General features: G+C 41.8%; 1 pseudogene; it reads left to right on the forward strand.

The window, feature by feature from the left end:
* The first annotated feature begins 28,671 nt into the window (after positions 1 to 28,671).
* Positions 28,672 to 52,953, forward strand: LOC103008508 (sal-like protein 4; annotated as a pseudogene).
* Positions 52,954 to 72,089: the final 19,136 nt, after the last annotated feature.

Here is a 72,089-nt window from a genome sequence, read left to right on the forward strand (position 1 = left end):
TCAGAAATTTGGGACAGACTATAGGATGCAGTAGGTAGACAGAGGTAGAATGGGCTGGATGACAATTCTTACCCTGGAAAAATGTTGTCAACCAAGCAGGTAATCATGAAGTACCTCTATTCTATGTTCATTCATCAATCCAACATTTCACATTTATTTATTGAACAACTTCTGTGCTCAATGGGTCAAGCCCTGTTATATGTGCTGGGGATGCAGCAGTTGACAAAATAGACAAAATTTACCGCCCTCATGTACATTCTAGTGGGGGAAGACTGGCAAAAAGGAAATAAAAATACAATGCATTAGACAGCGGTAAATGCTGTAAAGAAAACCAAGCAGGAGGGGGGGGTATTAGTCTGCTAGGTCAGACTGGGTGGCTTTAACAATAAAAATTTGTTTTTCTCACAGTTCTGGAGACACACATCCAAGATTAAGGTGTTGGCACATTTGTTTCCTCTGAGGCCCATCTCCTTGGCCTGTAGATGTCCATCGTCCCCATGTGATCTTCCCTCTGTGTGTCTATGTCCTAATCTTCCCTTCTTATAAGGACATTAGTCATATTGGAGTAGGTTCCCACTCATATGACCTCATTTTACCTTAATTACCTCTTTAAAGGTCCCGCCTACAAATAAGGTACTGGAGCTTAGGGCTTCAACATATGAATTTGTGCGGGACACAATTCAGCCTATAACAGAGGGAGAGTATTGAATGTTGCAAATTTGTTTAATTTTTGTTTTAGTAATGTTTATTTGGGGGGTTTTTCTTAAAATTTTTATTATGAAAGTTTCTAAGCATACTCAGAAGGAGAAAATACACGCACACAATCACTTATTAATCGCCAGCTTCAACAACCACCACATTTTGCCAGATTTATTTCATCTACCCTCTCCCTCTGCTTTTTCTTGGTGGTTGTTTTATTTATCGCTGGAATATTTTAAAGAGATTCCAAATATCATGTCATTTCATCTTTCAAAACTTCCACATGTGTCTCCCTGAAAGGATATGTCCCTATATAAGGCCATCATCACACTTACTAAAATTAACAATTACTCCCTCGATAGCATCTAATCCCAGGCCATATTTAACTTTTCTCACTTATTGAAATTATCTTTAGAGTTGTTTGCTCAAATCAGGATCCAAATAGTCCATCCATTGTGTGTGGTGTTTACATCTCTTAATCTCTTTTAATTTAGAAGAGTCATCCCTGCATGTTTCTTTACAAGTGATTGACTTGTTGAGGAAACCAAGTCAGCTTCTCTGGGGTATCTTACATCCCAGCTTTCACCGATTCCTTTCTCATTATGCTGTTTAACATGTCTGTCTCCCCACTTGATTTTCTATGACCTGGAAGTTAGAATTAATGGCTGGACTTGGCCCAAGTTCAATTATTTTTCCAAGTACACTTCACTGGTGATCCTATTTACTTCATTTTACATCCTATCTGGAGGTATACAATGTTCGGTTGCATTTTTAGTGATGCCAAGATTGCTCAGTGACTTTGGCTGGTAATAGCTTGCACGCTCTGTTGTAAAGTTCCTCATTAACCTCTACTTTACCCTCTGTTGATGATCATCACTTGTTTCAGTTTTACATTAGGGTCTGCAAATGATCATTTTCTAACTGTGTCATTTCCTTCATAATTCAATTCCTCCATAACTTCAACATAGAAAAATCTTCCTTCATTTACTAGGGCTGTTTGGTTACTCTGGAATTTGATTCATAGTGAAAATGCAGAACAAGTTCTGGGGATATCCTGGAACAATCCATGAAATCAATGTTTTCATTGAGTTACATTTTGAATGCACTAAAGGAGCTGGATTTTAAAAGGATATCTACATCAAATCTTTGAAAAAATAAGCAGATGATTCTTTGGTATTCACTTAATCCCCAAATATCAGCTTTGAAAACCTGGATATACAGAATTGGTTTTCCATAAGAGAAGCACAGAGTTTTCAAACAAGAAGACCCTGGATAAATACTGACCAATATACTGATGGAATGACCAATAGATAATCTAGTATAGTGGTTCCCTGTCTTCTTTCTATTGATAAGACATGTGACCAAGGACAACCAACACCTCCAAAGAGATGACAATAGAGTAGCACAATTATGTGCTAGGCACTGTGCTAAGTGCTCTACACACGAGAACATATTTAGTTCTCATTACAACCTTCTAAGATACACTTTTATCCTCCATTCCACAGATGAGGAAATTAAGGTAAAGAAGGTAAAGGTAGGGACTTCCCTGGTGGTCCAGTGGTTAAGACTCCACGCTTCCAATACAAGGGACTTGGGTTCGATCCCACATGCTGCGCGGTGCAGCTAAAAAAAAAAGAACGTAAAGATAGTCACACAGCTGGTAACTGGAGGAGCCAGGAGTTAAACCCATGCAGTGTATATGCTGATAAGCACACTACAGCACAGCATAGATCGCCAAAGCTGATGGTTACGTATATAATTCCCAGAGAGTTAACTATGACTAACTTTCTCTACTATTCAGAGAGCAACTTCAAATCCATTCTAATATAATTATTTTTAAAAGACATAAATCAGTAGAAAATACGTACTCTTTGAACAGTGAAGAACTCATTGCAACATATATTACATTGGTCATGACAACCTGGTGGAGACTGATTTACAGAAGCTTGGGGAAGATGGTCACTTCTGACAGGCTGATGCTGTCCAGTTCCAGGTGGGTTTGGGGGCATCTCCGGAGTGAATCGAATTGCCTCACAGTAATAGCTATTATTTATATAAGGCTGGATGCTGATCTAAGCTCTTTAAACATATTAACTCCCCTATCTACCTAAAGGGCCTCCCTCACCCCCAGTGGAATCCAGGCCATATTCCCATGTACCTATACCCTTGAGAATGCCCCCAGGAGACCATGGAGGGTCTGTCAGGAAAGTTGTGTTTATTCAGTTTCTTGAAGGACCTGTCAGCCAGCCCTGCCTCTCAGAAGTCAGCTCTGGAGTGAACAGTCTCAAGGACACCTTGGTGAGCTGAGGTGGCCTCCAAGAAAGAGAGAAGGTCCTTCCCCCTCCCTGAAGCAGCTTGCCCACTCCCCTCCCCACCCAGGAGGGCACTCTTTGATTGATGCTAGGATGCTTCCAGACAGCCATCTGCACACTGCTCCATGCTCTGTGGCATTAATCAAAGAATGAAAAATCCTGGCGACAAAGCTCACAGGCGTGCCTATTCTGACTTGACAGCGTTCATGTCTTTGTCAACCTGTCTTTCCCTCTTTAGGAATCATCATAGCTCCAGCTTTCCTCCTAATACCACAGTAAACATCCATCAGTGACTCAAGCCAGATATTGGTTGCTACCCAAACTGCTCCTTATGCAGGTTCTTTTGTGATCCCTGAGTCATCATCTCCACCTGACTGACGAGGCCTCCCCTTCTCGTGGCTTCTTGCCAAGGCTGCTCTTAGCCTGAGCTAATTAGCAGGCTCTACCTACACCCCATCCTCTGCTCTCCCCCACCCCCACCCCCACTCGGGCAGGCTGGAATTGAGAGGGAGAGTTCAAGAGCTGTGAAAAATGAGCAAAGCCTGGAAAACAGGAGAAACTGCCAACCGGGAGCCCTCCACGCCACTTTTAGGGCAGCCCCTCCCTATTACGAGAGCAATAAAGAAACAGCAGTTTATGCATTTAGAAGCCAGTGGCCCTTTCATCCGGAGCGGCGGGTGAATGCCAGGCACACTCCCCCGCCGGGGGCTCCAGCTAGAAGCGCACGCCGTGCTGCAGCAGAGAAAGAGCTGCCTTGCTGAGCCACCGCTCATAAAGCAGCTGGAAGCAGCGTGATGGAGCAGAAAATCGCCTGGTGAATGCGAGATTTCAGTTTCCACTTCTGTGTCTTGAGAATGTTCCCTTCCAGGGGGCCTGCTCCAGGCCCAGTCACAGGAGGCAGGAAGGAATGATGGCCCGAGCCTTAAGTATAGCCTGACTGTGTGATAGATAAAGAAGGACAGTGAGAGACGGTGATGGCGGCACGCGATCACCGGGATCATCACCAGGGATAAGACTGGAGATTTGCTGTCACCAGAAAAAAATGACCTTTATCTATATAGTGGCCACAGGAGGCAACTTCCATCCCCTCAGTGTGGCTGATTCTGAACCAGCTAAGTTCTGGCTATTCCAGCGTGATTCAGAGACCACGTTCGCATTAGAATCGCCTGTGAGCTTATTAGAAATGCAGACAGTTGGGCCCCACCCAGAGCTACTGACGCCAACTCTGTATTTAACCAGACCCCCTGCTGATTCTCCTGCACACCCTGACTGAGCGGGGAGATGAGCTGTAGGCTCCCCTCTTTGTTGGGAGGAGAAAGTGAGAGAGCTCAGCTGTGATGCTCAGACACTTTCCTTTGCAGGCCTGCATGTAGGCCGGGGAGAAAGTGGGCTGTGTGTAACTAGCCAGCCCTTCTTGCCTGCGGGGAAACTCGCTGACAGCCTGACACTTCAGCAGTGAGTCACTGGCACTCTGCTTTTTCTAAGTTCTACCGGGTTCCTCCCCTCTCCAGCGAGTTGAAAACCAGAGTGAATGACCCAAGTCCTTTATTTATGCAAAATTCTTTATTCTCTTTTGCCTGTTGGAAACCATGTTCAAAAAGCATTCATAGAGGCTCCGACTGCATTCAAATGAAGGGCGCTCTGCCCGTTCAAGGCCCTCATCACCACCCTCTTTCCAGCCGCAGGCCTCATCCTCAGCCATCTGAGACTAGCGGGCAGGTCAACCCTAACCACGGCGGAGGTCGCTGGCAAACTTCCACAGACGGGCCCCCCTTTCATTTTCCCCATGGAGCTCCCCACCAAGTGCGAGGAGCAAAGAATTATATTACAGAATTTATTTTAAAGGAAAACCTCCCAAGCATTTTTTTAACTATTGTAACTATTTCAAGAATGTCTGTGCTGTCAAGGCTGTGAGGAATGTCTGCTTCAACATCCATCAACATCCTTTTAAAAATCCACCTCTGATGTGGTGAATGTGAAAAGTAGGGTCTATGAAAGAGAAGCGAGGCTTTTCTTTTTGTAATGAAAACCAGTGGAGTACACATGTTTATCTCTCCTTACATAGAACACGCTGCTGGCCCCGGTCCCTACTAGCCTTGCCCTCCCTTCTGCGTTTGCTTCAAAGAGGCAGTCAGGATGGGAATGTTCATTTATTTGAGCAGAGATGTGTCAAAGTTGGATTTGTTTTTAAAAAAACGTTGCTGATGAGGAAGGTATATGAACATTATCTTTAAGCCAGCTGATCATACAAAAAGTTTGGTCATTTTCAAGTACGTATTAGGTGTTTGACAGAAATTCGACGCTAGTGTCCTAGCATGTGACGTGGAGGAGCTCATGCTATGCTGTGTCCCCAAGCCCAGCACAGCCCCTGCCACAATGTAGGCACTCAGGGAATGTCTGTGGCCGCAGGGGGCAAAGGAGTGGAAGAAACATAGCAGACACTAGGCAACACATCTCACAGGGCCTCACCTGCTTCCCTCTGCAGGGCAATGTCGGGCACCCAAAAGACTGAATATTAAATATACATCGAGGATGAAATGGAACAATGAAGATTTGCTATAACAGCCGTCAGTCCTCCTGGTCTGTAGAACCCTACTGGGGTTGGGAGCCTGCCTTAGGCCGGGTTCCCTAGAATAGAACTTGAGACAGGGATTCTTGTGCAAGTGATTTACAGAGAGTCCTCCCTGGACAAGGGGAGGGGAGGAGCAGGAGCGGGTGGGGAAGGGGGAGCTAGCAAGGATGTAGCCTCCCCGAGAGCTCAGGGAGCACAAGTTATACCACCAAGTTGACCCCACCTTGAGGCAAGGGGCCATCAATAGTCACTGAGTCGTTGACAGGGCGTGGAAGAGTTGAGGGGGTGGTGAGGAAGAGGGGGGTGCACCGGCCCTAAAGGGGATCTGGGCGGGGCACCAAGAGCATCCACTACATTCCCTTCAAGGTGCAGCTGGGCTCACCGGTCAGACTTGTAATAAATATGTAAGTTGATTTCTGTGGCTACGTATAATTTAGGAGACATTTTAACACCTCTCCATCCTGACCCCCTTACCTTGCTCTATTTTCTTCCCACCACACTCATCACCATCTATCATGCTATATAATTCACCTATTTTTACATTTACTAATAGTTTATTTATTGTCTCTGCTCCCACACACTAGAATGTAGGCTCTATGAGGACAGGTATTTTTCTCTCTTTTGAATGATGTGTCCCAAGAATAGTGCTTGATCCATAGGAAGAGCTGGGTGAATACTTGGTAATGAAAGAGTATTCTGAAGAGTGTATTCTGCCTGCCTGATGTTGTTCAGGGACTTCTGCAATGATTCTGTGGGTCCAAAGCAATCAAATTCTGGCCTGCATGAATAAGCAAGGAACTATAACATGTTGGAGGGGGACTGTAGAGTCCCATGATTCTCAGATTTCAGTGTGTTTAAGAACCACATGGGAATCTGGTTAACAATGGGATTCTTGGTCCCCACCCCCAGAGATTCAGATTCAGTAGTTCTGGAAGGGGCCCAAGAATATGCACTTTAAAAAAGTATAACCATTGATTTTGATGTAGGTGACCTGAGGCACATACTTTGAGAAACACTGATGGAGTCTGAAACACTGGCTCAGACAGTTACAAATAGCTTCCCAGACCTCCCAGCTGATGAGCTGCAGAGCTGGGGTTAGACCTGGCTCTTCCAACTCTCAGCACTGCATGTTTTCCACTCACAAGTCCTCTTAATATATGTTTATAAGCTTTGCATGTACATTGGTTACCATGGGAACATAAAAGCCTGATGAAATCCTACAACTATAACGGGGCTATGAGGCAACAGTTAATAGCTATCTTTAGAAAAATTCAGCTCCACAGTTTATTGTGGCTTGTATTGCCCTATGGTCCTGTAGATTCTTCTAAAATTGTAAACGTGCTTTTGTGATGTGCTGATGCCATAATCATTTGACAGGAGGGAACACAGTGAGAGCCAGGAACCAGGGCCATTGCTCAAACTGATTTGGGGGTGGACTAAAAGGACACAGGGAGGCCGTGTGGAGAAACTGGAATGAAGCAGTTGTGATTTAATGTATGGTGAAGGACTTCGAGGTGGCCATTAATTGATTCAATGAATGAATGAATGAATGAATGAGAGTTGGCTTAAAGGTATTTCGATGAAGAATATTTCATTCATCATAAACCCTCTGGTTGAGAGCATTGACCATCCTTAGAAGGAGTGTGCTTGGGGTAGAGGTTAGATCCCACTTATCAACAGTGGCTGATAAACCAACTCCCAAGAGTAAATCGTTAAAGTGAGAACTATATTACCAGGTGTGGCATTTACAGTGTGCCAGGGTCTAAGTTTTATATATTATCCCTCTTGATCCTCATAACAATGCTCTATGTAGATACTATTATCCTCATGTTACAGATGAGGAAACAGAGATGTTAAGTAGGTTGCCTAAATTCTCACATTTACAAAGTATCTAAGCTAGGTCTTGACCCCGGCAATCTGGGTCCAGACCTGCGCTTTCAACCAATCACTGCTGTCTGATGGAGCTGAAATAGAACAGGCAGAACTTCTGTCTTCTGGAGCGTTGCCCTGAGGGTTGATGAACCATTGTAAAACGGGAGCTGGGACAAGACTGAACTGCTTGTATGGGGACAGGGAGGAGGAAGATTGAGGAGGGAGGGTTAGGTTGGGGAGAGGAGAGGGAAGCACTGAAAATAAACTTGGGAGAACAGAAATATCCAGGGTGGATTTCAAGTCGTTGATTCTGGAATTGTAGGACCTAAATTCTCTCCTCCTCTCGTCTTTGAACATAAACCGAAAGTTTGCCATGCTCGTTATTGCGTTTGTCACGTGGGTTCTTTTCTGGGAGAGGAGCTCAGAGAAAGAGGAGCCATTTGACTTCTGGCTTCATAGAAGAGGGAGAGCACTAGGTGGAAGGGTACAGAGTTCCCCTTGACCATGGTGGGGCAAGTGGTGCGCCCACCCAGACCAGGATGCACCAAACAAGGGACTCACGGAAAGGAGAGCAGTCTGTGGGGGAGGGGCCCTCCGTGGGCCGTGGCTGGAAGGCTTCAGGAGGAATCGTGTTGCCTTGGCAATAGAGGCTTCAGAGAGAAAAGAGTGTGTGAGAGATTGGACTTGGGGGCGGCGGGGGGGAGGAGGAGACAACTGTAGTCCAGAAACCGAAAACAGAGCTGGTGACAAAAGCTGGGACCAAACCTCACACCAGAGAGGAACATTATTTTCATGTAGTTTGCCACCAGGTAGAGGCCCTGTGAATAGGGATTTTTCCCAGAATTCATCCTAAATGGAGACAGGCTAGAGGTGGAAGGGAAAGAAGTGGGTCTAAGTCACGTGGCTGCAGAGCTGCTCCCCAGCCCTCGACTCTCCTTTCCTTCTGTGCTCCTTCTTCCTCCTCCTCCTCCTCCCCACCCCCGTCCTCCTCCTCCTCTTCTCCATTCTCTGTCTCCCTCCTCTGTGCTTAGCTAAGGTGTGATGAAGGCAAATGAAAGAAAGGTATGAAAAATGGTCACTAGACTTAACCTTCAACTCAGGAAGTGTTTACACCTGAAACAAAGTGAGTTTCGTTAGCCCTAAAGAATTTCTAAAGTGTGATATGGGTGGATGGGTTTGGGAGGGACAGTGGTAGTGGACACGGGTGGGTATGACATGTAGGGCTGTTCCTTACTTCTTCAGGAAGCCTTATGCATCCCCCCCGCCAACACGCCTCCTTGTCACATGGGCCCTGAAAATGTAGCCGGGACAATACTTCGGAGAAGGCTGCCTGAGCCGGGTGTGAAGGGGTAGAGATAGCAGGTGAAGGAGGTGCTCCAGGAATAGTGCCTTGTGCCTGTCAAAGCTAGAGGAGGGGGAGGCCACTGCTGAAGATGCGGTAACATCGGCATCTTGGGTAACCCTATCAGGCCCTTGTTACGGGAGCCCTTGCTCAGTACTGGTACTTCACTCTAGTCTGACATTAATCTCCACTAATGCGCCAGAAACAGTATATCCTTGGAAGACTGGCTCGATGTAGCCGAGACCCTCTCACCTCCCGGCACCCTCTCCAAGCCTAGTAAAGTTCAAATTCTAATGTTACTGTGGCCTCTTGGGTACCTGCAGGCTAGGGAGGTCCAGTGATATTCGCGTTACGCAACAAATACATGAAATATTTTTGCCTTGTTATTTTAAATTCAAACATGTTCCCTGATCTTTTTTGGTCTATGCATCCCTAATACCTGGGTGAAACACAGCCTAGTGGAGTCGCCTCACTGCCCCTCAGCCCTGCACTAGTGTTTGGTGGTCCGACCCCTCCCTCTGCTGCCTGAGCCTCCATGCCCTACCGGCCGCGCTCACCACGCCATCGTCACAGTCAGTTCTTTCCACCCTCTGCCCTTTAATGGTGGGCGGGCAACAGCAGATCTATACAACGGTTGTACTTTAGGCATAAATAGCGCAGTTTTGTGGGGTTTTTTGGTTTGGTTTTTTGCAAGTTCTCAGTTTATTTTTGAAGAATGAGATTGATTTTTTTTTTTTTTTCCATGGGGCATGACATTGAGGTTTGGAAAGGTTTTGGGTCTGGGAAATCCATAACTGACACAGAAAATTTTATCAAACCTGATGGTGAGTTTTGGCCCTTGAAGGGCTAGACTTGGGAGGGAAGAGGAGACCTCCTGATTCCAGGAGAGGGCCAAAGTTACTCGGGAATGAAGGCTGGGGCTGGGGACTCTCTGGAGGGCAAGCATAGGCAAGCAAAGGGGAGGGCCCGGGACTCCCAGCAACTCCCTTAGAGGGAGACTCAGGGTATGACAGGGAGGGGAAACACAAGGAGACCACAGCACTGCAAAGCATGTTGATAACTGACCTTCCCACCCCTCTCGTGCCTCTGTGTTCTATGACCTCTGGTAATTGTAGGTGCCTGGCTTCTGCTTGCTCGCCTCATTTCTCACCTTCTAAAGAGTGACCGCTTATGCACAAGTTAAGGGCTAACGTCAATGTGTCAAGGGGAAATTGCTCAAACAGAGCAGAGCTGACAATCAGCAGAAAATTGTCTAAAGCCTGTCTAAAGCCAAGAAGGGAGTTCTCACCAGAAACCGTACACACCAGTCTGGAGTCCCAGCTGTTAAACATCTTGGCCATCAGCCCTGTCAGAGTGGAGACCCTTGAATGACACTCAGTGGGGAGTTGCTGGCACTGTGAGAGGCCAGCTGAGGGACTTGGTCACTCAGTCACCCCCTAAAGTCTCTTCGGGACCACCCTCAGCATCCACATTATTTCGATTGTTATTTTCTTTCTCTTTCTCTTCTTCCTCCCTCTCCCCCTTCCTTGCCTGTACTGTTGAATACAAAGTGAACCACATGTGTTTTTGATGTGTCTCAACTGCATTTCCTCTTGACCTTTATTTCTGCGTTATGTCTAGGTCTGGGCTTTCCTGATGGTTGATAATCTTTGGCTCAGCTCAGACCCCTGTCTTCTTGCCACTCACCAACCCATGTCAGCCTTGTTAACACCAACATGTGACACCTGTTTTGGAAACAAGATTGGTAGCAGCATCCTCAGACTTTATCTGTAACCTCTAGGCCCAGCCAGGGATGCCTGTCGCCCATTCACCAAAACAACAGAGGTTTCAGATCCTCTCTGTGAACACAGTGTTTCACCACCCATCACTAATGCATTTTAGTTACAAGTAGGATTGCCAGATTTAGCAAATAAAAATACAGGCTGTCCAGTTAAATGTCAGTTTCGGATAAACAACAAATAATTTTTTAGTATAAGTATGTCCCATGCAAAATTTGGAACATGCTCATAAATTTAAAATTGTCTTTTGTTTATTTTAATTTCAAGTTTAAGTGGATGTCCTATATTTTATCTGGTACCCCCGGTTATAAGTCATGCAACACCAACAATAGCAGTCTGGAACTTACTGACTTAGCAAACTGAGGCATCCAAGGGCTGGGCTGGCTTCAGCACAGCCTGACACAGGGGGCCTAAATGACGTCACCAAAAACATGACTTGCTCTTTCTCCGCTGTCCAGGTCAGCCTCCCCCAGGTTGGCTACATTCTCGGATAAGGGTTTGACCTTGTGGTGACAAGATAGCTGTGGTTTTCCAGACTCATATTCTGGTTTTTTTTTTTTCTTAATAAATTTATTTTTGGCTGCGTTGGGTTTTCGTTGCTGCACGCGGCCTTTCTCTAGTTGGGTCGAGTGGGGGCTACTCTTTGTTGTGGTGCATGGGCTTCTCATTGTGGTGGCTTCTCTTGTTGTGGAGCACGGGCTCTAGGCACGTGGGCTTCATTAGTTGTGGCGCGCAGGCTCAGCAGTTGGGGCTCGCAGGCTCAGTAGTCATGGCGCACGGGCTTAGTTGCTCTGCGGCATGTGGGATCTTCCCGGCCCAGGGCTCGAACCCATGTCCACTGCATTGGCAGGCGGATTCTTAACCACTGAGCCACCAGGGAATTCTCCAGACTCATATTCTTAAGGTTCAGTGTTGGTAAAAAGAGAAAAGTTGTTTTTCCAAAAGATTTTCAGAGTCATTCCAATTCGATCAGCTTAGATCACATGTCAACTACTAACTCAATCTCTGTGGCCAAGGAAATGAGATACACTGATTGGCAGGGGCTGGGACCAGCTGCTGGCCTCAGAGCTGGAGTGGCACATCCACCCAGACCCACAGACCAAGAGAAGGCTATCGGCGGACCTAAAAGTTGCTGCTGAAGAAGGGGAAATGGATACGGGGAAGGCAAACAGTGCATACTCTCCACTCACTTGAAATTAGATTGTGCACTGGGCAGTGCTCTTTGAGTTCTGCAGAGCTTATGAAGGCCTGGAGAGAGAGAAGGCAGGGGCAAGACTGTGGCAGTGTGGGGAGGCAGGTCTCCCCCTTTCAAACAGCAGTGCCATCAAACTACTATCATCAGCTGCTTCCTAGAGTTGAGAAGCTTCATTCTCTGGCCCCTCTTTCCAATTACTTCCCAATTTGTCATATTTGAGGCAACACATGAGACAGTTTAAGAAGGTTATGGATGGAATTTCTATGTCCCCTCCAAATTCATATGTTGAAGCCCTGACCCCCAAGTGGCTGTATTTGGAGATGGACCCCTAAGGAAGTAATGAAAGTTAAATGAGGTCATAAGGAGTTAAATGAGGTCTAAGGGTGGGCCATCATCTGATAGGATTAGTGTCCTTTTAAGAAGAGACACCAGAGAGCTGCCTCCCACCGACACTCATCCCTACCACCAGTACACAGCAAGAAAGTAACTGTCTAAAGCCAAGAAGGGAGTTCTCACCAGAAACCGAATTTTCTGGCACCTTGATCATGGAATTCTAGTCTTTTCTTACAACTATGAGAAAATAAATGTCTGCTGTGTAGGCCACCCACCCAGTGGTACTTCATTACGTAGACTAATACAAAGAGTGTGGCTGAATCTCAGAGATACAACTTCATTATCACATACCATTACAGGTAGAAAAGGCTTTCAGGATGTCTAATGACCTGGAGAGACATGATCTATCAGATGGTTTTCTGTGTATCCGTTTGCAAGGGCAAATGGCTTAGAATGCTGTAATGCCCTCAAGCAGCTCATATTCTGCTGGGGAGAAACAAACACATAAATAGATAATTGTAAAATAATGTGCTTAGTGTACTGACCAAGCTATACACAGCATATTATGACTATACAAATCATATTCATGAAAAATGGTTCATTTTGAAAATCTTGCCTTCATTGAAAGAAACCTAATACAGAGTGTATTATATAGTTGAATATATGCCAACTATGACCCCACTAACATAAACTACAAAGATGCTTTTAAAATGAACAGAATTTGCAAATGTTAATATATTCCACATATTTTAAATGGTAATATGACTTTACCACAAATTCCTCAGGGCAGTCAGAAGAAATGTGATATTTAATAAGGAAAGACTTAGTTTAAGTCACTGAAAGATAAGTTATTATGTAACGTAGTGCTCAAATTCATGGAAAATAATTTTTTTTCAAATACATGTGACATTTAAATTGTTTAATAAGTCTTTTTGGATATAACAATTAGTCCAATGCCTAGAACAGAAAGCATTTGTGAATGAATGAATGAACGAATGAGTGAAAGAATGAAAGCCAGTAAGAACACTTGCATTCTAATCTTGGCTTTGTCACAAAGTAACCAATTAGGTAAGTCAATTAACTTCCCTAGGAATTTCTTTCTTTTTTTTTTTTAAATTAATTAATTTATTCATTTGGCTGCGTTGGGTCTTAGTTGCAGCACGTGGGATCTTCGTTGCAGTGTGCAGGCTCTTTGTTGTGGTGTGTGGGCTCTCTAGTTGTGGCACGTGGGCTCAGTAGTTGTGGCACACAGGCTTAGTTGCCCCATGGCATGTGAGATCTTAGTTCCCCAAGCAGGGATCAAACCCACATCCCCAGCATTGGAAGGCGGATTCTTAACCACTGGACCACCAGGTAAGTTCTGGAATTTATTTCTTAACCAGTAAAATTAGGGGGTAGAATTTATTGGGAGTTTCAATCTCTAGCCATATCACTCTTTGTTCAAATAGAGTATTATTTGGAAGATGGCTCTCAGTGGAGGGGTGTGTGTGTGTATGTGTGTGTTATATGTGTGTTGTGTGTTGGGGTGCATTCTTGGTTCCTTTTCATGTTCCCCTCCCCTGGTGATCCGAGAGTCACCTCCTCCAAAGAGTAGAGTCTGAGAGCTACTGGTCTGGAGGATCCCTGAAGTCATTTCCAGCTCTGACACTGGATGATCCTATTATTGCCAACCATTTGGCCACAGAATACTAGTTGAGGAAATGTCAGAGAAAACTTACGCCCATCTGTGGAGAGAGAATGGGGAAAATTGGGACATTTTGAACTGACCAAACTTGGTAGCATGTCTGAGAAGCCAGAAACAAAAGACAGAGCAGCTCTTTATTCTGATTCACTTTTAGATTAGGTTCTTAAATGGAGAAAATATAAATTAGCTTAGGCCCAGAGTCAGGCCTTCCAGAAGGATTCAAGGGGCCATTTCCCCAGCACAGTGAGGTGGCTTTTCTCAGCCTTCTCAGTTTAATGCTCTCAGCCAAAAGATCACAGAGGAGAACTTCAGGCTTGAGAAAGTCATGCTATTAATACTAACACAGCCCGCCCTCCTGATAACAGATGTGGTTATAATGGGAGCTGAGTGAACAAAAACACATTTCCCCAACTCCAAGCCTCAAGCACATTTTCCATCCTCTATAACAGATTGAAACGCTGGCTCAGAGCAGATGCTTTTCCTTGCTCATTTGTGGGCATTGCTTCATGCCCTCATGGAAAAGGAGAATCTGAGGTCTCTACTGGCAAGTATCTGCAGGAATTGGCAGGGCTGCAGAAAATCCCTCTCCCTTGCTTATAGGAACTGCTTTGGGGCTGGTGCTATGAAGGCCTTTTTGTTTACACACTTCATCTCTGAGATAACACATTTCTCAGAGAAAGGTTCCAGAAAGCTGAGCATGGCTGAGCTGAGCCTTCACAGTCTTATGACTTATGCCTTGGCCAAAACCACCTCCATAATCCTCTGCCATGAACTTCATCCTGTGTTAGTGCAAAACCACATGCCATCTGGAAATAGCCTTGAGGAACTCATGCAATAAGAGACCGAACCCCAAAACTCTACCCTCCCAAAGCCAAGCCACCACAATTGATCACTTTGTCAACCCTGAAAGTTTCTCTGGAAAAGAGACTGAGAAATGACGACGTGAGAACTGTATACTATGTCAGCAGCAGAGGCCTGATTTGAGCTTCTGGCTTCCAATCTTGCACTTAATAAATTAGTCCAGCCACTTCTTTGTACAAATTTACTTCTGTAGACTATGGGGAGAAACCATTGTCAACAACATGCATTTTATAGACAAGTTCCAAACCACATAGCCTTTAATTTTTCTCAACACAGCCCTCTGTGTTGAATGATTAGCTGTGGCTCTCTGAATAGCCTTCATCAGAGCACCTGGCAGGAAGGAATCTGATTTTCCAATGGATCAGTATTAGCTAAAATGTTTGTCATTATATATACCCAGGAATTCTGTATGCTTTGTTGGATCAGCTCCTGTCCTTTTTGGCAGTAGCCTCGAAATCATTGTCAGGGAGCTTGGTTTACGCTACAGCCGTGAAGTCACCCAGGAAAGCTCTTGTTTAGGCTGGAATTAAAGCCCTTGACTGGTTACTTAAGCTTTCCCTTCCCTTTGTCCAAACTCCCAAGGATGGAGCGCCCCAGCTAGTGCCACACCACATCTGTATTATGTCTACTAAAGATGAGTTTTAGTCACCCAGAGCAGCATCCTTTAAATATTGTGTAATCTGGCTACCCAGCAATGTCTACAGTATGATCCATATTTGGTTATAATATGTGTTAAGACTGGAAGGAAATTCCCCAATCAGTAACTGTCTTTCTCAGGATGGTAAAAATCTATATGATTTGTTTTCTTCCTCCATCCTCGTATTTTCCAAAATGTCTACAAAAAACGGTACTACTCTTTTTGTTTTAGTATTTATTTATTTATTTGGCTGCACCAGGTCTCAGTTGCGGCATGTGGGATCTTTCGTTGCAGCATGCAAAATCTTAGTTGCAGCATGAAGGATCTAGCTCCCAGACCAGGGAGCGAACCCAGGTCCCCTGCATTGGGAGCGTGGAGTCTTAGCCCCTGGACCACCAGGGAGGTCCCAAAACAGTTATTACTCTTACGGTAGGGAAAAAAAATGTGTGTGTGTTGAGTGTGATACGGCTGTAATGCCATAACCAGCATAGAGTTTGCTCTCTAGAGAGCTCAAGCTCTCAAACCTAGACTGTTTATTGAATTTCCTAGAAAACTTTCTTAGCCTCTATCTTTCAGGAACTCAGGAAACGTTTCAGCCTTCTACTTCACTTCAGTTGTAGAGACAACTTAGGAAACATTGATAAAATTTTCAGCACTCCCACTAACTAGGATGGAACCAGCAGAAAATGACAGGACCCCAAATCAATAACTTAATCTTTTAAAATTTTATTTGTATAAATGCTTATGCTTAATTGACTATAAAACATACTTATTATCAAGGGGATGGCCATGGCTGGCACTTTGGTCTATTTCTCTTCTTCCACTGAGCTGCTGCTGAAAGTTGCTTGGGACAATGACCCCGAAGTGCAGGCAGGGCCTGGGAGGTTTCCTTTCCAGCTGTCTAGACAGGACCTTGAATGTCATTCTTGCTCAGCACCTCAGGGGGACAGGAAAAGGGCTGCATGATTTTGTCTTCTAGCCTAGTTATCTAACTCAAAGGAAAAACAAAATTGTATAAAGCTGTCCAAATAACTCTGATATGTGTCTAGATTCTGGTTTATCAAGATCAATAAGATGGTTTTGAGATGCAATATGAACAAATAATAGAAACATAACATGCAGAGTACATTGATAGATATAAGCTAAGACTACGGCCAAGAGTATAGCAGAGGGAAAACCTGGGGAATCTTTCACATGGCGCTTCCAGTTTCCTCCAGTCATTGAGTTCTTAAGAGTGTTGACTTCTGGAATCAGCCAGTATGGACTTGAACCTGTTTCTGCCATTTACTTGCCATATGGCAGTGAAAAAATTAGCTAAATCTTTCTGAGTCTCAGGGGATTGACCCTACCTTCCACCCTCACAGGGTTTTTAAAAGAATGTCTTGAGATAAGGTCAGTAAAGCCGGTAGCCCAGCACACAGCACACAGTGAGCATTCCTGGTGGGATCTGTGGCATGACCACCAGGCTCCCCACTACAGCAGCTCTGTCCCTCCTGCTTCCTCCTCATGGATCCTGAACTGGAGGCATCTCCAGTCCTCAGGGCTGAGAACTTGGAAGCAAAGACGTAGGCGCTGATGTCTCAACAAGGCTGCCCAAGCATCCCTCACAGTTAGCTGGGGGATGAAGTGGACACATCCCAGAATTCTGCTTCCCCACCTGTGCTCATCCTGGGTGGGAGAGAGAGGCAGAGGCGTATGGGAATACTACAGCTTTGAACATAACTAGGCTACTGTAAGTTTGGGAACAGACACTAAACCTTGGCCGGGCTTTTGCCTCTGTTGCAAACTTCAAGAGCATGTGATACCACTGTTGAGTGCTACAGCAAATGCAAGCATGGGCCTTAATAAGCCAATGTAACCCTTTTGCTAGCATCAGTCTACCTGGACTCCACACACAGTACCACCTCATTTGTTCAGATGGAAGAGTGTGGGGAGGGGAATTGATATTTTGGTGCTTCTTCTATATATTGGACACTGGGTAAGTCACCTTCACAGTGGCTCGTGGAACTGATACAACCATCCTGTGAGGTCTGTAAGCCAAGAACCGGGAAGTCCTCTAAAAGGCAGCTAAAGTACATAGCATGGACTTTCTGTACTAAAGAAAGTATATTTTATCCATAAGTAATGCAATCTCCCAGGACCTTGCTCAGAGGATTTTGTTTTCTGCACGTAGCAGGAGAGATAATGAGTTTCCTCTGCGATGTAAGTAAATCTCATTGGCTCCCAGTGATGCTTCCCAATAAGAACAGTTTAGTCCAGACATGTCTTTTGGACCACTTAGAACCTATTTTTTCTTGGTCTCCCCGACACCACACCCCACCATGTCATCAAGAATTAGGATCAAGAGAGGATAGTTTTTGAGCTCTAGTTCTAAGGATACAAGAGAAAAGGTTTGTCTTCATTCCCAAGTCTAAAAATGAAGAAATATGGTGGGAATGTAAACTGATACAGCCACTATGGAGAACAGTATGGAGGTTCCTCAGAAAACTAAAAATAGAACTACCATACATCCCAGCAATCCCACTACTGGGCATATACCCTGAGAAAACCGTAATTCAAAAAGAGTCATGTACCACAATATTCATTGCAGCTCTATTTACAATAGCCAGGACATGGAAGCAACCTAAGTGTCCATTGGCAGATGAATGGATAAAGAAGATGTGGCACATATATACAATGGAATATTACTCAGCCATAAAAAGAAACGAAATTGAGTTATTTGTAGTGAGGTGGATGGACCTAGAGACTGTCATACAGAGTGAAGTAAGTCAGAAGGAGAATAACAAATACCATATGCTAACACATATATATGGAATCTAAAAAAAAAAAATGGTTCTGAAGAACCTATGGGCAGGACAGGAGTAAAGCCACAGACATAGATAATAGACTTGAGGACACGGGGAGGGAGAAGGGTAAGCTAGGACGAAGTGAGAGAATGACATGGACATATATACACTACCAAATGTAAAATAGATAGCTAGTGGGAAGCAGCCGCATAGCACAGGGAGATCAGCTTGGTGCTTTGTGACCACCTAGAGGGGTGGGATATGGAGAGTGGGAGGGAGATGCAAGAGGGAGGGGATATGAGGATATATGTACATGTATAGCTGATTCACTTTGTTATACAGCAGAAACTAACACACCATTGTAAAGCAATTATACTCCAATAAAGATGTTTAAAAAAATAAATAAATTTTTTAAAAAAATAAATAAATAAAAATGAAGAAATAGGTTGGTAAACTCAAATGTTTGGATGATGAGGCCTAGCTGAAATTTACACTTGACTGGAGAATCCCTTTGTAAGTGAAGCCTACTTAATCATTTACTGGGAAGATGTTCTCTGAAAAATCACAAATGTGATTTAAAGGGAAAAAAATGTATTCTTTTATTTTCCACTTCTAAGAGAATTTATGGCAATTCATTTTGGGCATCAGATCAGCAAAAGTGTTTTGAAGCAATGGAATCATTCCCAATAATATCAGAGAAGATGGGTTTGAGCACTTAGAAACAGCAGTCCCATCATAATGGTGAAGAGTAAAGCCTACCATGATACAACTTAAAAAGCCAACAGTGAGTTAGGACAGGCACAGCAACACAGCCTAGAAAACCAAGACTTGACGGGTTAAAAGACTGAGAAGCAGAGGTTAAGAGTCAGCAATTTTAAGATGTCCTTGTATGAGTGTAAATAGGAAGAAAATTTTTTTTCAGAAACAAGGGCTCATAGGGTAAGTTTTAATAATTTAGGCAGCTAACAAAGGAACTTTATTAGACTCAAAATTGGCATTAATCAGAATTTTCCGTTAGACTCACTTTCCTTTCCATGCAACACTCAAAATCTCAAAATGCTTAGACATTAACCAGTTGTTATGAGGACTGCATGTTTGTTATTATTTTACACAGGCTGTGGGATTATATTTCACAATAAAATTTTAGAAGTTTATAGTTGCCTGATAAAGATTCGGCCTTGCCAAATTTTGGCATGCCTTGTTTCAGCGCCCTTCCCAGAGTGGATCTTTATTAGGATAATACACTATAATGATATTTTATGAGAGAGGAAGTTTGCACTAGACATAATTTTGGAAACAGGCCAGGATACTCAGATGTGCTATCTTTGAATTCCTAAATCCTTTCTTGTTTTAACACCACTTGATTCTAATAGTTACTAAGTAGCCCTGGAAGAAGTGCCAGAGTTTTCTTTAGTAATTCATAAATCATACACATAAATGCCAAATCCCTTAAACAAAAATTAGGATAGAAGGGTAGGCACAGAAACACACACACACACACGCACACACACACACACACACACACACACACACACACAGGGAACCAGAAGACAATGTGGGCAGAAGAGATTTTTCTGAAATCCCTCTTTGTGAGCAGAGTTCGGGAGTTGTGAAAGGGAAGCCCATATTTTTCTATAACAATGGTATTCTCTGCCCATAAAGATGTTTCTAGCAGTGATGAATCTGAATGCATTCATCCACGCACTCCAATCATATATCTTTTATGACTAAAGAATATGTTTTTGCAAGATGACTGCCTGAAATAGAGATGGAGGAGGGGAAGGGGAAGGTAAATGAGCAGTCTGAAGCCCCAGAACAGGAAAACGCATCTTCTTGACCTTGGCCATGTGACTTAACAAGATACACACCGGCCAGAATAACCGCTAGCTCTTGGTGTCCCTGTTCTGGCCAAGAGACTCTGTGACATATTTTTGGGTTTATAGATAATGTGAGAGAAAAGCCATGCTCCCTAAGCCAGCATCTCCTTTTTGTATCCTGAAAGGGCCTAAAAATTTGCATTTTGTAGTCACTTGGGCAGGGGTGAAGGTTAGAAAGAAAACATGTATTAGAAGAGCACTAGTGTAAATGGTTGAAAGCACAAAGTCCCAGGCCAGACAGCTTGGTGTCAAGTTCTGCCTACCACTTAGGGCTGCCAACTTTGGGCAAGCTTCTTTAACTTCTTTGTGCCTTTGTTTTCTCATCTGTAAAATGGGGGATCATAACACTACCTGTCTCACAGAGTTTTTGAGAAGATTAAATAAAGTGATATATATATAGCGCTAAGTCTACAGGTATCGTATGTGTGTTATTATATATTGAATACCCAATAGGTGCCAGACTCCATGTTAGGTGCTTTTATATAATGTTTTATTTAATCTTTGTAGCAAATTTAAAAGGCAGGTAATATTATTTCCATTTTATATTGATAGATAAAGACATTGAGGCTCAGAAAAGTTCAGAAAATTGCTCAAGTGTACATAGGTAAGAGGCCCAGCTGGAAAGCATCAAATCCAGGTGTGTCTGCTCCAGCATTATATCAAACACCATTAGTGATCCTGGCTCACTTCAGGAGCTAATTGATAAACACCTACATTATAGTCTAGACCATTACATTGCTAATCAATTTTATTGATTAGAAAATTATTCTTCTCTGCATCATCATTTGTCTAACTCATTAAAATTAATAGGCAGCGTTGGGAAATATGTTTGACACCTGAAATTGAGTCACTCTGGACCTTGGGAGAAAGCCCTGTGTGTCATGGGTTTCAACGCAGTTGGAAGGAAAGAGAACAGTTGCTCCTTCCTTCCCTCCTGCACCAGACAGGAAGGGCCGGCAAATGTACAGCTGCCTCTCAACAAAGTGACAAAGCCCAGGGCAGCCTTCTTTCCTGAGCTGGGCAGCATCTGCTAGCTCAGTTACCTGGAAGTCATTCTCAGATGGGTTATCCTTTAGGGGCCCCAAAGCACTCAGAAACTTGGGAACAGGGCTTTCCTCACCAAGAGCACTCAAGCAGGAGGCCGGCCTTCCTCACAGGCTGCCCTGCTCAGCTTCCTGGTTACACACAAGGAAGAGGGAAGAAAATGCAATGGAAAAACACTAATCAGAAAAAAAAACCCACAGCAAGCGACAGTGTTGAAATAGCACAATGATTTAAAGTTTGAGTTTACAGGAGATGTTGTAGTCCTGGCTGACATTTATCATCTTTATCTGCCAAACGTTGACAAAGTCCTTTGGAAGCTTCTCTAGGGTTCTCCTGCTTGGGCAGAGGGGCTGCGGGTGGGAGAAGAGGGTGAGTATTGCTGGAGCCCAGAGAGGTAATACCTAAAAGACCCAGCAGACAGGACGCTATGACACCACCATCAGAGAGAGGCTTACAAGGGGTTGGTCTCTGTAGGGCACATGGGCTGGTCATGGCCAGAGAAAAAACATAGCTCATTGATACATCCAGAGATGAGCTTGTGACCTAACCAAAGTTACTAACTAAAGCTTTACTTTAACACATCCAAACTGGTGTTTAAGATGAAAATAATGGATAGGCAGAAGGGGCCAACTTTCTCTGTTGGAAAAATGCTCCTAGACAACTTCTTTATACATGTGCCCTCTTCGAAGGAAATACAATGTATACATATTTGGATGCATAGAACTGATTGGCTTTTATTCATGTTACAAAGAGTTCTTTTCTTTACAAAAATTATCTTTCTGTCTTCTCTTAAATAGCAAGTTCTTTTTATTTTTATTTTATTATTTATTTATCTATTTTTGGCTGTGTTGGGTCTTCGTTTCTGTGCGAGGGCCTACTCCAGTTGCGGCAAGCGGGGGCCACTCTTCATCGCGGTGCGCCGGCCTCTCACTATCGCGGCCTCTCTTGTTGCAGAGCACAGGCTCCAGACGCGCAGGCTCAGTAATTGTGGCTCACGGGCCTAGTCTCTCCGCGGCATGTGCGATCCTCCCAGACCAGGGCTCAAACCCGTGTCCCCTGCATTAGCAGACAGATTCTCAACCACTGCACCACCAGGGAAGCCCGCAAGTTCTTTTTAAAATACGTGCATCTTTCTAGGCACACAACCAATACTCCTTGCTTTGAGCCAGTGATTCCCAAATAAGAATCCTACATGGTTGCATCAGAATCATCAGGGTGTTTATTAAAAATAGATTCCTGAGCCCTTCCCCAATCCTACTGAATCTGAATCTCTGGAGATGGAAATCTGTGGAATCTATTTGTGTGTGTGTGTTTTTAAATTTTCTATTAGTTATAGTCTTTTTTTCTTCCAGTTTTATTGAGATAAAATTTACATACATCACTGTATATGCTTAAGGTGTACAGTATAATTATATGACTCACATACATCATGAAATGATGACCACAATAAGTTTAGGGGAATCTGTATTTTTAACAAGGGCTCCAGGTGATTCTGATGTGTGTGTAGAGTTGGAAATCAACTCTCACACAATAGATTTCTAAAGTGTTGCATAAGCTGAGTTTGGGATTAAAAAGAAAAAGGCAAAAATAAAGAGGTATAGAATACCTCTTTATTTTACTTTAATTGTTTAAAGTTTACCTAACCATGAAATATTTGAAACATATGGATGAGCACAGAACATAATAAGAGATACTTGTGTATCCACCAACTCCATTCCTCATCCATTTCACTGACTTGCTTCCCCAGCAATGGTGTATTGCTAAGTCTACTCTCTGTACTCGGTTATTTCCATTACGGCACTTAAGTGGCTTGATATTATCTTATAAATTTGTTTGCTTTATGTGATTTTTTAAACAGGCTCATATTTTGCACTAGATTGATGTTCTAAGAGGGCAGAAATCATATCCATCTTATTCATTCACCATTGTATTCTCAGCATCTAGCACAGTGCCTGGCGCATAGTAGGTAGTCAATAAATACCTGTTGAATGAATGAATAAGAATATGCCCATCCCAAATGACATATTTTTTGGTGGCAGGAAATAAAGAAATTTATAAAATAATGATAATAGTAGACAGTAGTGCTTTTTAATGATCTTAGTTGGCAAAATTCAACAGACTCCAGAGTTCCAAAGTACTTTTATCATGAAAGTGTGTTGAATTTGTAAACAGCTTTTTTCTGCATCAATTGGGATGATCATGTGGTTTTTTTCCTTATCTTGAACTACCCTTGCATTTCAACAAATTAGGAATAGAAAGAAACTACCTCAGTATAATGCAAGCTATATATGAAAAAGCCACAGCAAATATCATACTTATTGGTAAAATGAAAGATTTTCCTCTAAGACCAGGGACAAGGCAAGGATGTTCCCTTTCACTACTTCTATTCAACATAGTACTGGTAGTTCTAGCCAGAGCAATTAGGCAAGAAGAAGTAAAAAAAGCATCCAAAATGGAAAGGAAGAAGTAAAATTATCTCTGTTCACAGTTGATATCTTACATGTAGAAAACCCTAAAGATTCCACACAAAAAAATTGTTGTAACTAATAAATGAATTTAGCAAAGTAGCAGGATACAAAATCGACACATAAAAATCAGTTGCATTTCTGTACATGAACCATGAACAATCTGAAAAGGAAACATATAAACAATTTAAAACAATTCATTTAAAATAACATCAAAAAGAATAAAATATTTAGGAATTAACTTAACCAAGCAGGTGAAAGACTTGCACAATGAAAACTACAGAACATTGCTAAAAGAAATTAAAGGCATAAATACAGTAAGTCCCCTACATATGAACGAGTTCCGTTCTCTGAGTGCATTCGTAAGTCCAACTTGTTTGTTAAGTCCAACAAAGTTAGCCTAGGTACCCAACTAACACAATTGGCTATATAGTACAGTACTGTAATAGGTTTATAATACTTTTCACACAAATAATACATAAAAAACAAACACAAGAAATAAAACATTTTTAATCTTATAGTACAGTACCTTGAAAAGCACAGTAGTACAGTACAACAGCTGGCATACAGGGACTGGCATCGAGTGAACAGGAAAGAAGAGTTACCAACTGGAGGAGGGAGAGGAAGTGGGAGATGGTAGAGCTGAAGGATCGTCAACAATAGGAGATGGAGGGCAAGCTGCAATTTCACTCATGCATGATGTTGATGGAACGCACGTTTGCATCTTTGAAAGTTCACAACTTGAAGGTTCAAATGTAGGGGACTCACTGTCATTCAAAATGTTTAAAAACTTGTACATGGATCTTGTGCCTGAACTCTGGCCTCAGATTTGCTACCCTGGTCAGAGGCACAGAATTGGACTGGCTTGAGCGAAGGAGGTGGAAGCTGTGAGAGAAGGAAGGAGGCTGTCTGGCTCCCAAAAGCACTTGACCCCAAAGAACTGGGTTCAGGAAAGGCGGGGTCAAGCCACTCCCACTTTGAGGAGCACCTTGAAGGTAGTAGGATCTCTGCCAGGGCTGTCTGCATGCTGTGTGAGGACCAGAAAATTGAGGTCCAGAGAGGTCAAGTGACTTTAGAGTTACTAGGCTCCTGATTTTCAGCCCACTGCTTTTTCTACCACAATGTTCAACATCCCAAAATATGCACTATTCCATCTTATGTGTGCATTAGTATAGTCCTTATTTATTTTTTTAAATAAATTTTATTTATTTATTTATTTATTTATTTATTTATTTATGGCTGCACTGGCTCTTCTTTGCTGCGTGCAGGCTTTCTCTAGTTGCGGCAAGCGGGGGTTACTCTTCTTTGCGGTGTGTGGGCTTCTCATTGGGGTGGCTTCTCTTGTTGCGGAGCACGGCCTCTAGGTGCGTGGGCTTCAGTAGTTGTGGCCCGCGGGCTCAGTAGTTGTGGTGCATGGGCTTAGTTGCTCCACGGCATGTGGGATCTTCCTGGACCAGGGCTCAAACCCATGTCCACTGCATTGGCAGGTGGATTCTTAACCACTGTGCCACCAGGGGAGTCCCTCATCATTAATTTTTTTCAGTTACTTCCTCCCATAAGTGGGCTTGTAAAAAAATTGAGGTATATGTCACATAACGTACAATTCATCATTTTAAAGTGTATGCTTCCATGGTTTTTAGTATAGTCACTATGTTGGCAGCTACCACTGCTTTCTAATTCCAGAACATTTCCATCACCCCAAAAAGAAACCCTGTACCTATTAGCAATTACTCTTCATTCTCCATTTCCTCCAGGCCCTGGTAAACACTAATCTACTTTCTGTCTCTATGGATTTGCCTATTCTGGACATTTCATGTAAATGGAATCATATGACCTTTTATGTCTGGCTTCTATCACTTCAGTGTGATATTTTCAAGGTTTACTCATATGGTAGCATGTATCAGTGCCTCATTCCATCTTATTAGCTATATTTATGGAATTTTTTTTAAACAATTAGACATTGGATTATTTATTTATTGGCTGCACCCTGCAGCATGTGGGATCTTAATTCCCCAACCGGGGATTGAACCTGTGCCGCCTGCAGTGGAAGCACAATGTCTTAACCACTGGACCACCAGGGAACTCCCAGAGCTCTCTATGGGCTTTCTATAGTGGATTCTAGACTGAAAAAAGAGTAAGAGTCTTTCCCTCTGAAGATATTTTCCTGGAGGTGGAACTTAGACGTATCTGATCTGGGGAGCATGCAGCCCTTTTCTAGCAGGCAATTTCATTGCATGCAACTCGCCATGTGGACTTAATTTTCTCCCTCTTTGTACACACTCTTTCTTCTATTCAGCTGGAGAGGCCTCATAACAGGAAGCATGCTTTCAAATTCAGCCAGGATATTGTGACCACCTTGTCCAGTCTTTAGCAGTAATGTAACTCAGAGGTGCAATCAGGCAAGTGCTGCCCTGTAATTAATTCCCTTGCTTAAATATAATAAGATATCACAGAGGAAAATCCTGCTAGACATTGTGCCTAATGGTACCTGAACATAGCCCAGGATTACTGAGCCAATTCTTCTCAAGCACAGTTCACCTAGCAGCATACCCAGCTGAATACATAGCTGGAATCAGAGGTAAACCAGCCCTATTTAAACCACAGCTAAATAAAATTCACTGCCTTGTTTCAGAGCTTGGGGTGGGTTGGGGGTAGGGGTAAGGCGGGGGGGGGGGGATGCTGGGCTGCCATTCGTTCTTTTTCAGCAGGAATTTGCTATGCTTTCCTTGTATTATAAAATATCCCCCAAATGTGAAGGTTCTATAACTGGGAAAGCAGTAGTACCATTGGATCCATTCCAGGTGGATTTATCATCTATCATATTATAAAAGGGGAATGTGGCTTTATTTTTTAATGTTCAAATCTCTTTTAATAGGTTATATTGGGCATTCAGAATTTTTGGATTTGGTGATTGTCTTTTTTACATTTGTTACTTTCTAGAAATTCCTTTGCTAGCCGATTTTCAAAGTTCTTCCTTGGAATAGGTGAAATGTTTCAGAAACCAGGAAGTCTTTCCTCCGCCATGTTCATGGATAATTTGGTGTGTTTTCTTAGGAAGATTAGGTAGGATTTCATTATGAGTATTTGAATGTTTGAGATAGGGAGGAAGATGAGCTGGGGGAAGTCACTACTTGATAGCAGGACAAAATGGGAAAGTTCAGCATTATTTTTCTCTAACGCATGAAGCCCTACTCATGTGTCTCACATGAACTGAGAAAAGCATGTCGTGTAGAATTATTTGACTTCAGGAATGCATTGTGAGAAGATCAAGAAGGCGTGAGTACTACAAGCCATCCACTCTTACAGCACCTGTTGTTTGGCTGACCCACCTGTGGGCCCTTCCCATCTCCTCTTGCCCATCTCCAATCATTACGTGTTCACTTTCTCAGCCTCCGTAGCTAGGAAAGTCCATTTGACACAGTTACATGGAGAAAGCTTTTGCTTTTCTGATAAAAGAGGAAAGTATTTTCACTGTGACCCACTTCTCCTTTTCTTCCTTCCTTGAAAGTGGTATAATGCCTGGAGCTACAGCAGACTTTGGGGGCCGTCATCTTGTTAGGATAAAGAAAGGCCAAGAGAACTGCAGAGATATTAGCATGCATCACATCACTGAGCTGATGAATCAACCTCATTAACTGCCTACTTCTACCCTTTGAGTGTTTAGAGAAATGTAAACCCTGTTTGTTGAAATCACTTTTAGTCAGATTTTTGCTACTTGAATGCACTGATCACTGGTACAATTTATGGAAAGAACTTCATTACATACCCATCCTCTGCTTTACTAATATTTATTCTAACACTTCTTCCTAAATATCCATCATTTGCCTCTTTTTCTCTCTCCTGTGGATTTCAGTACTAAAGTCTGTTTTTCTTGTCCCTGCAGGTTCTTCTCATAGAGAGGTTTAAGTTTTAATTTTTTGCATGTGGTGGGGAGAGATTTACAAAATCAATATTGAAACAAATACATTCATGAGTAGTTTTATTTTCAAATCTAATGTGTGTTGCTCCATTTAGATTAAAGTGTTTCCTGAGGCAGTTGCAACCCACACATGGCAGAACCAGTTGGTGTAGAACCAAAGAGGGAAACTGTGACTGGTCTGTAAGCACAAAGCTGTCTGACTACAGGCTTGTTTGTGCATGAAGACAATACTTTCAGAAACCCATAACCTTTAGCAACCTCAAATGCCAAAAGTAGAGTGTGAAGTAACCAGAGGCAAAAAAAAAAAAAGAAAAAAAAGAATGGGAGCCTTATTATTGAACTTTGTTACAGTACTATACCTTTAAATTTTTATTTCTTAGAAGAAAAAAAAATCTCTATTTTAAATCTTTTTCAATTTAATGCCTTGAATATGTGCATCTGGTCTGTTTAAGAGACTCTGAGTAGCTGATATATTGTTTTGTCTGTCAAGGATATTGTCCATTGTATCACATAGTTTCCTGTTTATCAAGGCCCTTGGAGAAATTCTTCTGTCTGATCATAGAACTGGGAATATTTATAGCTGAGCAATAGGTTTATTTTTATCTCATGAATTGTAGCTGATTTAATTGTCAATGGGCTGCTGATTTTTGTTTTATTGGATGTTTTTTAAAAAAGGTATCCAAAATGGTGCACAAGTCTCACAGTGTTAGTTTCTATTTGAAAAAAAATGAGTTAGGTCAGGTTTTGATGTAAAGGGCAAGAATGACTCTGGCCAATCATATACCCAACACCTCCACTTATGTTTCCCATTGACTCAGGATGTGCAGTGTTAACTAACATTATATGAATTTGATTCATCACTATCACCAGCTTTAAGGATTTTTCACTCTAATGACAATAAACAAAGGTTAGTGGGCAGTTAAATTAACATAACAAACAGTTCCAAAAATACATAATTGCTTTAACATCATGATTGAAGTTTATTTTTCACTCAGGTCAAGTCCAAAATGGATGCAGCTTAACTTGAAGAAGAGACCAGCCTGGGACTCATGAGACCTTGTGTCTAGTTGGAGCTTTGCCACTGATTCACCAGGCGACCTTGAGTGAGATAACCCCTTTTCCAATCCAGAGCCCTTGCAACTCATGGCTCTACCATCTTTAATACATAGCTTCCATGATGGCCCTGCTGCTCAGTCAGCATCAAGCCTGCAGAAGAGGAAAGATCCTGGATGACGGAGCCTGGGGAGGTTTAATGGGGCAGGCTACTCATATTTCATTGGCCGAAAATCAGCCCCATGGCTACACCTAGCTGCCGGAGAAGCTGTGAAATGAAGTCTGGCTCTGTGCCCAAGAAGAAGAGGAAACAGGTGAGGTGAGGACCCAGCCAGTCTCTGCCACAATGAAACAGATAATGAAGTAAAAGATACAAAGAGTTCTATAAACTGAAGAGGGATGGAAAATTCAATTAAATCTAATCACTTGGTGAAAAGATAGGCTACACCCCAAGGGGGACTGCAGAATTCTATCTACCCAAATCATGTGTTAAAAAGTGAAAGAGGCTATGATAAAATTAGGATAAGGGTGAAATTTGAAAGACACTCTGGGATGCTTGGCACACTCCCCCTCTGGTGACACAGTAGACAGAACCAATCCAACTACAAAAAGCAGCTCAGTGTGTTAACCCGTTGCTCAGATGGGATCATCCAGGAAAATAATCCTAGTCTTGTATGTCTTACTGAGAATCTGTATGGCAGTTCTAAATAACTCCATCCTGCCTGAATTGTCTTCCTGCTCCCCTTGGCTGGTTAAAGTGACTTTACTTCCATGGAAAAGACGTAGAAAAAATATGCAGACGGTGAAGCCAATCAAACTTGTAGTGTTATTACTTTCGTGTTAAGTTTTACGAGTTAAGTCTGTGTGTGTTATTTAAGGAGTTTGAAATGTTTAAGAGAATCTAACCAATTAGCCTTGTGATTTTATTTTGAAATGATAAATTGGTACTCCATTTGTGATTTTCATTTGAAAGTTGTAAAATAATTGAACATGTTCGTAAATAGTGTTTGAATGTTTAAGAGAACCCAATTTACGACAGGTATAAGTTAGTTTTATTAGATTTGTAAGAGTTAATTGAGATGTAGAAAGATTTTACTTGCTGGGGTTTGTAAGTGTTGCCCCATCAGGCATTTGAAATATTTCAGAAAATCAAATATATTAAATTTGTAAGGGTAGTTAAAAAATATTTTAGGAAACTTAATTACATGTGTAAATGTGGTCAATTGAGGAATTTAATCTTTTTAAATATATAAGTTAATTGAACACTAATCAAATAACAAAAAAGCAGTCATTCTCATTTTTACATAAATCACTGTATTTACAAAAAGAATTTGTAAGTTAGATTTATAAGTTAAGTTTGAAGACTTAAAAAAGGTAAAATAAAGTGTTCAACTTTAATAAACTGAATATTAATTAGAGTAGATATTAGTAGTCCCTTTTGCTCACAGATCTCTCGCACTTAAATAGGTAATCGATAGGAGTAAAGGAGAGGAAAGAGAGAATGATAGGCATTTTCTAAAAAGCAGAACCAACAACACTTAAACTGGTTTCTTTCAAAGAAAGATATCTAAAGTAGTCAAACTCCTAGAAGCAGAGAGGAGAATGGTGGTTGCCAGGGGCCAGGGGACGGGGAAAGGGGAGTTGCTGTCCAACTGGTATGAAGTTGCAGTCATGCAAGAAAGTTCTAGACACGTGCTGCACAATACTGTGCCTATGGTTAGCAATACTGTTTTGTACACTTAAAAATTTGTCAGGAGGGTAGATCTCATATTAAGTGTTCTTACCACAAGAAGAAAAAAGATAGAATGATTTGCTTGTACTTAAATTTTTTTTCAATTATTTTTCTAGTTGGTACATTGGCATACTTTTTCATGTTAATAATTAATATATGTTTACCATTATAAATCTATTTTTAATGCATTTAAACATAGGTATGTTACTTCTCTGGGGTTCTTAACATTCCCGTTGGAAAACCAATGTTGTTTAAACCACAGAGCCCATTATATTACTTAAGTGAGCGGACCACTAATCACCTAGTGGTAACAAGAGGCAAAGGTCATAGAATGGTGGAGGAAAGCACGAAATACCTTTAACATCTTCCCCCAAATACCAGGTATAATAGCAACATTTCAGAGGAAACGCTGGTTGGATTAGTAGGGTGAGTAAGATTTTGATGGATCTGGGAAGCCAGGCCAAGAAGTTGTTTTAAGGTAGTGGGCACTGGAGCGTCATATGTTAGTTACATGGTGAGCACAGTTCCATGTTGTCAGCAATGCCCTCGGAAGATTCTTCGGGCATTGGTGGGCAGGGTGGACAGCAGAGGGGAGAGATGCACTAGGATGGGCTACAATACAAAGTAAACCAAGGGAGCTGGCTGCTGGAGCTCAGAGCCAAAGGAACGCAGTGTGGCAATTACTGCAAAGCTGTTTCTGAGCGCGGACAGGGTTTCCATGAGGCTCACATTGTTGGTTTACAGTTCACTGAATTGAACAATGTAATGATGATAATGGATTTATTTTCCTTTTAAAAACGACTCTGAGAAAGAGTTAGTAAGCCAGGGTCATAAAGACCTGGACAAACCAACGCTCTCACTGCTTTAGACAGCCTTGGCCATGGAGTAAAATCCAGTGTTATCTGCAAGTGAGGGGATTATTATGTCTCAAGGCTAATCAGCTTTAAGATGAGATTCTAGGATGGAATCTTCACTTTAAAAATTCTTTTCATTAAGATCTGGAGAATAATTTTCAACTATTATGAAGATACAACCTCTTAGCCATGCTTTTTTTAAAAAATATTTTTTTATGACACTGTGGCAGAGAAAACAAGAGAAGCCCCTATATCCATTTTTTAAAATCTCCTTCAGTAACAGAATCCCTTGTTTTTCAGCAGGGGATATGGGTTCTCAGACACCACACCTTATGTCCCAGCTTCCCTTGCTAGATGTGGCCCTGTTGCTAAGTTCTGATTGATGAGATGGGGACAGAAGTATCATGCAGCAGCGCCTGGGGATTTTCCTTACAAGACACCCAGTGTCTGCTCTTTTACCTCTTTTCTCCAGCCCCTCTGCCAGGACCCAGCCATCCTGGGCCATGAAGAGGCTGACCACTCTTAGGGATGACAGAGTGGGCAGCCGAGGGGGCCGGGGCCTTGAGGACTTTGAAGCACTTTCCACACCAGCCCTAGGTCGCCTAACTGGACCATCACAGGAGACAGAAATAATCTCATATTTTGTATAAGCCTCTCTTTGGGGGATTTTCTGTTACTTGAAGTCAAACTAATCCTCAGTAATATAAAAAATAAAATTCTGTTCTATTTTCTCTCACTCACCTTGTTAAAAATATTCTTTATCTTCCCTCCTCGTTCATTTCATTGTCTTCACAATTTGTCGAAGACTTTCTTTTCCAAAGACCACACTGTTTCCTAACATAGCTTTCTCCATCATTCTCCTTGGTATCCTTCTTTGATGGTGTCTTGTCTGATTAAAACATACTCAGTGATTGAACATCCCCAGAAGTACATAGTCTCATTACTTAAATTACTTTGATAGAGCTTTTTGCAGTTCCAATTTTATAGCTGATACCAGATTTACTTCTTAATTACATCCTCTGTCCAGCCCAACCAACAGTCCTTTGCCTCATCTATTCTGTCACTGAGGAATAAGGTCCTACTATCTGGGTCAGGTCACGTCCACAAAATCAGGCCAGACTACACACTACATACAGCCCTGGGTATTGGAAGTCATGATCCTCCCCTAATTTCCTGCTCACATAAATTTCCCAAAACTCGCTTTCCCCTTTTGTGAACACACACCTCCAGTCAGCTCCCCTAATCTTTTCTTCCTCCTCTTCTGTTCCTAAAGGCCATTCCCAGCAGTCATTCAACCTGCATCGAATCACAGTGCTCTCAGCTCTCCTCATTTCCAAAGTTTTCTTCTGTTCAACAGACCTTTATTGATACACTCTCTCATGCCAAGCCCTACACTATGCTGTGGGGATATAAAGAAGACTAAGGCATGGTTTCTGCTCTTGACAGGAAGGGCACATAGCTTCCCCCTTTCTTTTTATATACTTAACACTCCTTCAATCATTGGTCCACATGGATAGAACATTTCCTAGGAATCACCATGTTTTTCGGGGACGGGGGCTACACCACATGACCCTACTGTTCAAGCCGACAAAAGACATTCAGATGAATGTCTGTCAGGGGAAAGAATCTATCTCTCTCATTCCTCTTTCCTTACTCCAACAAAGTTTTTAAGATATTTATTTATTTATTTGGTTGTGCTGGGTCTTAGTTGCAGCAAGCAGGCTCCTTACTTGCAGCACGTGGGCTCCTTAGTTGCGGCTCATGGGCTCCTTAGCTGTGGCATGCGAACTCCTAGTTGTCGTGTGTATGTGGGATCTAGTTCCCGACCAGAGATCGAACCCGGGCCCCCTGACAATTTTGCATCAGAAATGCCTAATGTGACTTTTCCTATATGCTGCAGGTGAGATTTGGGAGGGAAGGGACTTGCTTGTTGCTTTTTTTTTTTTAAATAAGTTTTTTTTTTTTTTTAATAAATTTATTTATTTATTTATTTATTTTTGGCTGTGTTGGGTCTTCGTTTCTGTGCGAGGGCTTTCTCCAATTGCGGCGAGCGGGGGCCACTCTTCATCGCGGTGCGCGGGCCTCTCACTGTCGCGGCCTCTCCCGTTGAGGAGCACAGGCTCCAGATGCGCAGGCTCAGTAGTTGTGGCTCACGGGCCTAGTTGCTCCGCGGCATGTGGGATCTTCCCAGACCAGGGCTCGAACCCGTGTCCCCTGCATTGGCAGGCAGATTCTTAACCGCTGCGCCACCAGGGAAGCCCAAGTTTTTTTTTTAATATTTATTTATTTGGCTGCGCCGTGTCTTGGCTTTCCGGCACACGGGATCTTCGTTGCCTCATGTGGGATCTTTGTTGTGGCATGCAGGATCTTTTAGCTGCGGCATGTGGGCTCTTAGTTGCAGCATGCGGGATCTAGTTCCCTGACAGGGGTCGAACCCGGACCCCCTGCATTGGGAGCGTAGGGTCTTAACCACTGGACCTCAGGAGAGTCCCTTGCTTGTTGCTTTGAAACAAAATGAAACTTGGGTCTAGAACACTTAAACCAATTGATTGGCTGCTATTGTTTCACCCTAACAGGATTATCTGTGTATCTTGCATGACAACCTGGTAAGTAGAAGAAGGTCCACCATCAGGGAAAAAAAAAAAAAAAAGAAAGAAAAGAGTGATGAAATAGGGTATACCAGTTGTCCCAAGGAAATCTAAGACAAGAAGATGGGAAGAAAACTATGAAAATATAAATCTGTGAAAGGTTGTATTTCCTTTGCTTTGATTCCTCCCATTCCCCCACAACTCCTGGGCTTTCCTCCTTGTCTTTGATCTGGAGGAAGTATCTGTAGTTCTTCTCTGGGGAGAAGGAAGTCCACCGAGGAGTCAGTGTTACTACTTCTCTAGCTAGGCCATCTCCACACGTGGTCCCCTCTTCACTGGTGGCACTCCCTAAAGACATCATCTTCTGGTTAATCTCTGCAATTAGCACCCACTAGGTCTTTATTATACTTTTTAAATGTCTCTCTTCTTTCCTATTTTGAGTTTCATTACAAAGCCTTCCTCTGTGAACTTAGGGCACCATGCCTGATCCTGGCCTTCCCCCATCAGCCACATGAGCATGTGGATGGGGATGGGGGCATCCAGAACAGTCCCCTCAAATGAGAACTGACAGGAAAGATGAAAGTCAGGGACAATTACTACAGGAGACTTTTGAGATTTCTTGAAGATTTTTTGCCTCCCCAATGTTTGTCTTTAGGTATATGTGTATATGTATGCATGTGACTTTATTTCCACCATGCAGTAAAAACCTTTAAAAATAAAAATGAGATTGTGTGCTTGTCTCACAATCACAGCAGAGGATGAAACTGAAGGGTGGGATGCATGCCTCTACACTATTCTGAAACTCAAACTAAGCAAAGAAAGAGGCTCACAGTGAAGAGTTGCCGGAACCCTGGGAAGAAGAGGTAAGCAGAAGACATCCTTGGGACTTGTGTTATCAGTAAGAAGGAAAGGGTTGAGAAAGGACCCTGCTTGGGACTGAAAAGAGAGGGTTTTCATCGAAAGAGAGGCCCAGCTCCCCAATATTTCTGTGGCATGATAGTAGGTTTTTGACATTTCTGCACATTTATAGAGTAGACGAATGAGAGTCCAAGTACTCTAAACTCAGTCGCTGGGGCTTTTTCCTGGAAGCACCACTGTGTTTCAAGACAGAAGGCCAGGATTCAAGTCCTGGCTCCTGAGACCCCTAGCTGTGTGATCATGAGTCTGCTCTTATACTCTCTGGCTTCTTGGTTTCTTCCTCTGTGAGAGGGATAGTAATACCTGCTTACCTACTGCCCAGTCAACGGGTATCTATAGAATATAATTACACTCCAGGTACCAAGCTAGATGCCTGGAGCCAGCAGCCTCTCGTAGCTTACATTCTAGTTTGAAATTGGACGTGAACAAGTAACTGCAAGTGTGACATTGTCACAATGGAAAACTTCCCAGACGTATGGGCACATTCACCAGGGCACCTAACCTAGGCTGGGAGGTCAGGGAGATTTTCCTTGAGCAAGCTGTTTGAGCTGAGATGCAGAGGATGAATAGCAGTCAGACAGATGAAGTGGGGAGGTGAGAGCTGGTCACGGTAAAGGCACAGCAGTGAGAAGACTCAGTGGGGGAGGATGTCGTGTGTTGAACCAAGAAGAGGACACAGTGACCAGGAGCACAGAACCACACGGGGAAGGTTGAACAGACCATGCTTAGCCTCATGGGCTGTAATAGATGGATTCTAAGGGAAACAAAATGTTAACTAAATGTTAACATTTCTTGGACCAGGTGGCCTGGTCATCACCTTATGGGTATCATCTCATTTATCTCTCCCAACAGCCCCAAGGTCACATAACTATTTAATGGTGGAGCCAGAACCCAAACTCAGGCAGCCTGTCCCAGCCCCCTCCCGCTGTAATGTGCTTTATATAAAAACTCTGCAGACCCAAAGGCAGTAATGCCACTGTCATATATGGACAGTTTAAACCCGAAAGGAGTCGTTTCTCCCTAATCTCTTTTGGATAGTTCTATTTTTGTAGAAGGTGTTTCCCAAGGCCACAGAGAATGTGAAAATAAAGAAAGAAATCAGCTTCTTTTTAAAGAAACTCCTGAGGAACAAATGATTCTTAGTCAGGCTATTTCTCTCTCCGGTCAACATCCTGGCAGGAAACTTCCAAGCAAAGAGACTTGCGAAGGAAGGAGTGTTTTCCTTGCCTATAATTTGACTTCCTGTTTTGCTTTCCAAAATTTGCATAGATTTTTAAAATGCTTTTGGGAAAAGTGGGTTGTTTTTTCATCTTTTCCATGAGACAAGATTTATGTTGGTGAGAGATCAGCCACAGGAATTGCACAGGACCAGCTAGCTTGAGTTGCCTGGATATAAACTTGGCTACCTCCTCTTTGAAGCCTATTCTGTGTCCCTTCACCTGTTCACTTAGAAATACCCACTCCTTCATATGTGCTCTCACTCTGGCCCCATGTATTCCTGTGGCATGTGGTCAAACTTATTTGTTTATGTGCCTGTCACTCTACCAACTGTCAGCTCCCTGGAGGCAGGAACTGTCTGACTCATGTGTTTATCCCAATGCTTACCGGGTGCCCAGCACACAGCAGCCACTCAATAGATGCTTATAGAATGAATGAGCAATGACTGCTTGAAGGGTAGCAGCCTTGAGTTAGTGCCTACTTTGTGACAAGCACTATGCCAGTGGTTTGCATGCACCGTCTCTTTAAATTCTTATGAGTCTGCTAGGCAGTTGCTCTTATTCCCCACCTTTCAGATAAGGAAACTGGGGCTAAGGGAGCTAAGTAAATCACACAGGTAGTAAACAGCTGAGCCAGGAGTCAAGCTCAGGTGTTCTTTCCCATTACATCTCTTTGCCTCTTCCCCTAAAGTGGCAGATGAAGGAAGTCAGCAGTTCAGAGCCTTTGCTGATCCTAACAGATACTGATGAGTTTTTACAAGCTGTCTCCTATTTGGCATGATAAAGCTTGCTTTTGGGAACTCCAGCAGGATGAGGTTGTGGACACAATAACTGTCTTGATTTTCTGCGATCTTTCCTAGAAGAGGCTGCATGGAGTGGGGGACGGAAGGAGGCTGTGGGTCAACCAGCCAGGGTTCAGATTCTGGTTCTGTCACCAGCTGTTTGACATCGGCAAGGTGTTCAGCAGCTCTGTGTCCCTCATAGAGGGACAACCACACCTACGGCACAAGAAAGTGAGGAGTCCATCAGAAGTTTCAAGCAGAGTTGCCGGCGCCCGGTGAGTGAGCACTGTATAAATGGTAGCTGTCTTTAATGTGAACCTGCCCGAGAGGTGGCAATGTCACTGCATCAGTGGCCCTGGCTAGCCCTGTCCTCGAGCTTTAGCAGGCACAGGGCATCAGGCACAGCTCAGTCGCTCTGCCTGGACCACCCTCCCCCTTATCAACTCAGATGGCTTGATCCTCTACAAGACACCTTCCCTTACCTCCTTTAACCCTGCTGCATGGTTTGTTTGTTGTTTATTTGGTGGTTGATTGGTTTCTGGTTGGTTGTTAGTTGACTGGTATAAGGGGGATCTTGGAATCTTGACATAAGCCAGGGGATGGCATATTAGAGTCTGCAGGCCAAATTTATCCCTCCCCCTGTTTTGGGCCACAAGATAACAAAGGTTTTTACATTTTTTTTAAATGTTTTTTTGTTTTTATAATTTATTTATTTATTTATTTTTGGCTGCGTTGGGTCTTTGTTGCGGTGCGCGGGCTTCTCATTGCGGTGGCTTCTCTTGTTATGGAGCACAGGCTCTAGGCGCGTGGGCTTCAGTAGTTGCGGCTCGTGGGCTCAGTAGTTGTGGCACACAGGCTCTAGAGCACAGGCTCAGTAGTTGTGGCGCATGGGCTTAGTTGCTCCGTGGCGTGTGGGATCTTCCCGGACCAGGGCTCGAACCCGTGTCCCCTGCATTGGCAGGTGGATTCTTAACCACTGTGCCACCAGGGGATCCCAGGTTTTTACATTTTTAAATAGCTGAAAACATTTTTTAAAAGAATACCATTTCGTGACAAATGAAAATCACATAAAATTCAAACTTCAGTGTTCATAAATAAAGTTTTATTGAACTCAGTCATGCTCATTTGCTTACGTATTGTCTACAGTTGCTTTCCTGTTACAACGGCAGAGCTGAGCAGTTGCAACAAAGACTGTATGGCCCCTAAAGCCTAAAATATTTCCTGTCTGGCCCTTCGCAATAAAAGTTTACCCCTATCTAGCCTAAGCAAATAGCAGCAGAAATACCCGACCAAACCTCTTCCCTTTCCTCCGCCTCACCCCATCCCCCAAAACAGCCTCAGTTCAGAAATCCTTTCTGATTAACAAACTGCAAATACTCCCTGAGAACTTTACAGAGTGCACACCATTCTTCACACTTTGTTTTTTATCGGACGTAATCACACCTGAGCTCAGCGCAGAGGGAAGAAAACAAGGTGGAAGTAAATGAGGAAGACAAAGAAAGGGAAAGAGGGAGGCAGTGAGAAGACTAAGCAAAGTCATAAAGAAATTTGTTCCAAACAAGCAATAACACCAGTTAGAGAAGATGATTAACTGAGAAAATGTTGTTGAAACAATCTAGTATTTACTCAACTGAGGAACTGACCAGCTGACAGAGATGAACTCAAAACTCCTGGCAAAATTTGCCTGTTCCAGCACATGAGCTGAGGAGTCAGGTCTCTCTACAAGAAGTCACTGAATCCCTTACGAAGAAACAAGCAGCAATTTCAGTGGTAAAACCTTAATGTTAAAAGACTATAATAATCAACAAGGAAAGCCTACATGGAAAAAAGACAAGGATATTATTTTTAAAAATAGAAATTAAGAAGTATACACATTCACTTGATTAGCATAAATCTTATTTTTTTGAGAGAAAGAAAAACCCCAGTGATGGTAACACCAGAGAAGATCTGGTTTTATCCTTGAAGCCTAGGGACCTCATAGCAAGATTTCTAGGCACAGGCATAGGGATGGTTAAAATACCAGAATAAGCCCAACAAGGCATTTCACCTTTTTAAGATGAAGACCAGAGATGAAGACCACAGGAGCACAAGTGTTTGCCAAAGTGGAGTCCCAGTGGGCTTTGTTTTTTCAGAGTATGCACTTGATACAGAGGAGAGCTGTAAACTAAAGAGGACTCACTGAGGGATGTGAAAAGCTGAAAAATCTCATTTCCTCACCTCCAAGGTACCTGCTAGTAACAAAAGAAGATAAAAAAGGGGAAAGCAGAAAAGCAAAAAGCAAAGCAGTGCAAGCAAAAAGATGCATGCACCCCAATGTTCCTTGCAGCACTATTGACAATAGCCAGGACGTGGAAGAAACCTAAATATCCATCAGCAGAGGAATGGATAAAGAAGATGTGGTACATATATACAATGGAATATTACTCAGCCATAAAAAAACGAAATAATGCCATTTGCAAGAACATGGACGGACCTAGAGATTGTCATACTGAATAAAGTAAGTCAGATAAAGAAAGACAAATATCATATGATATCACTTATATGTGGAATCTAAAAAAAGGCTACAAGTGAACTTATCTACAAAACAGAAATAGAACTACAGATGTTGAAAATAAACTTATGGTTACCAGCGGGTAACTGGAAGATTGGAATTGACAAATACACACTACTATATATAAAATAGATAACTAAGAAGAGTGTACTGTATAGCACAGGAAACTCTACTCAATACTGTGTAATGGCCTATATGGGAAAAGAATCTAAAAAAGAGTGGGTATATGTATATGTATAGCAGATTCACTTTGCTATGCACCTAAAGCTAACACAACATTTTAAATCAACTCTACCCCAATAAAAATTATAAAACAAAACAAAACGAACAAAAAAAGGTGGTACAAACAAGAAGAATAGTACACCAGTTGCAATGCTCTCCACACCCTGGTTCATTCAGCATTTGCTTGTGCTCCTGGCTCTCCCAATCCAGGGGTCCTTCATCTCCCATTTGGAAGAGTTTGTTCACAGGTTTATGCAAAAACTGTAAAGGGCACCCCAATGGTTGATTTCCACCAATTAAATAGCAAAAGGGGAAGAGGAAAATTAAAAGGAACCATTCTAATCAGTACTCCTGCAGACTGTCAAGGTGACAAAAAAACAAGCTAGTCTGAGAAACTGTCACAGCCAGGAGGAGGCTAAGAAGCCATGACGACTAAATGTATTAGTGTCATGGATGGGGTCCTGGCACAGAAACAGGATATTGGATGTATTAGTGTCATGGATGGGGTCCTGGCACAGAAAGAGGATATTGGATGTATTAGTGTCATGGATGGGGTCCTGGCACAGAAACAGGATATTGGGTAGAAACGAAAGAAATCCGATTAAAGTATGAACTTTGGTTAATCACATATCAGTATTGATTGATTGTGACAAATCTACCACAATAACAGAAGATGCTAATACAGGAGAAAACCTTGTGCAGCATATATGGGGACTCTATGCGTTAGCTTCACAACTTTTCTGTAAATCTAAAGCTGATCTAAAAAAATAAAGTTCATTTTTCCATGGAAGGAATTATTCATTCAGTGAACATTTAGCAAATGCCTACACGTCAGGCGCCCTGCCATGAGTCTCACTTGAAGTCTGGAGTTTCCGTGAATTTGCATCCTCCAAACTTCCCAATTGTCTCGTTACAGAAAGGGTTAAAGGAGTAAACTGTCCCCTTGACCTTGCAGTAACCAATGTCAGTGTTTTCCAAAGGTAAATAAATTCACTGTGAGATTTAATGGGTGTTAGAGAGAGAGGGAGAAGAGGGGTCATCTCTGGTTCAACAAATTTCAGAGAAATTAGGTTAAAACAAATTAAACACGTTTCTTTATTATAGCACCTCTCAGAGCCTTTATTTTGCTTATGCATATTGCAGCTATCCAAAAAAGATCTATAGAATGCAGCATTTCCCCAACTTATTTAACCATGAAACTCTTTTATTGCAGAACACTTTTGGGGACTAGCTTCCTCCTGAAAATACTTTGGAAAACACTATGCAATCTAAAAAGAGGACTAAAATAGCTGAAAACTGCTAAAGGAAAGGCCTGATACAGTGAATTTAAAAGAAAAACGATGAAAATGATCTCGTTAGTCATTACTGATTTTTAACTGGTTGCCTCAGGGACCTCAAGAGCCAGAAATTCTGCCAAACTAAGTGCTGAAAATTTTTCATTTTATGCCCAAGGCCTTAAACAAGAGCCTAATGGACTGTGTATCTTGTTAAATGTAACTGCATGAGGAAACTATTAACATTAGGCTCAGTTGATGTCCTTTGTGGCTGAACAAAAGGCATTTGTATCTCAATCCTTTGAAAAGTTACACAGATTTGGGTGGGCAATGAATATTTGGTCGAGATTGGTTAATGCAGAGATGAATAAATCATCCCTATCTTGGGGAACAAAGACAATTCAGTTTGCAAATAGCTGCAGACACCCAAATGTACCTTGGACAGCTAGAATCTTAGGAACTCATTTATGGAAACTGTACATTTTATTCCTTTAGACATGCAACTTTCTGAATCTAAATTGCATTTTAATTTAATCAGTTTGGGCAGTTGTATCTCTTCAGCAGAGATTAAAATAATAATAGGCTCAGACCAGGGGTGGGGGGTCGGGGGGTGGTTTCTTACAAATTTGTTTCAAAATATAACAGATGACAGGGGATAAAACTTGACTCTTGACAACACAGGCTTTGTTATGGGATACAGAAGTAGCATTTTTACCAACCTCTGACTGTCTTTAGCACTATCCTTGAAGAATTGGAAAAATCTTGCTTGAGATGAAATTTAAAGTAGCAGAAAAATAATTGTTGAAACAGAAGACCTGTGATAGCAGAATAGGGTAAGGAATCAGAATTCAGCAGAAAGAGTGCAGGCTTTCTCGAGGGTGAAAGAGGTGGGTTTGAATCCCATCGCGTGGAAGCTGAGTAACCTTGGGCAAGTGACTTTTGGAACCTCAGCTTCCTCATCAGAAAAATGGGAACAATAATATCACATTTGCAAGGTTGTTGTAACAGAGACAGTGTTTGCAAAGTGCCTTTTATGGTACTAGACACCTACTATACCCTTAGTAAATGTTTACTCTAATAAGAAATTACCATGTTCAATCTTAAACAGCAGAGCTTAGCAAGGATTCAAGCAAGTACTGGAGCATCACCACAGAACAACTGGAAACCATGTTTATAAGAAACAGAGGAGGGAAAATTTTTTAGGCCAGCTAAAAGTGAATGCTGTATGGAAAGAACAGCTTAATTTGCATCAGCAGGATTTTGGAAGGCAGGCAAGACTAATAAACGTTTAGCCTTTTGGCATAACTGAACTCAATTACAGTGGTTCTGCTTAAGTCAAGTTTGTCAAATGGGCTTCTCTGTACTTCTCAGATCAAAACCTTCTAAAACTAGTAACTTCCTAGACTCAAATAAGAAAACTATTGGATCCTCAAAAATGATACAATGAAAGGGAACCAAGGAAATGTTTCCTAAAGTACATTCTGCATGTTGTTCGGTGGGGAAAATCATGGAATTATATAATTTAGGAGCTGTTGGGTTAAACAAAGTTAAACCAGTTTCTAGGCTCCTTTGAAAAGTAATGCATATATATTCAACACATGATAAAAATTCAAACAGTAGAAAAGCGCATAAAATGAAAAGTAAGATTTCTTCTCACTTCACCTTCTGTCCCCCAGTTCTTCACAAAATCAAGAATTGTACCAGTTTCTTGTTCTTCCAGAATCATTGTACACATATATAAGCATCTTATTTAATCAATATATAGCTAGATATAGGTAAATGGCTTACATAAGTGGTAGCACACTAAACACACTTCTGCATCTCTCTTTGTTCACTTAATATATCTCGGGGGAAATATTGGTTCACTTGGATCAGTAGTTTTCAGCTGGGGGTGATGTTAGATACATCTTTGATTGTCACATCTTGGGGGGTGTGGGTACCACAGGCAACTAGTGGGTAGAGTTCAGGGATGCTGCTGAATATCCTACAATGCACAGAACAATCTCCTACAGTAAAGAATTATCTAGCCCAGAACAGCAATGGTGCTGCTGAAATCTTGGTTTAGATCTATATTATTCTTTTTAATGGGCACATACTATTCCACTATATGGATGATTCATAATTTATATAACCAGTGCAATATAGTGGTCGTTTAGGTTATTTCAAGTCTTTTATTAGAAAAATAAATCTGAAATGAATATTCTCATGCAATTGCAGAAGCATATCTATAAGATAATATTCTGTAAGCAGAAGGGGGGAGTCAAAGTTTGTGTGTATTTTTATCATAAATATTGTCAGTCGTCCTCCAAAGATAATATAGCAATTTACATTGCCTTCAACAATGCATGCAAATTCCTGTTTCCTCATATCCTACCCAAAACAGTTTAGTAACATAATTTCCTTTATTTGCCAATCTGGTTTAAATAGTGATAGTTTTAAAATTTGTGTTTACTTATAAGTGGACTTCAACTTTTTTTCATACATTTAAAATCCATCAGTTATTTTTGTAAACTATCTGATCAGTTTTATTTAATGCAACACTTCTCAGAGACTTTAATATGATCATCTGTATTGTGACTCTCCAAGTGATAGTGTTCAACTTTTCCCAACTTTTATCCTTATAATCTTATTTTTAATAAATCACTTTCAGTAAACATGGTTCTATAAAACACTCTTTGAAAATTACTGAAAACAAGATACCAGAATAAAATTGACTTGTGAAAGGACTTTGAAAATTGTCCAAAGAATGTGTAATAGTGATAATTATTTGGTGGCATTTTTAGCAGATCTGGAAACCCCTAACTCATGGTTAGAAGCAAGATCAATGAAAACTTGAGTTTATAGACCCCTGTCAGTACTCATCAGGATTCTTTTCCTTGCAGACTAAGATCCAGTTGACTGAAACCCAACCAACTCAAACTAAGCTAGGCAAAAACCAAACTAAATCCAAACAAAAAAATTTATTTGCTCATATAAATAAACTTTGGGAAGGTCTTCAATTAAGCTGTGCCTCAAGTATAAGAGGTGCCAAGAACTCAGACTGTGAGGTTTTCCTCTCTTGCTCTCTCACTTTTCCCTGCTCCTCTATTCAGCTTTATTCTTTCAGCTGAGACACTAGTTGTTTCCATCCCCAGTATTTCACTACTTCACCATCAGAGAGATTGAAACACTTGCTCTCAGGCCCCAGGTTCAGAAGTACCGGGGAAGAGCTGGCTTATTGGCCATCTCTGAGCCAAACAGTGGTGCCAGGACCAGTAACCATGAGGAGGCTGAGCACCCATTAGTACCTCGTGATGGCAGTAGGGGAGGAGCTTTACCGAGAAAAAGAACAAAGAGCGGTTCTCTTTCACCAATAGATGACATGACATCCCCCATGTTAACAGAAGAGACTGAGAAGCATCCCTGGAGAATATAATCATCATGAACTAAGTGAAACTTGGCAAAGAAATTTAAAAGAATTTAATATTCAATGTCCTTTTGCAGCTTGTACAGATTTGCTAATGTTAAAAACAGCATCAGACGCTGGAAAAAAGGTTCTTAATTCACTGGATTTGGACAGGTAAAGTAACAAATAACAAAAGGATTGCCAGCTGTGGTCCTTATGTAGATTTATAAGCAAGCCTTGCAAGATACAGAAAACCAATTCTCTGCTTCACATTCAAATGGCTAGAATAGTACCCAATGGGGAAAACTGGACTACTCAGTACAATAGTTTGAGCATTTATAAGTTGTATTAGCTTTCTATCCTCCCCGCCCCCCCACTTTTTAAATTGAAGTATAGTTGAACTGTGTTAATTTCAGGTTACAGCAAAGTGATTTAGTTATATACACACTTTTTTTTCAGATTATTTTCCATTATAGGTTATTACAAGATATTGAATATATAGTTCCCTGAGCTATACAGTAAAACCCTTGTTGCTTATATATCTCATGTATAGTAGTTTGTGTCTGTTAATCCCATACTCCTAATTTATCCCTCCCCCCTCCCTTTCCCCTCTGGTAACCATAAGTTTGTTTTCTATGTCTGTGAGTCTGTTTCTGTTTTGTATATAGATTCATTTGTATTCTTTTTTGGATTCTGCATATAAGTAATATCATATAATATTTGTTTTTCTCTGTCTGACTTACTGCACTTAGTATGATATCCTCTAGATCCATCCATGTTGCTGCAAATGGCAATATTTCATTCTTTTTTATGGCCGAGTAATATTCCATTGTGTGTGTGTGTGTGTATCATATATATATATATATATATATATATATATATATATATATATATATATGATATACACACACATATATATACATATATATACATATATATATGTAATCTTCATAAACCAATTGTCTGTTGATAGGCACTTGAGTTGTTTCCATGTCTTGGTTATTATAAGTAGTGCTGCTATGAACACTGGAGTGCATGTATCTTTTCAGATTAGAGTTTTCATCTTTTCCAGATATATGCCCAGGAGTGGGATTGCTAGATCATATGATAACTCTATTCTTAGTTTTTTAAGGAACTTTCATACTGTTTTCCATAGCAGCTGCACGAATTTACATTTCCACTGACAGTATACTAAGGTTCCCTTTTCTCTAGACCCTCTCCAGCATTTATTATTTGTAGACTTTTTGAAGATAGCCTTTCTGACCAGTGTGAGATGATACTTCATTGTGGTATTGATTTGCATTTTTCTAATAATTAGCAATGTTGAGCATCTTTTCCTGTGCCTGTTGGCCATCTGTATGTCTTCTTTGGAGAAATGTCTATTTAGGTCTTCTGCCCATTTTTTGATTGGGTTGTTTGGTTTTTTTGATATTGAATTGTATGAACTGATGGTATATATTGGATATTAACTTCTTGTCAGTTGCATTGCATCATTTGCAAATATTTTCTCCCATTCCATAGGTTGTCTTTTCATTTTGGTGATTGTTTCCTTTGCTGTGCAAAAGCTTTTAAGTTTGATTAGGTCCCATTTGCTTATTTTTGCTTTTATTTCTTTTGTCTTGGGAGGCTGATCTAAGGAAATATTGCTACAATTTATGTCTGAGAACGTTTTGCCTATTTTCTCTTCTAGGAGTTTTATGATATCATGTCATATTTAGGTCTTTAAACCATTTTGAGTTTATTTTTTTTAATGGTATGAGGGAGTGCTCTAATTTCATTGAATAACATGTAGCTGTCCAGCTTTCCCAATACCACTTGCTGAAGAGACTTGTCTTTTCTCCACTGTATATTCTTGTCTCCTTTGTTGTAGATTAATTGACCATAGGTGTGTGGGTTTATTTCTGGGCTCTCTATTCTGTTCCATTGACCTATATGTCTGTTTTTGTGCCAGTACCATGCTGGGTTTTTTTTCTTAAAGTGTTTTTTTTTTAAATTTATTTTTTGGCTGCATCAGGTCTTAGTTGTGGCACATGGGATCTTTTGTTGCGATGTGTGGGCTCTTCATTGTGGTGCACAGCCTTCTCTCTAGTTGTGGCACGCGAGCTCAGTAGTTGTGGCACCCTGGCTTAGTTGCCCTGCGGCATGTGGGATCTTAGTTCTGTGACCAGGGATCAAACGGATGTCCCCTGCATTGCAAGATGGATTCTTAACCACTGGACCACCAGGGAAGTCCCATCATGCTATTTTAATTACTGTAGCTTTGTGGTATTGTCTGAAGTCTGGGAGGGTTATGCCTCTAGCTTTGTTCTTTTTCCTCAGGATTGCTTTGGCAATTCTGGGTCTTTTGTGCTTCCATATAAATTTTAGAATTATTTGTTCTAGTTCTGTGAAAAATGTCATGGGTATTTTGATAGGGATTGCATTAAATCTGTAGATTGCTTTGGATAGTATGGCCATTTTAACAATATTAATTCTTCCAATCTAAGAGCATGGGATATCTTTCCATTTCTTTGAGTCATCTTCAATTTCCTTTATCAATGTTTTATGGTTTTCAGCATATAGTTTTCAGTTTTATAGTTAACTCTTTGGTTAAGTTTATTCCTAGTTTTTTTGTTGCTGTTGTTGTTGTTGTTTGTTTGCTTTGATGCAATTTTAAATGTTTTTTACTATCTTTTTTTGATATTTCATTTTAGTATAATTGTAAGAAATGCAACAGATTTCTGTATATTAGTCTTGTATCCTGCTACCTTGATGAATTCATTTATTAGTTCTAATAGTTTTTGTGTGGAGTCTCTAGGGTTTTCTATATCAAGTATCATGTCATCTACAAATAGTGACAGTTTTACCTCTACCCTTCCAATTTGGATACCTTTTATTTCTTTTTCTTGTCTGATTGCTGTGGCTAGGACTTCTAATACTATGTTGAATAGAAGGGTGAGAGTGGGAATCCTTGTCTTGTTCCTGAATTTAGCAGGAAGGCTTTCATCTTTTCACCATTGAGTATTATGTTGGCTGTGGTTAGTCATAAATGATTTTTATTTTGTTTAGATATGTTCCCTCTGTACCCACCTTGGTGAGAGTTTTTATCATGAATGGATGTTGAATTTTATCAAATGCTTTTTCTGCATCTATTGAGATGATCATGTGGCTTTTGTCTTTTCTTTTGTTAATGTGGTGTATCACATTGCTTGATTTGCATATATTGAACATCCTTGTGACCCTGGAATGGATCCAATTTGATCATGGTGTATGATTCTTATGTCTGTTGCTGGATTTGGTGGTTTTTTTTTTTTAATGTCTTATTATTTTCAGTAGCTTTAATTATATATTTAAATTAGAATCCCCGAGTCTTAAAAACCTTAATTTCCAGTGACAACCAAGAGGCAAGTAATAGTTAACAAAATCTGGAGAAACTATTTTAGATGATTTTTAGAACATAATTATTCTTATGGTTTACCTAAAAGCTCTTATCTCATTTATATTTAAAGTTTCATCATATCAAGTTATTTTTCTTGCTGACAAATTTGCAACAGATATAACAAGATTTCATTTAACTTTCATTAAACCTAGGTGCAGTGAAAGTACTATACTTAATGTTGATGGCTCTAAAGACATGTCTATATTAATTAGATCAACAAACAAACATTAATACCAGGTATTAATTTAATACTATGTATTTTCCAGTTCACATGAACCTGAAACTCATTTAGCTTAATTTCTCTTGTATTTAGAATTGTTTGGTTTGTAAGCACTTACTTTTCTTTAAGCCAATTAAATAGAGATCATTTACAGATTAACCTCAGCAGTGTTATCCAAAGACACAAACACATATAAATAGACAAACAAACAGAGAGACATCATAGTTCTCATTTCAAAATTTCATCCCTGAGTCAGGTACAGCAATGTAAAACCCATCAGTTTACAAAAGAGGTTGGATTAAAGTTGGTTTTCTGGCAGATGGAACAATTCAAGCTCACTTGTCTAGATGGCTAAACCCTTTCTACTAATATTTATGGAAAACAAGTCAAGTTCTAAATTACTGTATCCGCTTTTTCAAAATTTGCATTTTAAAAAGATGGCAGAGGTAAGGGTTCTTGAGAAGACCAGATAGGACATTTGTATCTCAAAGATACAGGCAAGTTTCTCCTAGGATGACTTTGTTTCCCCTTTGTTTAATATTTACAAGCCTCTTAAGATCTCCCATATTTATTAGAAAATCAATCAATTTGTTCCCCACTGTCAATGTTACCCAGGCCCCTGTGGGGAAATCAGAATCAGATGCCTCAAGTGCAAGGAAGTCTGCTCTCCTCTTACAAGATATTGGGGCAAGGGAAATTGCCCTGTTGCGTAAGTGGCTCTCAGTCCAAATTGGGTGCCCTGTCTGGTCTTAGATGGTGATACTAAACCAGGTCCCTGTGCCCCGGAGGTTACCATAGAAAGTTCTATTTGATCCCCTTGGGTAGGGGAAACAGGAGGCAGTGAATATGTTGGCGGCATGGGAGGGGGCAGTTGGAACAACTGCCAGTGCAGCCAGCTCGGCCATTGGGGGAGCTGGATAGGCTGGAGGGGGGTTTCAGTTTTGAAATAACATGTCCCCACTCTCATTTTTTTCTATTCACTTGTAGAACAAGTTTCCCCTTGGGTTTCCTTTCAGACCCCTGCCCATAAGGTGGCAGCCCTCTGACTCCTTTTCCTCCTGATGCAATATAGCATAAATGCTCCTACATATGGAATCTCATCTCTTTTCCCTGCTCTTTTTTTTAAACATAAATTTATATATTTATTTATTTTGGGGTGTGTTGGGTCTTCATTGTGGTGCACGGGCTTCTCATCACGGTGGCTTGTCTTGTTGCGGAGCACAGGCTCTAGGTGCGCAGGCTTCAGTAGTTGTGGCACGCGGGCTCAGTAGTTGTGGTACACAGGCTTAGTTGCTCTATGTGGGATCTTCCCGAACCAGGGCTTGAACCCATGTCCCCTGCATTGGCGGGCGGATTCTTAACCACTGCGCCACCAGGGAAGTCCTTCCCTGCTCTTTTGCAGAACATTTCTAGCTGTGAGATTGTGTAATAATTGAGTGAGCCATTGAGGGGCCATCGTTCTTCTGATCCTAACATATATTGGGTCCACACCCTATTACAATAATACATCATGTCTTTCTTAGTCATAGGCTCACGGGTATGTTTTGCCCATTTATCTAATATATTCCCCAAAGGGCTCTCCTTCAGGATAGATATTTTCCACTTTTAAAAGTTTGATAACACCAAGACAGAAAAGACGCAGACAAATTCCAACACAAAAGGCACAAATTCTAGCACTGATGCACACAAAACCAAGACAAAACCAAGACAAGACCAACGAACCAGTTCCCAGATCGGGTAGACTTACCCTACAAAACCAACGAACTAGTTCCCAGTGAACCGGTTCCCAGAATCAGGTAGAGTCCAAAAACAATTCCCCCCTCCAGCAGGGTACCCCCACCAGATTGGCCTTCCCATAAAGGAAAAACCCAGACTGAGGGGGAAATATGTTCCTAGCGTGCATGCCAGAGTGACTTACCCTCCAGAATCAAATCGAGTCCGTTGACTTGTAGCCCCAGATGGAACCGAAGTTCCCCAAATGGAAGTTTGTCGGTTCCTTGCCTCAACTGCCAAGTGCTGGGGTAGCTGGTGCCGCTTCAAGGGAACTTTGAAGGGAAGATCCTCAGGACAATGGTCCTGGCAGCTGCTAGGGCCCTGCCCCAATATTCCCTGAGCGGGGCCGGCTAGCCATGAGCAGCAAGGCTCCTGGCTGGCTAAGCCAAATTTGTTACTGAGTCCAAGCTCGCTCTGCTCGCTGGACGACGGGCTAATGAATCGGAGACGAGGTGTTGAGGCAAAGGAATACGACTTTATTTGGAAATCCAGCAGACTGAGAAGATGGCAGACTAGTGTCTCTGAAAAACCATCTTATCTGGGTCTGGATGCCAGTTTGTTTTATAGAATCAGGGAGGGAGAGGTGGTGAGGAAGTAAAGTAAAAGGGCCATCAGTCTTGCAAAACATCTCCTGGAATCTAGATGCGGTTTTGTAATAGCTTTCTATTTGCTGCTGTAACATTACCACAAACTTAGTGGCTTACAGGATACAAATTTATCTTACAGTTCTGGAGGTCAGCAGTACAAAATGGGTCCCAGTGCTAAAATCAAGGTGTTGGCAGGGCTGCATTCCCTTCTGGAGACTTCAGGGGAGAATCCAGCCCAAGCAGGAAGGACGGTCACAGAGAGGATGGTGGCAGCTCAGGGGACACGAAGGAGAAGCCGGGGGCAGAGTCTGTCATATACTTCAAGATGGAGGCCACCCTGCCACCCACATCCCAGGACATAAGCTATTTACCCAAAGGCAAAGTGGCCGACACCAATGTCCCGCGTCAAGCACTACGGGGCACCAAGGCGGCCGTGAACCGGCGGAGCGCAGACGCGCCCCCAGCCCCGCTGCCCGGCGCCAGCAGCAGCCCCTGGGTCCTCGAGCAGATCCTGTGTCTGCAGCAGCAGCAGATCCAGCTCGCGGAGCAGATCCACGTGCACGTGAACCTGTGGGCCTCCCACGCCCTCCACTCCAGCGGCGTGGCCGGAGCCAACTCCCTGAAGACACTGGGCGGCCACGTGTCCCAGCAGGCTTCGGCGGCTGTGCCTCTGCTCAGCCGGAAAGCGGGAAGCCTGGGTTTGCCCCCTGGACACCTTGAAACCAGCCAAGCTACCTCACACCAGCATCCCTTCCGCTGCCAGCTCTGTGTCCCCGGGGCTGACGTCCTTCGTCCTGAAGCCAGATGGGACCCAGGTGCTCCCCAACGTCCTGTCGCGCCCCTCGCGGGCGTTGCTACCTCAGGCCCCAGGCTCTGTGCTCGTCCAGAGCCCCTTCTCCGCTATGGCATTAGACCCATCCAAGAAAGGGAAAGGAAGCCACCGAGTGTCTCCCCGGTACATGTCAAACCCAAGGACAAGGTCCTCTACAAGCACAAGTGTAAGTACTGTAGCAAGGTTTGGGGGACTGATAGCTCCTTGCAGATCCACCTCCGCTCCCACACTGGAGAGAGACCCTTCGTGTGCTCTGTCTGCAGCAACCGGTTCACCACCAAGGGCAACCTCAAGGTGCACTTTCATCAGCATCCCCAGGTGAAGGCAAACCCCCAGCTGTTTGCTGAGTTCCATGACAAGATGACAGCAGGCTGTGGCCTTCCATACGCACTCTCTGGCCCTGTCTCCGTAGATGAATCTCTCTCAGGAGAGCCCGTCCTTGCGACGGGGACCCCCAATGTAGTGCTACCTTAGAATCTCTCTTTGGGGACTAACCCCAAGGACCTCATGGGTGGCCCGTTGCCCAGCGACCTGCAGCCCAAGCCTTCTCCGGAAAGTGAGGATGGATCCATCCTACCTGGGGTGGGGCTAAACCATAATTCCCCGAGGGTTGGTGGCTTCCAAGGGAGTGGGACGCCCGAGCCGGGGTCAAAGACCCTGAAATTGCAGCAGCTGGTGGAGAACATCGACAAGACTACCACCGACCCCAACGAATGTCTCATATGCCACCGTGTCTTAAGCTGCCAAAGTTCCCTCATGATGCATTACTGCACCCACACCGGGGAGAGGCCGTTCCAGTGTAAGATCTGTGGTCGAGCCTTCTCCACCAAAGGCAACCTGAAAAGGCGCACCTTGGGGTGCACCGGACCAACACGTCCATAAAGACGCAGCATTCGTGCCCCATCCGCCAGAAGAAGTTTACCAACGCGGTCATGGCAGCATATTCAGATGCACATGGATGGTCAGATTCCCAACACACCTCTGCCGGAGAATCCCTGTGACTTTATGTGTCCCGAGCCAATGGTGGTTGGTGAAAATGGCAGTACAAGCATTGTCTGTCATGATGATGTCGAGAGCATCGATGTAGATGAAGTCTGCTCCCAGGAGGCCCCTGGCAGCTCCTCGAAGGTCCCCATGCCCCTTCCCAGCATCCACTCGGCATCACCTACTCTAGGGCTGGCCTCGGTGGCTTCCCTAGATGCCCCAAGGAAGGCGGGTCTCGCTGGTCTTGTCCTGCAGTGACAGAGCAGCCGAGAAAATGGTTCAGTGGAGAGTGATGGCTTGACCAACGACCCTCCCTCCTCAGTGATGGGGGACCAGGAGTATCCAAGCCGAAGTCCAGATGTCCTGGAGACCACGTCCTTCCAGGCAGTCTCCCCAGCCAATAGCCAAGTGGACAGTGTCAAGGCCAAGTCTCCTGATGCTGGTGGCAAAGTGGACAGCTCGGAGAACAGCCGCACTGAGATGGAAGGTCGGAGCAGTGGCCCACCGACATTTATCTGAGCCCAGCCAACCTATGTCAAAGTTGAAGTTCCTGGTGCATTTGTTCATCCCACAACCATGTCCCCAGGTATGATACCCTTGTTAGCGGTCCAGCCCCAAAGACAGGCCAAGCAGCACAGCTGCACAAGGTGCGGGAAGAACTTCTCATCTGCGAGCACGCTTCAGATTCATGAGCAGACTCACACCGGGAGAAGCCTTTCGTGTGTAACATTTGTGGGCGAGCTTCTACCACCAAAGGCAACTTGAAGGTCCATTATATGATGCATGGGGCCAACAATAGCTCAGCACGCCGTGGCAGGAAGCTGGCCATCAAGAACACCATGGCTCTATTAGGAACGGACGGAAAGAGGGTCTCCAAGATATTTCCCAGGGAAATCCTGGCCCCTTCAGTGACTGTGGACCCTGTTGTGTGGAACCAGTACACCACCATACTCAATGGTGGTCTGGCCATGAAGACCAATGAAATCTCCGTGATCCAGAGTGGTGGCATTCCCAGCCTCCCGGTGTCGCTGGGGGCCAGCTCCATGATGAATAACACCGCTACCTCCAAGATGGATGGCTCCCAGTCAGCCATGAGTGCCAAGGTGGAGAAGCCGGGAGCTGCCGACAGCGTCCCCAAACACCAGTTCCCTCACTTCCTGGAGGAAAACAAGATGGCCGCCAGCTAAGATACAGGAGAGCGCACGTCGAAGGAGCAGTGCAGTGACCTCTCTAGAACTGTACCTTTTTTGCTTGTTTTTCTTAAAGACCCCCATCTCCTCCAGTTTTCTTCCTGATGTGCAAATAATGTTTTGAGTTGTGACTGCAACCTCAGGCACATCCTACAATCACAATGTTGCTATGCTGCTTTGCAAAAACAAACAAACAAAAAAGAAAAAACAAATCATACTAAAACAAATACAGACTAGTATTTTTTTTTTTTAATTTTGGAAAGAAGCGTGTCTTGCAGAGTACTTTTGTTACTTGCAACAAACTATGTACATAAAACCTTTGTACAACCTAGAGTAACTGTTTCCAAAGACTGTCACCTATTTCCGGTTGGAAGGTGTTGAACCACCATGGAGAAGACAACTGTTTTGCCTGTTTGGGGGTTGGCGGGGTGGGTGGGTGGGTACTGTATACTTACTTCTGCGGTGACTGTATGCGGGTTAATGGACAAGGTCTGTCGTCTGTTTAGGGACCTGTTTTGTATTCTCCCAACCCTACACCCATTTTTCTCTTCTTTTTTGAATGTACTTTTTTTTTTTTTTTAGACCAAGTTTGTAGAATTCCAAATTTTTCTTCAACCTTGGAACCTTAAGTAGAATGCCCTCAAGTGGACAGATTTTAGTCCTTAGAGAGTCAACATGTGTGTTGCTGCTTATTTAAATGCAGTTCAGTTGGAGGCCCAAGAGTGCCAAGGTCCTCCCTATGCTTTCCAGATGTCCTTCTTCTTCCTAAAACCAGGAGAGGTGAGCACCTGAGCAGGGAATCTCAGGTGACTTAATTTAGTTCACCGGTGCCTACTCTGAAGAGCTGGGTATCTGTTCTTGAAGAAACAAACTCACCAGAAGGGCGTGTTTTCTTCTTATATGCTAATAACTTCTTATACTAATTTGTACCAGAAGTTCCTTGATTGTGACTTATGCCAAGTAATTATGAAGATTTTTTTTTTTCCTATTGCATAAGGCTACCAAGCTGGAACAGGCAAGTCTTGGGTGTGAAAGCTTTAATTTATCTACATCATTCATGTGTTTTTTTTGTAGCTATAGTCTCTATTTTCTTATTTGATGACCGCTGAAATGTTCCTAGGCCCTGTCGTAAACCTAACAGTTGATGTATTCGTGGGAACAGCTGGAAGTTCATGATGTTGTTGTGATTCTTTTTTTCTTAATCCCCCTTTTGTATATGTGATATTAAGCAGACAATGAAGCATTACTCTTGAGGATTTAACAAGGAAGGAGAAAGAAAGACCCACATTTCTGGGTGAAGTCTTTGCCCCTCTATGTGGAAAAGTGGGTTGTGACTGTCCTCAAGTCTGTCTCTTGGTAATTGCACCTGATTTTAGTATCCAAAAAAATTTTTTTTTGTTTTGTCAAGTTGTGCTTTACCTTCTGGAATTGTAAGTGAACACAATAATAGGACCTGTTTACACTGTGAAGTGGATATTGTTACAGAAAATACACCAGAGGCTTTCTCACTTGTTAAGCTAATAATGCCTTGTGGATGTATGATCTACGGAGAAACCCCTGTAGTTTTTACCTGCTGATGCTGTCTGTCTGTTGGAGAATAAATTTTGGATGGTTCTTTTTTTCACCAAAAAAAAAAAAAAAGACAGTATCAGCATTTTCTCCTGAACCATCAAAAAGATGATTGACATTTGAAATACTCCAAATGTATAAATTCTAAAGTTTAAATGTTTGAAATGCTCAGGAGACAGTTTACATGGACATGGAAAGGTAAGTCTCTCTGTAGGCTAACCCCTAATTTAGAGGCAAGAAATTTATTGGAAAAAAATCAGGTTATTTTTATAAACTGGCTATTTATTTTTGAATAATTCAGGAAAAATTCCCCATTGCTTAATTTCAATTATATCCTCCCAGCAACAGTACTAATCATATACAATATAACTATAGCATTCCATAGTACCCACATATTAAATTTTGAAATGTAAAATACCCATAACATAAAACCAGAGGGGAAAAATTCTTATAAAGCATTTTGAAATCAGCAAAGCATTATCCTTTTCTTAGTCAACAGGGAAGTTTCTTCATAATACCACTGAGATTACTCCCTCCTTCCCTGAAGACAAAGTTATGCTTAAAGCTGCCCAAATATGTAAAGACAATGATGAATAGAGTTTCCTGCAGATACATCACCAAATGAGAAAAAGGGTGAATTTTATGGTACATGAATTATAGTAATGAATTATATCTCAATAAAGATGTTACTAAAAAAATTTCAGAGACTCATAAGTGGTAGATCTTCCACATTTAAGTAAAACTAGGCTTTTCAATAACAGTTTATATGTACTGAGTGCTTATTAAGGACCAGAATTTTTCTAAGTATTCTCTTAGAAATACTCATCTATTACAATAACCTATAAGATAAGCACCCCACAGATAAAGAAACTGTGGCTTGCCTAAGATCACACAATAGTAAATGGCAGAATTGGGATCTGAACTCAGGCCATCTAAATTCAGAGTCCTATTTCTTAACCAATTCACTGCTTATGTTCTTAAGCACTATACTATGCCATACTGCTTTCTTGAATGTATGGAGTCCCTTACTAGAACACAATTATTTGGAACCCAATTCGAATACTACTAGATATTCTAGCAAAGAACTATGGTATAAGAGGAACGTATTATTGCACTCTAAATAGCTGTATATTTTGGCAGAACTAAATAATATAGTCAAGAAGAATCAGCCTACAGTCAAACCTGGTTTGATAAAATATGAAAGGTTATAAAGTAGAGCAAGTCATCATAGACAAAAACCCCTTCCTTCCAAGTCCAATAGATGTTTGTTATTCTGCTGTATGCTCATTTAAATTTTTATCAAGAAGAAAAATGATGCAATTAGAGAAGGCCATATATTACACATCCCATAAACATTTTCTTTAGTAGTCTAAACAAAGTGGTTTGACATCAAGATAAAATATAAATATCTTCAATAACCACTTTGATGTATAACTGCCATTAGAATTTCTATGTCATGTAAAAAAATACCTTTTTCTTTTGTTTCTATTTCTGTTAAGTTATTTTGGTGGAGAAAATTGAAGTCTATATGAGAAATGAGGGAAGATTTCAATAGAATTTATTTTTTGTCTTCACAAAATAAAAGGCATACATCTGTTAAACAGAACACAAAAGGATAAGGTAGTAACAGTTCATGCTTTATAATAAAGGTGACATTTCTTTGATCTTTTGTTTTAAAATTAAGCTCAAGGGTCCTGCTTGACTAACATTCACAAACCTAATGTTTTGTGCCTTACAGGCTGCACGGAAGTATAGTCTTTTCAGAAACTGATGGTGCTGTTTACCCTAAAAGTTTCCTACATACAAAGGCATATTATCATTCTCACCCTGTGTCAAGGTTTCACAGGATACTAGGACAGGGGGGTGGAGTTAAAAACTGCATCAGGGGCTTCCCTGGTAGCGCAGTGGTTGAGAATCTGCCTGCCATTGCAGGGGACACGAGTTCGAGCCGTGGTCTGGGAAGATCCCACATGCCGCGGAGCAAATGGGCCCGTGAGCCACCACTACTGAGCCTGCGCGTCTGGAGCCTGTGCTCCGCAACAAGAGGCCGCGACAGTGAGAGGCCCGCGCACCGCAATGAAGAGTGGCCCCCACTTGCCACAACTAGAGAAAGCCCTAGCACAGAAACGAAGACCCGACACACCCAAAAATAAATAAATAATTAAAAAAAAAAAAAAACTGCATCAGAAGAGCAGGCTAGTTGGCTTGGATGTGCGCCTGTATTAGAATTCCCATTACAAACGTGAGCAGTATGCCTGGGAGCTTCTCTCAGAGATGTGGGAAAGAAGAAAATGTGGCAACAAGCTACTTACTGATTGAGCTTCTTCCATTGCTTTCTTCCATTGCTTTCTTCCATGTCCCTCTTATCCAAAACCCCAGGCTTCATCTCCATCAAGATGCCTTTCTGATGCCTTCCAACATCTGTTCTATACTCCACCACCACTGAGTCTTTGTCCAAGCTGCCCAGATCCCTGGAGAAATCGTCTTCTTTCTACTAAACCCAACCTCCCCATCACCACCTGCAACACATACACACATACACCTTCTACGCTTTTTCTTCTTCACCTCACCACTGAACTCACTTAATTCCAGGAATTTTTCGTTATCTTTCTCATTCATTCATTTGATAATTTTGTTCAATCAACATCCACTCATTTAGAACAAAAACTATGTGCCAGACATTGTGAAAACAACCTTTAAGTGACATTTCTTCTAAGCAAATTTGCAACTAACTAGTGGACGTGTATATTTATAGGATAATTCTGTCTCCCTCTCCGTCCTGTTGGTAGATGGGGGCTTGCTGGATCTTTGTAGCACTCTGGACTCTGGCATGCAACTGATACTCAATAAATTCTAGTTAACCTACTAAGAGACTGATGCTGGCAACAGCAGCTATTCTAGCTACACTTCACAGTAAGAGAAAGTAAATGCCCTTTGTCTCACATTTCTGAGCCACGCTGATCCAGCCGACCTTTGACCCCTCCTCCTCCCTCCCCCATCCTCCTCACCAAAACAAACATGGAATATTTATCCCCAATAAGTAACCACATATCCCATTCAACTTTGGCCAAAAACAGGAACCCTGAGGTCCAGAATCCTAGTTTGTTGTTTAAAATACTGCTCATTATCTGTGAATTAAAGTGATGTTTTAGAATACAGGGAAAGGAGACAGGATTTGAGTCCCAGGGCTGCCACAAATCAGCTGTGACATCCTGGGCAAGCCACAAGTTTTTGGAGGTTTAGCATCCTTATCTGTAAGACGGAAATGCTGGTACCTGTCTTCAGAAGCTTCTTGGGAGCATGAAATAGGGACGGTATAAGAGGGTGCTTTGGGGACTTCCCTGGTGGTGCAGTGGTTAAGAATCTGTCTGCCAATGCAGGGGACACAGGTTCAAGCCCTGGTCCAGGAAGATGCCACATGCTGCGGAGCAACTAAGTCCGTGCGCCACAACTACTGAAGAACTATGGTCAGAGTTCTGCATCTCTCTCCTCCCCAGTGGGCTTTCCTTATTGACAAGAGGGGGGAGTGCAAGTTTTGATTTGTGGTTTAATTACATACTGGCTTTTGAATTTCTGAAAAATTTTTCTATGCAACAAATATCTGCTAAGCATTTTTTATACATTATCTTACGAGGAAGATTTGAATTTATTATTCTGATTGGGAGTAAAAAGATAGAGTAAAAGATTATATAATAGGTGGTTTTCAGATCAACGGATTGAGGATGATATAGTTTCCCCCAAAATATTCATGGCAAGGGTTTTCCAACTTTGTAAACTTCTGCCCGACCCAAATGGACCCCCTGCTTCAAAGTGGGGCTCCAGACGTCAAGGTCTTACAGATGGGGTCTATTTTACTCCTAGGTGTCTAGGGAACCAGTATCCCCCCTAAAATTCATGCCCACCCCAATGACCCTGCCTAGTGAACATGCCAACCCCAGTGAAGCATTTCTTTTTTTTTCTTCCACATCCAACCCGTCCATTTGCTCTGCTGCATTCCCGGAACACCTTCTAGGTGTCCCTGTTGCCATCAAATCCCTGCCTTCTGCCCCAGAGAGAAGGAACATGCCTGTAGTTCCACTCAGGAACTAGAACCTCAGATGCCCCCAAAGAATATGTGAGGGTTTGATAGGGTCGTTTTGAGTCTGTCTTTTGATGCTATCCATATTTTCACATTTGCCTCTCTTTTATAACCCTAAAAGGTAAAACATATAACTTTTGGCCTCGTTTGATTACTAAACAATGTGTCCAATAGATGAGGCAATCCCATCTCTGTGCCACTCATCCCTGACACCCATCCCCAACACCTGTCCCTTAGGAAGCCACACCATTCTTCATGAGAAGTCCAGGCCGCCCCTTACCACTCAGCCTGAACTGGGGTCAGGCTTCTTCTCACAGCCATGCTATTTGGTCCTGTGCACCCTGCTTTACTCCTCTTGAAGGAGGAAGTTTGGCCCCCAAATCAACTCTAGTACTCCACTGCCTACTGCTTCCTTCTCTCCCTCCAGCTGCTTCCTCTCTTCCCCCAGAGGAGCTCTCCAAGCCCAGTGAATAATTTCAGCCCCCTGACATTTGCCCCCTCTTTTTTAGAGTCTCTCATTACAGTTGCACTTTGCCTAAACTTACACAACAGAATCGTGGCAAAAAATGTCACGGTAATCCAATTCACTTGCTCCCAGGAGCTTTCTCCAGCAAGCTGACTCTGTTGAATTAACTGAAGAACCCTGTCTCTCTAATGTATATTCTTAGACTATTAGTCCCTCATAGTCAACTCCTTTGTGCTAGTTTTTTATTTAAATTGCGGGCATAGCTGCCAAAAGATCAACAGCAACATTGAGACATAATTTATCTGCCAGCAACAAAGGAGGCTCATAGGTAAGGAAGATGGACAATCAGGAAAAAAGAAAGGTCTGTGGATAGACTTGCTTCCACGTTGAGAACAGTCTGAGTCAGAACAGACAATTACAAGCGTGTTAACTGGGGCACCAGCAGGACGAATCTCCTTCCATTCTAATTCACAAAGGTGTTTATGCCCCAGTTACCATTGGAAACTTTTACTTATTTCTTTGGGCTTTGAGGTCTATGACCTGGTTTTCAGTTTACCTTTTTCTACTGGCCTACAGCCTCCGTATTCAAAAGCACAGAACAATTCCATTTTATTCGAGGCAGGAATGATCTTTCAGGACTACTCCTGAATGAGAGTCAGGAGCAGGGGAAAGATTTCTCCTCTCTTCCTCTCTCATCTCCTCTGCATTCTTCCCCACACAGCCCCAAGGCCCTCCTGACTGAACTCGAATTCTCCTATCAGCTCTTCAGCCTTGAGTGTAATCAAATGGGTTTTGCACTAAGTTAAAATTGAAATATCATGAGAAGAGATACACATCAAGTCTTATCAGTCATTTGCATTTTGATAACAAGTAGTTGATTGTATCTCTTTTCCACTTTCCCACAGGGCAAGTTTTAAGAAAAGGGAAAAGAGCAAATGGGTCGTGGACACTGAAGGGGAATAAGGGTCATGGAGGGCTCTAGAGTCCAAGTGCCTACATCACAGTCTAGCCAAAAGCAGGGTCAATAGGGATTCCTATTTCCAGTTCTGCCACATCCCCTTGGCCCCATGTGGTATCCAAAGGCAAACAGCTCACTCCTCTTGTCACTATCTAAGACATGGGAGGAAGAAAAAGTAAATGGATTGCAAGTGGGGAGCCAAAAAGAGATCAAGTCAATGGTTTGGGGTGAGGTGCGATTCCTTGAGTTTAACCTTATTTTCTTGTTAGTCAGTACCCCAGTGCAAGTTCAAGTCTTCAACCGATCTTTGTTTTCAGAGTTACAGGAGCCAAGTGATGTACAACAAAGGCACAATGATTCTTGGAATGAGATAGGGAAGGAACCCAATGGCCATCATTTTGGGACATTGAGTCTGATTTTTGATTAAAAACTTGACCCAGAGATTTCTGAAATGTGAATGGAAAAATAGCCATTTCAAGACTGCAAGCAGTTTTCAGTCTTATGAGCAAGGACATCTATAAGGGCCAGTCAGGACCAGCTATATAATGTGTAGGGCCCAGTGCAAGGTGAAAATGCAAGACCCTTGTTCATAAATTTGTAAAAATTCCAAAATGGTGACAGCAGAGCATTAAAACAAACACCCCTTCTAAGCATGGGCCCCTGTGGAATTGCACAGGGTGCAGCCACATGAAACCGGCCATGGGGCCATTTAATTACTCAAATGGGGAGTGTAGAACCTCTTCTCACATGGAAATGGTTGAGACATGACCCCAAGGAGCTAAACTGCTGTTTAAAAAACATGACTTTCATAAAGACAAGAATCTGGACTGTTTGACTTATCACCATATCAGTGAATACAGAGCAGCTGCTCACTAATTATTTGCTGGGGGAAAAATATGAATAAACAAGCATAAAATAACTTGTGTGCAGTAGGAAGCTGCGTCGTTACAGACTTGTGTCTGCTTCCAAGTTTCCTCTGTAGTGACCAAGAGACACATGAAAAGATGCTCAACATCATCAATTATTAGAGAAATGCAAATCAAAACTACAATGAGGAATCACCTCACACCGGTCAGAATGGCCATCACCAAGAAATCTACAAAAAATAAATGCTGGAGAGGGTGTGGAGAAAAGGGAACCCTCTTGCACTGTTGGTGGGAATGTAAATTGATACAGCCACTATGGAGAACAGTATGGAGTTTCCTTAAAAAACTAAAAATAGAGCTACCATATGACCCAGCAATCCCACTACTGGGCATATATCCAGAGAAAACCATAATTCAAAAAGACACATGCACCCCAATGTTCATTGCAGCACTATTTACAATAGCCAGGTCATACATGGAAGCAACCTACATGTCTATTGGCAGACGAATGGATAAAGAAGATGTGGTACATATATACAAAGGAATATTACTCAGCCACAAAAAGGAACAAAACTGGGTCATTTGTAGAGACGTGGATGGACCTAGAGACAGTCATACAAAGTGAAGTAAGTCAGAAAGAGAAAAACAAATATAGTATATTAACGCATATGTGTGGAATCTAGAAAAATGGTACAGATGAACCTGTATGCAAGGTAGAAATAGAGACACAGACATAGGGAACAAACATATGGACACCAAGGGGGGAAAGGGGGAGTGGGATGAATTGGGAGATTGGGATTGACATATATACACTAATATGTATAAAACAGATAACTAATGAGAACCTGCTGTATAGCACAGGGAACTCTGCTTAGTGCTCTGTGGTGACCTAAATGGGAAGGAAATCCAGAAAAGAGGGGATATGTGTATACATATGGCTGATTCACTTTGCTGTACAGTAGAAACTAACTCAACATTGTAAAACAACTATACCCCAATTAAAAAAAAAAAGTTTTCTCTGTAGGAAACTGACCCTTAAGTGCAGGTAAATCATTGCCTGTGCTTATGAAAACATGAATATTCTTTAGGAAGCATTTACTCGAGAAAACCAAGGAGCTGTTCACATTAAAGGGCTTGAGAGAATCTGAGCATATATGATGCCCTAGAGTTGAGAGGACTGAGTGTAGCCCCAGTTGGGAGCAGGCCCTTCTTATCACTCCTGAAAGGAACCCAGAGCCTTTCTTTTACCTCAACTGTTAGAAGCATCAGGAGTGTGTCTTGAGACATTAGTACAAGCGGTGGGCTTAAGACGATGGGCACTGCCGTCAGACTAGCTTCATTATTACCTTATGGGGCAAGTTACTTAATCTTTCTGTGTCTTAGTTTTCTCATCTATAAAATGGAGGGATAATATAGTATCTGCCTCACAGGGCTGTTTAAAGGATCAAAGGAGTTTTATGTGTCAAGCCCTTAGAACAGTACCTGGAACATGGTGAGTGCTATATAAGTATTTGCTGCTTATTATAACCCTCTTTGGAAGGACACCATTGCCTGTGGCAATAATGAGACCCCTTCAAGCACCTTCCCAGACAGTAAGCATTGATGAAGGGAACAGGAACAGAAGAGAAGGAAAAGGCTGGACTCTGCCAACCAACAAGTGTGTGAGCACTTCCCTGCCTCTTCCCCTACCTTAGCAAATTGCCCAAAATAGCCAGGGAAGGAGGGTTCTTTACTTGGTGGGGCCTTGGGGTGAGAGGGTATTGGGGATTGACAGCCTGCAGGCACAGGAACTTCAGGCACCAATGCTATGCTGTGACTTGACATTTTTTATTAGAGGCAGAGTTGCACAGTGGCATCAACACAACTTGATGGATATAAGCAAGGGTTCTAGAGTCAGACTGAATTCAGGTCCTGGTCTATCATGTGGTCAAAGCTAATCTAATGGTGTAATTAGAACTCAACCATGAGTGATAATCTTTCTAAAAGGGCAAAGTTGAACTGGGGATTCTAAGTCCTCCTAATTTCTCACAGAAGACCAAATCTATGTTTGAATAACCAAAAAGTCTGCTAGCCCAGTAGGCACCTATGTGCCAGTCAGGAAAAGTCTTCATTTCTTGAGCCTAACAAGGCTCAAGCTGGACTTTACTCCCAATTGCCCCTCTTTCCAGGAGCCCTTGTTCAGCACCTAACCTTAACACATATAATCTGAGCACAGTTAACCAATGTAGTTACTATTTTAATTTGAAGGAAAAAAAACTTGGAAGAAAAATGTCATTTAATTAAAAAATAACAAAGTCTATGGATTTTACATAAATTTTTGCAAACACTCAAGATCAGGAAGACTGAATCCCGAAAGCCAGGGCCAGTCTTACTCTTGTAAGAGAATTAGGATCCTAAGCAGAAAACAAGATATATGATCATTCTTAGACGGAAGTGTTAGTAAATGGTTTGCCAAACAGAGATTGGAATTGAAAACTAGTGGTTACTCTCACCATCATATATGAAGCATAGCAATAGTAATAAAACAATTTTCCTCATGAATTCTTTAAGCAAAAAATCCTAAGAGTAATTTGAGAAAGTTGTATAGTAAATTATCTCTGCCGTTTTGAAATAGGGAGAAAGCAGATACATTAAAATATCCTCTACATGTAATTTACATATAGCTGCAAGGTATAAGGAAGTCAGTAGTAATAGATGTGAAACCCTTGGATTAGGAGAGAAGAAATGATTTAAAGTTTTCAAAGTTACCACCGATTTTGTGTATTTTCCTGGCTTATATTCTCCTGTGATCTATAGAACAGTCCTGTCAAGAATGCTTCCCAAGGCTGGGGATTTCTTTACCTGGTGGTATGGAAGGATGAGGGCTGGACTGAGTGAGGATATGGGAGTTTCAGTTTGCACTTTACCACCAATCAGCTGGACTGCATGAAATGACCTTCTTTTCATTCTCCATCTGGGAAACTCCTACTCATCTTTCAAGACTCAGCTCAAGTGCTACTTCCTCTCGGAAGCATTCAAGGACACCCCCAGGGAAAGTCTCTGGTTTCTTATACACTTTGCTCAGTCTCTTTTAGAGTATTTTTTGCTGTTTCATAATTTTGGTTTACTATACCTGGTTTTCTGACTACAATATAACTTTCTCAAAGGCAGGCAACGTGACCTGCTATCTTTATTTCTTGGGCACCTAGCATGGTATTTGACTAAATGAATGATTAATTGAATTAATGAGCTATGTCTCCCTAGGTACCTCATGCAAACTCTCTGGTACTGCATTTTCTTCATATGTAAAAGGAAGGAATCCATCTGTTTTCTCAAGTTCCCATCCAGTTCAAACGCTCCTTGAATGTATAATATTTAGTTACAGATATTCCATCCAGGCCTTTTCTAGGGATAGGGCAGACAGAGTTACCTCTGGGATTCTTCCATCTCCTCTTTGTACCCTCTCCATGCATCTGATTCTCCTGCACATCCTGGATATGACTCTTTTCCACAGGCCCTTGCACTCAGCTACTTGTCAGTAGTGTCAAGGTTAAGAGCACAGATCCTGGAGACAGACTGTCTGAATACAAATACTGGCTCTAGCACTTATTAGCTATATGACCTTGGGAATGTTATTTAACCTCTCAATTCCCTAATTTTCAAATAGGGATGATGATGGTGATGATAATAATGATGATAATAATAAATTGCGTCTACCTCATAGGGTGTCTAAGACAGGTTCTGATCAATCAGAATGAATGCCAGCCTTCCTGGACGTAGGACTCTACCCCACCCCACGCTGAGTGTGTTGTGGTTGTTGACTGTTTTAAAGAATGGGAAAAATAAGGTTTTAGTAAAAGATACTACCATAGATATTTTCAATAGGCAAAGGGTGAGGCATGATCCAGGTCAAGTCCAGGCCCTAGAAGGCTCACCCCAAGACAGGTTTCCAAGCTCTGTTGATTTCACAGGCAATAAATAATGAGACCAGGCTGTGGAACTTACTCTTCCTCTGTCTACTTTTTATCAGAAAATAATATTAGGTGGTTTCTCAAGAGTTATGTTTCTCTGATCATATCTGCAACTTAAGAAACTTGTTATGTTTAATAATAGTAATTAATAGTAGAATAACACTTTATTTTTTTTCATAAGATTCTCACAACCCTGTGAGATGGGTAAAGAAGTTATTATCTGCTCTTTTAAAAGAGTGATCACTAATCTATTGTATTTAGGAGTGTTAAACATGTAAGATTTTTGGCAGTGCTTTGGAAACTTACATGGACATTGATGAATCAGCAGAGTAACTCAGATTTTCTCCATCAATTTCCTGGAATCTAACTGTAAATCTTGGATGATTTTGGAGTCTAAGTATAATAACTTATATTAAATGGATCCATAGCTTAGAAATGGTTGCTGTCACAAATAATATATTACTTCACTCACTCCAAGAATACAAGGTAAGTAACTTTTTAAATTCACAGAGCAAACTAGAAATAGACATGCCAAATTCATAGATTAGGTATAAAATGATGTAGCAGCATACCTTTGAAATACAAAGCTATCAGGAGCTCTATAGACCACCTCTCCTTTATGGAAATGAACATGGTGTTTGGTCACAAATTAAAATTCCACTTGACAGAATACATGGTGCAGAATGAATAATCTTAACTCAAGCAATTCACAATTATACTCCCAATCCTCTCTCACTGTTCATTATATTAATACAGACTTGACTTTTAAGGGAATGCTTGACAACGGTTGAAACTAATGCCTTAAAGTGTGAGCTTGGGTATAGATATAGATCTATGGAATAGATATTAACATATAATAGCTGGATCTTCTGTATTGAATTCTAGATGGGTATTTGTTTGCTGGTAATCTTATTTGATAAGTCCAGAGAAAAAGAATTATATCAACTCATCACTAAATGCAATTCCGGCGATGCTTTCTTATTCCTGAGAGCAAGTGAGGTAAGCAATCTTTTTTTATTGAACAGATTGATGGAATAATATTTTGGAAAAATTATAGGGAGTAAACAGATGGGAAATGGGAGAAAAGCCACATGGGTAAGAAAAATCATGAGTTTTCACTATATAACTATAAAATATAAAGGACAATTCTTTTGGGAACTCCATAGGTCACTTGATTCAACAACAGTGATATATTTTCGTTTCAGCAAAGCTTCTAAACTTTGGGAGTATAGAAGTTTTATGACATACGGCTCTCAGCACCAGCTGTGACAGAGAAAAAGGGCTGTTGATAGAATAATTCTGACTAAGATAATGAGATCCTTAGCTGGCCGCATTTAATAGCCTCACAGGAAATTTTAGGGTGGAAGTCAGCCAACAAGCCCATCTTCATTTGCCCTTTCCTTTGAGTTGGCATAAACAGTAGACACTTACTTATTTCTCTGAAAAATTAATTCCTTTAAAAAATTTTAATGGAGTCATTTCACATGGTAGTCCAGCCTATATTTCAAATTAGGTAAAAGCTTTAAAATAACTCCCTATCTTACTGGCTTGCTACATCCCCTTCTTGTCCTCATTATGTCATCCTGGGCATTGTGTCATGACTACAAAAGGTGGAGGGAACATTCAAGAACTGGAACCATTTGAGATGGGAGTGCAGGAGGGAAATGCCCCATAAGGAACTCTGAATCCATGTAGAGAAGGATCTTAAATGTCTAGGATTAGACCACAGATGATTTTTTTTAATTAATTAATTTATTTTTGGCTGCGTTGGGTCTTCGTTGCTGCTCGCAGGCTTTCTCCAGTTGTGGCGAGCGGGGGCTGCTCTTAATTGAGGTGCACAGGCTGCTCATTGCAGTGGCTTCTCTTGTTGCGGAGCACGGGCTCTAGGCACACGGGCTTCAGTAGTTGTGGCTCACGGGCTCTAGAGCGCAGGCTCAGTAGTTGCGGCGTGGGGGCTTAGTTGCTCTGCGGCATGTGGGATCTTCCCGGACCAGGGCTCAAACCCGTGTCCTCTGCATTGGCAGGCGGATTCTTAACCGCTGTGCCACCAGGGAAGTCCCGCACAGATGATTTCTAATTAAGAGTGCTATGGATTGAATCATTGTGCCCTCTCCAAATCCATGTGTTGAAATCCCAACCCCCAACAGGATGGTATTAGGAGGTGGAGACTTTGGAAGATGATTAGGCCATGTGGTTTGAGTCCTCATAAACGGGATTATCGCCCTTATAAAAGAAGCCAAGAAAGCACCCTTGCCCCTTCCTCCATGTAGGGTTACAGGGAAAAGGCAGCCCTTAATGAGACAACAAGCTCTTACCAGACACCAAATCTGCCAGCTCTATGATCTTAGACTTCCCAGCCTCTAGAACGATGAGATATAAATGTTTGTTGCTTAAAAGCCATCAAGTTTATAGCATTTTTGTTATAGCAGTCCAAATGGACTAAGGCAGGGAATTTGGCATAATCAGATTTGTGCTTTAAAAAAAATCACTCTGGTGACAATATGGAGGACAGATTGGAAGGAAAGACATTGGACTTTGTGATATTACTTGGAAGATTCTAGAAATAGGCTGAGGGGAGAAATGCTGAGAAACTGAACTATGACAGTGACTCTGGGAATAGAAAGGAGAAAACAGATTCAAGACTAGTCATCAGGTCTTGTCCTTTCTCTCTCTGAAGTGTCTCTACCAGTTTAGTCAAATGTCTCAATAATGCCCTTTAGAGCATCTTGCTTTCCTCCAGTCCAAGATCCAGTCCAGGATCACGTATTGTATTTGGTTGCTGTCTCTTTAGTTTCCTTTAATTGGGAAACATTCATCAGTTTTCCATTATCTTTCATGACACTGACATTATTAAAAAGTACAGGTCAGTTCTTTTATGGACCGTTCCTTAGTTTTGGTTTGTCTGGTGTTTGCTCATGATGCGATTCAGGCTATGCATTTCCAGCTGGAATACCACATATGCAATGTCATGTCCTTCACAGGGTCACATCTGGAGGCCACATGATGTCTGCCTGCTCCTCATTGGTTGTATTCATCTTGATCACCCAGTCAGGTTGTTGTCTTGTTGCTCCATTGTACAGTTACTGTTTCCCTTTTTGACCAATAAGCAATCCGTGGGGAAATACTTTATTACCATATAAGTGTTCAGCTCTGCAGCAAACGTCCCTCCCTGGATTGAGCATTCTCTTTTTTTTTTTTTTTAAATTAATTAATTAATTAATTTTTGGCTGCGTTGGGTCTTCATTGCTGCGCACGGGCTTTCTCTAGTTGCGGCGAGCGGGGACTACTCTTCATTGTGGTGCACAGGCTTCTCATTGCGGTGGCTTCTCTTGCTGCGGAGCACAGGCTCGAGGCGCGCGAGCTTCAGTAGTTGTGGCACGCAGGCTCAGTAGTTGTGGCTCATGGGCTTAGTTGCTTCGCGGCATGTGGGATCTTCCCTGACGAGGGCTCAAACACATGTCCCCTGTATTGGCAGGTGGATTCTTAACCACTGCGCCACCAGGGAAGTCCGATTGAGCATTCTCTGATGATTCTTGTCCAGATCAATTTTTAGCATGTTGGTTGCAAAATGGTCATTTTTCCAGAAGCTCCTTTTTTAACTAGACATAGTGTTGCCTGAAATCTGTATATATGTATATGAAATATATATATGATATATAGTTGTGGTTTTGTGACTAAATTCTCATAGAACTGTTCTGTGGGATTTCCAGGAAGTCTCCTTAAAAGCACAGGGGTCTGGGGTGAGGGGGTGGTAGGTGTTTATCTCCCTCCCTCCTCCTTCCTGCTGCCTATAACACAAACATGAGAGCTGGAGGTATGTCAGTCAACTTAGACCACCTTGTATCTTGCAAATAAAATCCTCAAACAGGATTTTGAGGATTTTGAGGATGCCATAACATCCTCAAAGAAAAGAAACTTGGGTCCCTGTTGACACCGTGAAACTTCCAACTAGCCCTGGACTGCCTACGTCCAGACTTCTATCTTGTTTAAGCCACTATTTTGGGGGATCTCTCTTACAGATGAACAAAAGCTTCTAGCTAGATACATACTTAGTAGTTGAATCTTTGAGAAAGTATGGGCAGCCTCCTAGGTAGAGCATGGAGTAAGAAGAGAGAAGGGTTAAGGATTAGGGCCCTGAAGAATACTGAAAATTACTGAATAGTAAAGGAGCCAGTGTAGAAATCTGTGAAAAAATCAAACATCAGGACAGAGTGGTGCTTCCAAAATCAAGGGAATAAAGAGGTTGAAGGGAGAATGGCATGAACAGTTCAAATATCATAAGAGTTCAAATGAGATAAAACTGAAGTGCCTCCATTGAGTTTGGCCGTTAGAGGTCTTTGGTCACTTACCAAGAAGAATTTTATTAAAATGGAAGGGGAGCATTAAAGTGCTCATTTTCAGTGGTTTCCAGGAAAAACATTTTACAAAAATGAATAAGAGAACAGAAGCAAGAAAAACTACAATCCTGCAGCCTGTGGACCAAAAACCACAGTTACAGAAAGACAGAGAAGATGAAAAGGCAGAGGGCTATGTACCAGATGAAGGAACAAGAAAAAACCCCAGAAAAACAACTAAATGAAGTGGAGATAGGCAACCTTCCAGAAAAAGAATTCAGAATAATGATAGTGAAGATGATCCAGGACCTCGGAATAAGAATGGAGGCAAAGATTGAGAAGATGCAAGAAATGATTAACAAAGACCTAGAAGAATTAAAGAACAAACAAACAGAGATGACCAATACAATAACTGAAATGAAAACTACACTAGAAGGAATCAATAGCAGAATAACTGAGGCAGAAGAACGGATAAGTGACCTGGAAGACAAAATGGTGGAATTCACTGCTGCGGAACAGACTAAAGAAAAAAGAATAAAAAGAAATGAAGACAGCCTAAGAGACCTCTGGGACAACATTAAACGCAACAACACTCGCATTATAGGGGTCCCAGAAGGAGAAGAGAGAGAGAAAGGACCAGAGAAAATATTTGAAGAGATTATAATCGAAAACTTCCCTAACATGGGAAAGGAAATAGCCACCCAAGTCCAGGAAGCGCAGAGAGTCCCATACAGAATAAACCCAAGGAGAAACACGCCGAGACACATAGTAATCAAAGTGGCAAAAATTAAAGACAAAGAAAAATTATTGAAAGCAGCAAGGGAAAAACGACAAATAACATACAAGGGAACCCCCATAAGGTTAACAGCTGATTTCTCAGCAGAAACTCTGCAAGCCAGAAGGGAGTGGCATGAAATACTTAAAGTGATGAAAGGGAAGAACCTACAACCAAGATTACTCTACCCAGCAAGGATCTCATTTAGATTTGATGGAGAAATCAAAAGCTTTACAGACAAGCAAAAGCTAAGAGAATTCAGCACCACCAAACCAGCTCTACAACAAATGCTAAAGGAACTTCTCTAAGTGGGAAACACAAGAGAAGAAAAGGACCTACAAAAACAAACCCAAAACAATTAAGAAAATGGTCATAGGAACATACATATCGATAATTACCTTAAACGTGAATGGATTAAATGCCCCAACCAAAAGACATAGACTGGCTGAATGGATACAAAAACAAGACCCATATATAGGCTGTCTACAAGAGACCCACTTCAGACCTAGGGACACATACAGACTGAAAGTCAGGGGATGGAAAAAGATATTCCATGCAAATGGAAATCAAAAGAAAGCTGGAGTAGCTATACTCATATCAGATAAAATAGACTTTAAAATAAAGAATGTTACAAGAGACAAGGAAGGACACTACATAATGATCCAGGGATCAATCCAAGAAGAAGATATAACAATTATAAATATATATGCACCCAACATAGGAGCACCTCAATACATAAGGCAACTGCTAACAGCTATAAAAGAGGAAATCGACAGTAACACAATCATAGTGGGGGACTTTAACACCTCACTTACACCAATGGACAGATCATCCAAAATGAAAATAAATAAGGAAACAGAAGCTTTAAATGACACAATAGACCAGATAGATTTAATTGATATATATAGGACATTCCATCCAAAAACGGCAGATTACACGTTCTTCTCAAGTGCACACGGAACATTCTCCAGGATAGATCACATCTTGGGTCACAAATCAAGCCTCAGTAAATTTAAGAAAATTGAAATCATATCAAGCATCTTTTCTGACCACAACGCTATGAGATTAGAAATGAATTACAGGGAAAAAAACGTAAAAAAGACAAACACATGGAGGCTAAACAATACGTTACTAAATAACCAAGAGATCACTGAAGAAATCAAACAGGAAATAAAAAAATACCTAGAGACAAATGACAATGAAAACACGACGACCCAAAACCTATGGGATGCAGCAAAAGCGGTTCTAAGAGGGAAGTTTATAGCTATACAAGCCTACCTAAAGAAACAAGAAAAATCTCAAGTAAACAATCTAACTTTACACCTAAAGAAACTAGAGAAAGAAGAACAAACAAAACCCAAAGTTAGCAGAAGGAAAGAAATCATAAAGATCAGAGCAGAAATAAATGAAATAGAAACAAAGAAAACAATAGCAAAGATCAATAAAACTAAAAGTTGGTTCTTTGAGAAGATAAACAAAATTGATAAGCCATTAGCCAGACTCATCAAGAAAAAGAGGGAGAGGACTCAAATCAATAAAATCAGAAATGAAAAAGGAGAAGTTACAACAGACACCGCAGAAATACAAAACATCCTAAGAGACTACTACAAGCAACTTTATGCCAATAAAATGGACAACCTGGAAGAAATGGACAAATTCTTAGAAAGGTATAACCTTCCAAGACTGAACCAGGAAGAAACAGAAAATATCAACAGACCAATCACAAGTAATGAAATTGAAACTGTGATTAAAAATCTTCCAACAAACAAAAGTCCAGGACCAGATGGCTTCACAGGTGAATTCTATCAAACATTTAGAGAAGAGCTAACACCCATCCTTCTCAAACTCTTCCAAAAAATTGCAGAGGAAGGAACTCTCCCAAACTCATTCTATGAGGCCACCATCACCCTGATACCAAAACCAGACAAAGACACTACAAAAAAAGAAAATTACAGACCAATATCACTGATGAATATAGATGCAAAAATCCTCAACAAAATACTAGCAAACAGAATCCAACAACACATTAAAAGGATCATACACCACGATCAAGTGGGATTTATCCCAGGGATGCAAGGATTCTTCAATATACGCAAATCAATCAATGTGATACACCATATTAACAAATTGAAGAAGA

The sequence above is a fragment of the Balaenoptera acutorostrata genome, chromosome 17, assembly GCF_949987535.1.
Source record: "Balaenoptera acutorostrata chromosome 17, mBalAcu1.1, whole genome shotgun sequence".
In the NCBI taxonomy this organism is placed as follows: Eukaryota; Metazoa; Chordata; class Mammalia; order Artiodactyla; family Balaenopteridae; genus Balaenoptera; species Balaenoptera acutorostrata.